Source organism: Photinus pyralis, unplaced genomic scaffold (assembly GCF_008802855.1).
Source record: "Photinus pyralis isolate 1611_PpyrPB1 unplaced genomic scaffold, Ppyr1.3 Ppyr1.4_LG7, whole genome shotgun sequence".
NCBI lineage: Eukaryota > Metazoa > Arthropoda > Insecta > Coleoptera > Lampyridae > Photinus > Photinus pyralis.
Window position 1 is genome coordinate 39,363,097 of NW_022170738.1, and position 72,089 is coordinate 39,435,185.

The 72,089-nt window shown below is 35.7% G+C and overlaps 2 protein-coding genes and 2 long non-coding RNA genes across 4 annotated transcripts; 1 reads left to right on the top strand and 3 right to left on the bottom strand.

The window, feature by feature from the left end:
- Positions 1-4,512: 4,512 nt before the first annotated feature.
- On the bottom strand, positions 4,513-5,106 carry LOC116177040. Its single transcript, XR_004146590.1, has 2 exons — positions 4,796-5,106; positions 4,513-4,745 (listed from the first exon to the last, which is right to left on the bottom strand). It is a non-coding gene; the product is annotated as an uncharacterized LOC116177040 (long non-coding RNA).
- A 316-nt stretch (positions 5,107-5,422) lies between these two features.
- LOC116177041 lies at positions 5,423-5,839 on the bottom strand. Its single transcript, XR_004146591.1, has 2 exons — positions 5,602-5,839; positions 5,423-5,547 (listed from the first exon to the last, which is right to left on the bottom strand). It is a non-coding gene; the product is annotated as an uncharacterized LOC116177041 (long non-coding RNA).
- A 12,301-nt stretch (positions 5,840-18,140) lies between these two features.
- Positions 18,141-56,075, top strand: LOC116176030. Its single transcript, XM_031494465.1, has 2 exons — positions 18,141-18,389; positions 55,576-56,075. Exon 2 carries the CDS (start codon positions 55,578-55,580, stop codon positions 56,058-56,060), a length of 483 nt encoding a protein of 160 aa, XP_031350325.1. The 5' UTR covers positions 18,141-18,389; positions 55,576-55,577; the 3' UTR covers positions 56,061-56,075.
- Positions 56,076-66,385: 10,310 nt separating this feature from the next.
- LOC116175301 (leucine-rich repeat-containing G-protein coupled receptor 6-like) lies at positions 66,386-68,046 on the bottom strand. The gene has a single exon (XM_031493377.1). The coding sequence runs from the start codon at positions 68,032-68,034 to the stop codon at positions 67,009-67,011; it is 1,026 nt and encodes a 341-aa protein (XP_031349237.1). The 5' UTR covers positions 68,035-68,046; the 3' UTR covers positions 66,386-67,008.
- Positions 68,047-72,089: the final 4,043 nt, after the last annotated feature.

Sequence of the window (72,089 nt, forward strand, 5' to 3'; positions counted from 1 at the left end):
TGTAAGCAATGCTACGGCTGAGCGCCACCGTGCGTAGTGACGTCACAGCAACGTGGCGATCATTCGAAACTTTTCAAACGCCGTTCATTTTAAAATCGTGTTTGCTAATCACAACGATTTCTCTTGACAAAAAAATGAGTACCACTAATTTTTTTAATGTGCTTGGAGTTCATTTTCAAGGTTTTTGAAAAAACGCGGAAAACCCAATAGGGGTGCTCCCATTCGTAGTAGGAATTTTGAAAAAATGTTTAAAAAATCTGAAAGGGCATACCCAAAAACCTATTCAAAGACGTGCCAGTAGTCTTTTTAACTGTTATGGTTGCTGACACAAAAATTAAAGAAGAAACGCAAATTTCATCACTTTTTTTTAGGGTGACTCCCAAACGAAATACGTCTTTAAAATCAAAGTGGAAGTGGGCAGCGTGAACGCTTGTTTATAAAAGGAGTATTGGGAAAAAAGGTGGAAGAGCTTCTTTGGGTTTTGAATGCAGAGTTTTTGAAATATGCGTCCCCGTAGTTTAAAAAATGTTTGAACACATGTACAGTGAATTCAACAAAAAGAAGTCCGCATAACGTCTGTTATATATTTCAAGTGTTTGAAAAGGGAGTTTAAGATTGAAGGTGTTGTAATTTTGTCACGTGTGTTTACGAAACCAGTAAATTTAGAGGGTTGTGTAATTTGGGCACCTTCAAGAGTGTGATTTAAAAATTATTTGTGAAAATAAGTTTTGTTTGTAAAACAAACTAGTGTTTGTGGTCTTTCATTTTCATTGACAAGTAGTGATTGCCTTCTCTATCGTTTTAGGTGTTAACCCTGAAGTTCTGCGTGACAAATTTACACATGTACCACTTTATAGAGAACGTGAACGAGGATTCAGGCGACAACCAGCGATAACAAAAAATGTATTTCAGAAAGCGAGCGCGTTTGCCACGATCTCTTGGGACCTAAAAGTTTCCTTCCGTGTTGTTTAAAACCGAGCAAGAGTTTGTGTTGGGGCGGTAGTTTTAGCCTAATTTGGGACATTCATTTACGAGTGAGAAAATTTACGCGAAGATTGAAGAAACACTTTGAGTAGGAGCGAGTTAATAAACTGATATTTCAATATAACCTGTTACATTTACTCCACATGCAGATGGTTGACGCAAATAAACAAAGAAAGTCTTAAACTTACGTACAGTTTTTCAAACATAATCTCTCAACTTGGTTGTAACAACGGTCGTGCCATATTCCGAAACACTGAAACAAAACCACTTGCTGAAAATTTCAGGAAAGTTCACTACTTTTCTACTCCATGGTAACAATGATAACACAAACTGACTGAATTCACATTAACATAATTTCTAATTTTCAATGCGATGGCTGTTCAAACGGGAAACACTTTGACTTGTATTACACAAACAAAAGGTCTCGTTATGCACTACAACACCAACGTAACTTGTTCCGTAAATGGACCACATTAACTTCTCATAACTGCTTCTGTACTGATTAATCCAAAAATGACGTTTTTAAGGAAACAGAGAAATAACAATTGCGTACTAAAAATACACGCTCTTTAAGTCGTCATGACTTGTCAGCATCGTTCCTTTCTTATTATTCTTATTGAAGGTACCACCACCATTATTCCACCAAACTCCTACTTCTGTAAATTCCAATACACCAACAAAACAAAAGGCGAGGCGCGTCCTTACTGACGCCGACATTAATACGCAAAAGAATCGTACCTTCTATCTATAATTTAAAAAAACAAATTCACACAAAGGATAAAATATAAACTTTAAGCAATTAAAATCAAAGCTAAGATGCAGTTCTTGTTTCCGGCATTATTCCAACCTAAAAAACAGCAATATAAAAGAACGATACGGTTTTGAGCATGCCCATATAGGATTGTGTTTCTAACATGTCGAACAAAACAAGTTTCCGCCTTCACACATTAAAACCGCATCGTATTTTGTATTTTTAGCGGGTGCAGAATATTGGTTAATTTACAAACATAATATATACGAACTTCTCACGTTCATTATTTATCTAATACACAAATCGTATATAATTTTATTTAAATGCAGCTGTTTATGGACATGTAAAAATTACGCGATATATCCATGTCCTTATAGTATAAAATTTGAAATTTATATATTATATTTGTTTCTCCAAATTTCATTCAAATCGATGGTATCGATTTTGAGATTTTAGCTTTTAAAGTAAGCGGACAAAGATTGTGTTCCGAAACCCTGTATCTGAAATTGTTGCCGACGGAAATTAGGTACTTAACAGCTATCAGAGTCATAAAAAACGGTGTAAATAGGTAACGACCCACACTACATTTCATGCACGGGCCGATAAAAAATTAATTGGAAATTAAATCTATAACTAATGACAATGGCAAGCTATTATATCAAAATCTAATAAAGTTAAAAAGCGCGAAATTAAACTGAAAATTCAAACGGAATATTAGGCTTCTTTAATTATGAATTTAGGCTTCACTCCTTCCTTAAAATGAATGGACCATGCATGCATAATCGTCTAACTATGGCATATTTCCAAAAGTTCTGTCACACGTTTGATGATATTTGATGGATTTTCAGTGTACGAGAAACCTACAGTTCTGCAGTATATGTAGTGTCTCCCAACTAACAAGCGAGGCAGGCTCATTGTGTTATTATAGAAGCAAATATAAATAATTTTTTCGCCATGTTACGAAGGTCAAATTAGAAAAAGATATTCTGCAAACGTGTTTTTTTTTAAATCTAAAACCCTGTATATTTCTAGAAATTTCGAAATAAAATTAAATTCTGTATAAAAAACCGTTAACACACTATCCCGATTTAGTTAATAACAGAGTTACAGATTGTCGCAAGGTCAGAAGAGATTAGCTAAATTTACACCGTGTTTGTGGCAATTATTCGACAATGTATATTTGAGGTATTTGTCAATTTGGGTTTCCGGAGATATCATTGGCCAAAAGAAATGCATAATATTGGTGGAACATTTAAAATACACCCGGCCCGTGTAGCGCAGTTGAGTTGAAGCTTGACTGCTAGACTGCAGCACTAAAGGTCCCTGGTTCGAATCCGGGTTCGGGCATGGATATTTGTAAATGTATAGTAGGTTGGGTTGGTCGAGCAGCTCTTGCCTGAAACCCCGCCCACTCGAAAATAAAGACCAAATTTGTGCACACATATTTTCAGTGACATTTTCGTTTCCCGGCGGATTGCGTAATTGCTTGACGGTCCGTAAGTTGTTGCATATAGACGTTATTTCTATATAAACACCAAAAATAGTGACGAGACAACCGGTATATGAGAATATTGCAATTTATTAAGTAAATATGGGAGAATTATTTACGAAATGAGCACAGAGTTGGTTAGTTTCATTTGAATTTGTATCTAAGTGTTGTTTTTACTATTTGAAATATCGTAAATGCGTAATTGTTTAAATTTGATCGCTTTTGTACTTTATTCACTTTATATTAGGTGTTAGAAGTAAGACACATCTGGTTGTTTGACATAAGAAGTTTGATTGTTAGGCGAAATCTAATCAACGCACGTGTTCTAGTGCTGATAACGAAGACACAAGTGTTTCCAAGAATTGCGCGTTTCATTTTGGAGAAGTGGGGACGTTTGGCGCGTTCCGTCGTCGTGATTTATTTGAAAATTCCCTAAAGAAGGAGTTTATTTGATAGTGATTAAGTGATGTATATCTGTCGGCGGGTATCAAAACTTGAAATTCCAATATTTCAAAAACGGGGTGTCGAAAGAAGGTACCCTCAACTGAAGATATAAGTACCTACTTGCATCAAGATTTTACGTACACAGTGCTACGCTGAATACGCAGTACGCATACGGTATGTGTAATCCGATCTAACAGTCTAATATGACTTTTTTTTCGATGCAATGCTCCTGTAGTAACGTATAAAGGTTGTAGATTAGTAAGCCAACAGAATATGCTTTATTGCAGAGTAATTTTTGCCATGCACTCGTACGCGACCCTTCGCCGTTCTAAGGTCAGAATACTGCATATAGATTGATGGTGAGAGGGCGCTACCATTTCTTAAGCTTAAACTAATAGTGCAGTGCAAATCCACCGCAGCGAATACGAAAGAGAATTCGTTGCAGTCACATACGTAGCTAAATTTTCCTCTCCCCCTGTATTTCTGTTTTGCGCTAGGTTCTAGTTCAACGTTGTTCTTTTTTGACTAAATTTTGATACACTTACCTAAGGTCCGCTCAAACCGACGCGGGAATGCGGCACGAGAGCGGGAGAGGGTTAAATTTATAGAACTCCCTATAGTTCATTGTTGCACTTTAATTTTTGCTGGATTAAATTTGTCAAACTGGCGCCTGGACATTTATTTGTATCTCATCCTCCAACACACGACCAGCTCCAGTTATTCTAATTTCCTTTAATACCTACCTCCGGCCTGTTCCTTCTGGAGCTCGAATAAAAGTCATCTACCGTCCGAAACTTACTGAAGGAATGCCAACTTAATACCCTGATTTTTTATTTCAAAAATACTCAATTTTAACTTTATTCGAAGACTTTTTGTGGGAACATTTAAAAAATGACATTGCAAAAATTTGAGTTGGTTATTGGACATTATTTTTGTGTAATTGCAATCTCCAGCTGTTATACAGGTTCTTGAGGTCTTGACAGTGTCCCTACCATTGAAAGGGATAAAATTTACTTGATCATGCATGAAAATTTTGGGCCGAAATTAGATGGGACAATTGCACTTAGGCGCAGGTTTCTACAAAATTTATTCGATTAGCAAATATACACATTTTAATGGAAACTTACCCCCGTAGATGGTACTGGGCAAGGTGAGCACGGAGGACACGGTGGACACACAGGGGATACTACCGGTACGTACACACAAGGGGCCGGACAACAAGGAACGACTAGGGGCGCACACGGACATGGCGGTGGAGGTCCACAGGGACACACCGGAACGGGTACGCAACAGCTTGGAGGACAGCAAGACATTTTCTTTCGCTTCTGACACTTAAAATTTGGAAGATTGGGAAAATATTTTAGATTTGCTTGTGAAAGCAAATGAATTTTGTTTTGTTAGATATTAATTACTATGGAGAACTGATTTTCAGTTTTTTCAAGGTGACCTGTTTCTAAACATTAAGCAGTTTGATCGCGATGCTTATTCAGTGGCCTACTAAAATCACTCTAAACTAGAAAAAAAAATCAAAAACCCAAGCAAGGTATTAAAGAAGTAGGTCGAGAACGCGTTTTGTGATTTCCTGTCTCAGAAGTTTATCGTCGAAGCCCAAAATTTAATCACTTTGGTGGGAAGTCATTGCGTATCTCTGTACCAAATTTGAACGTTATAGGGCGAAGCATGTTTGGATTATCTTGCACACCACCACTATTGCTATAAAAACGGTGGAACACCGACGAGAATTCATGACAAAGTGACCAACAAATGAAACTTTATTCACCAATACACCATTTTCTAAGTAAGGTTTTTTTTAAATTACATGATTAAGGGTATTTACGTCGGTTGCCGTGTCTAAATTTCCACTACTTGTAACTCAGCTCTGTAAAATGTAAACGTTAGTACAATTGTAAAATGAAGGCCTTAAATCACTTACCTACGGAGGACAGCATGGTGCCATGGAATAACAGGGCACACAGCAAGGTATACACGGAGTGCATACAGGATAGCAACAAGAGGAATAGTAGAAGGGACAACAAGGTGTCGAACCTGGTGGGCACAACATTTTTCACTGGAAATTTTAGATCTTCTGTTTTGAAAGGGTTTTTTTGGCAATTGATTATAGGCGTTTGTTATTTGAATTTTCAACGCTATCTTGTTAGAAAAGTGAAAAATGGTGCAGTTTTGGACTTTGTTTTAATTCCTGTTTCTGAAATGCTGATATGTTTTTGTTGGTGATCTGTACGGCACTCCATTTCTCCAACGAAAGACCTTGTGGTATGTTTTGACCTTTTTCGCTTACAATCTACATATACGTTTTGAAGCAAAGGTATACCTAGAACACGAAATTTGATTCAATATCCAGTGACCAAGTTTACTTTTTTGACCGCAGAAATAACAAGAATGATGCCCTTATTAACTTCCATAAGCATAAGTATCCTAAACAGTTCTTTCAAAGTACAACAATTTCTTCCTCTTTATTTGCATTTGCCGAAGGCAGCGCTACAGCCTACACGGTTTCTGGCATTCACATGATAGCATCTAAAGTTTCAACAAACCTGAATTAACCTTCTATGTGTTAACGTTGATGAGAAAAAATTGAATAAACGCGAACGATTTTGAGGAGGTGTTGGTATATGGATAAGGGTAGATATTAGGAATCCATGATCAAAACAAAGGATCAAAAAATTGTGTAAAGCTCAATACATATACATGTTTTACCTATACAGTTCTGTGTACAATGGCATGCGGTCACTACGCCGCGCCGCCAATAAAGCTAAAGCTCAAAACAATCAAAATTGAATCTTAGATCATGTTTCCTCGCTACACATCCGACAGTCAAAGGGTTAATCAAAACAAATAGGACTAACTGCCCTTAATTTAATGTAAGCAGATGTCGTTTCTTGTATTTAAGGAAACAGCACTAGCACTTCCACCATCAAATAAACTCCTCCTTCTAGAATTTTCAAATCAAACAATCAACGAAGACACACGTCAAACGTCTTCACTTCGCCAATATGCATCGTGAAATTATTCGAAACACCTTACCTCTTAACATCAATAAAAACACGTGCGTTAATTAATTTTCGCCTGAGGAAACTTCTGATCGCAACGACCAGATGCGTCTTATTTCTAACACATTATCTAAATTGAATACATTACAAAAGCGACATAATTTAAACAAGAATTCGCATTAACAAAATTTCTAAAAGGAAAAACAACACTGATATACTGATATTTAAATGAAGAACCAACTTTGTGCTAATTTCGTAAATAATCCCCCAGATTTACTTAATAAATTGAAATATTTCTCATAAACAGGGTGTCCAGTTATTATTTTCGGTGTTTATACGGAAATAACGTCTACGTGATGTTGTTTACACAACAACAGTTATCACCTGCACTATGTTTGGCTGGGAAAAGCACTTGAAAGCAAAGGCAGGGTAAACAAATCACACTTGATTTGCCCCTGACGGCATTTTTGTGCTACGATATAGTAACGTCGGGACCACGAAATACTTCACTACACATGTGTTTACCATTTCAAACACCTGCAGTCCAGTTTTTTCCTAGAAATCCGTGAAGTGCAGGGAATGGGCGATTTTCAGGTGGTTTTTAGGGGTGTTAAGAGATCAAATTACAGAGTCGCTTGGGGTAGTCAATAAATACGATTTAACATGTGTGTTCAAGGTCTTTTTCTTGTGACCGGCTTAAGTGTAAAGTAGGGCTTATCTTGAAATATTTTGTTATACCTTAATCATTGCTGTGTGCTTTTGCTTTTTATATCAGGTGAGGTATTTGCTTTATTCAATTAATCTATAAATGTGTGTAACTTGAATGCAGATTGTAACCCTTTACTTTATGTACTTACTGGATTCAACCACTTGTACCTCTTAATGTGTAACCTTTGTTGGTATTGGCAATCATGTTTCATTGTCGGTAGGGCTGTATCTGTGCTTTACATACTTGCATGTGTACATATTTGTGTATTGTGCTTTTAGTCACTCTCGATTATTTCATTGCATTTCATTATATTTGCTTATTTGGGGCTGTGAGTAATCAAGAGGGAAGTGTGCTTGGTTAGAGGGGATCGAGTTATTCAAGTTTATACGGGTCTCGGTGAACCTAACACTAACATTTTCACTCGTTCCGAAACCCAACAACTTTAGGCCACGTCTACAGGCACCCCATTGGGCCTGGGTAATCCTACCGCCCGGCGAGGCATATTTAATATCTCTTAGTTTTGTCTGATGTATGTGTTGTAATACCTGGGGAATGGCTCGATTCCATTTTGGTTACTCATAGCTTGTATGTAGTATATACCACGGTTTCGAGAGGGCTCAAAAGTGCTGTACATTAGATGTTAGCTGTAGGCTTTGTTCATTGTAGAACTACTCCGAATTAGGTTTTCCTAATTCGTAAGGTAAATGCCGGAGTAGTATAGAACCACTTAAGACCCTCTGCAGGGGCGCCGTATTGGTATTAGCTTTAATATTTATAATCTTAATCAGCTATTGCTTTTGGTGTTCCTTACCCCTAAAACGCCCTCAGTGCCTGCTGAGAACCCAGTTATTACACAACGTAGGTGCCATATATGACGATCCGATCTTAGTACACTCGGAGTGACTCCCGAGTGACAGATTCTCGCGGGAAACTTAAACGAGAATATTCAAATAGGCAGCCATGTTAGTTTGGCATTCCCGCTGCTACAGAATATGGTCCGATATTCTGGCGTGACTTGAAGTTGGCGTTAGACCGCCAAGATGGTAGGGGGCTAAGATCATTGGCCGGCTGGCTGGTTGGCAGCAAATTCGGGCCCATAGAAGAAGCGTGTAGAAAGACAAGGGGCGTACTTGTACCTACCGGGGCCGTATAAATACCAACTTTAGGGACGGGGCTACATGATGCTCACATCATACATTCATAGGTCGGTTCCTTTAGGAATATTACGATGATTGCAACGAATCACCCGTTCCTTGCCTTGAGGTTTATCCGCCTTTTTATGCACACTCTGTATATAGACGAATAGTTGGGCGCTTCGTTACTAAAAAGAACCCGTAGTTTCTGAACTGTGTGTGTTATAGACGATAACGCACGTAACTTTCATATTGAATTTATCTGTTTTGCATCCATTCCCGCGGGGATATTTAAATTGTTGCAGCATCCGAAAGCTTTGTTCAATTTGAAGAGGAAGGCAAATGAATATTTTATGGTTTCAGCGTCATTAATTAAGTATCAACCGGTTTTAGTTTCCCTGTGCAAAAGGATAACCTTTAAAACCAGTCGAGGCGTTTTATCTTTTTGATAAAGTGACCGTGGCTTGAACCGAAATTCCAATTAAGACCTGACTCGGCCAATTGGGTATGTATATTTAGCAATAGCTAATTAAATGAGTTGCAATCAACGTCATCTGATTGGGGCGTCCTTAGTGCCAAATTAAGCGCGCTTAATTAAGAAAAAGGTTGAGCCCAGTCCCATATTTTTCCGTTGATCTCCCGCCACGCAATTAATTCAAAAAGTTCGTATTCTGTTCGAATACACTGGGTCGACTGGGAAGACCGACGTTCTCTCCAGGATTTGTCCAAATGCTATATAAGGTAAACGGTCAATTAGAGGGAATCTTTTGCATTTTGCATCTTTTGCCATTTTTTTACAAATAATTTGGTTGATTTAGTATTATTTTTCCCGATCCGTTTAGTTTTAAAGGTAACAGTTTACCATTTACTAACCTGTTAATTGTAAGGGGGATGGGGGGGGGGGGGATTACTTTGCTTGAAACTTCCTGTAGATATCGTTTTTAAATTTTAAACTAAGTTTTGCTTTTGTACCGTTTAAGCTTTCGCCGCCGTCCGTCCGTCTGTAACTCTGTTTTTGGTTTGTTTCGTTTTGATTTCTGAATGACGTTGAGTTTGCATGTGGCATTCTTCCCCGTTCGTTCGTTCTGTCCGACACCGCTGCCCTGTCCAGGAACAGGAGTTATTTGTTTATTTTCTGGTGACTCTTGAGACCGTGCTATAAATCAGGTTTCCAATCAGTTTATACTTGTCCCGCGATTTTGGGAATTTCCACAGGCATAAATTAGTTTTTTTTAATTTATGGCACAGGTGTTTCGTTAAAACACTAGAAACTGTATACTCATCTTTAGCGAAAAAGAAAGTTACAGAGAACTCACAATTACAATTAAGCTAAAATTTATTGTTATTATCTCCAGACATACTTTAGTTTAATATGAAGCGGTATATGTGGAAATTAAATCTCACAATTTGAAACAGTTGTACAGTAATTTCCAATGCATTTCAAAAGTTTTATAAATTGAAACTATTTTCCTCTATTAATTAGGAGACTTGTAGTTATTTAAAACGCCACTCATTTTTCCACAATGAGCCAGAAATCATGCTTTTTCGAAAAGAGCTATTAAACTCAAAATGTTCTCCCCGAATTTAAAGTACTTTGGGAGCGTTATTCCATAAGCTGATATGCCACATATAAATAATCAGTCTACAAATTATGTACGGTAGAGACTTTGAATATCAAAGGTAGAGAGTAAAGTTAAAGATTTTCATAATAGCGGTTTAGTTACTTTTTTCAATTCACTATTCTATCATTCTTGATCCTGACCCAATTTGATGAGGTTTACTAACAAGTTTTAACTTTTAGGTGAGAAATTAAGGTCAACATTTATTTTATTTAGTAGCGCTTAAAATGTATTCACCTGCCTCATATAGAACTTGTTGGTTAATACAATTTTAGAAACATTCCTAATGAAAGATAAACAAAAATGCTTGTTTAAGATAAAGTTGTACTCGTTTCTTATCTAAAGAAACCCACTGGATATTTCAAAAAGTAAAGGATTTCGAATTGAAATATTTACAAAATTTTAATATTTGAAAACCAAATACAAAACTGAAAGTTTCACAATTTTCTGTATTTATATAAACTCCTATATGGCAAGTTCAATTGGAAATTTCGATCGTAATTTTGTGAAGATGAAACATCGCAATTTGTTATGAATAAAACATCACAAGAATTTAAATCACCGTGTCCAGTAATTAAGCTAAGTAATTAATTATTTGCTGTTTTATATTATAATTAAATGTAAATTTTATGTTCGAAATAAGCGCTGCGCATCAGGCCGGACTATGACGAAAAAATTAATCTAGTTAAGTAGATCGACAGCTCTATTTTTAAAGTGATGTATGTGATATTTAATGGGTAGCGTGATAAATTGTCATAACGGCTTTATTGGTAGGTATTGATTTTTTTGTATTGGTCCACGCGCTACACAAATTTTGAAAGTTTAATCTGATGTCATTGGTACGTACGATTTACGCAAGACTGAGTTCATTGTAGTATTTTATGAGGTTTGCGGTATCCTGTTTGGCAATAGGTTTTCAACGTGCAAATAACTTGAAATTTGCGTGACAAATTCACATTTCAAATAGTAATATTATTACTTCAATGCAAAGTTCATTAGATTATGAAGGAAGAAATAGAAGATGGTAAGTTGCAAGAATGAATGAGGTACACTCGACAATAAGTCGTGAAGAATAAGAAAGAACAAAATATACGGTAAACTAAACGACTCTCCGCCGTTTGTACTTTAACATCCCAAATAGCACAAGATCATCCCAGTACGTCTATTTCTGAGTCTGATTAGGACCACTTGGGAACGTCTAGGTAAGTTTGGCATAATGTAACAAAATATTACGTCCTGTGCGTTACTAATAGCACAGATCTACACATACACAGATTGCTAACCTTATGCATTTTTTTGGGAAACAAATTTAGGTATACTTAAAAGCGCCCTCTATGGCGGAGCAGTATAAACATGTAACGTTTAAAACTATAATATGACGCTTATGGATTTATGCGTTAGATGTCGTTGAAACAAAATTAATTAAACAATAACAAACTGAAACAACTAGTCCGAAACAAATCACAAAATAAATTCACCGATTACAAATATCAAATGCTAAAAATAACGAGTAACGAATTCGAATTATGCACACTTTACCGCTTCAATTTTTTTGCAGCGACATCTAATGCATAAATCCATAAGCGTCATATTACAGTTTTAAACGGTACATGTTTATACTGCTCCGCAATAGAGGGTGCTTTTAAGTATACCTAAATTTGTTTCCCAAAAAATGCATAAGGTTAGCAATCTGTGTATGTGTAGATCTGTGCTAATAGGTACTCCCTGAGAATGTCTACATTACGTCTAATGCGGGGAAAGTCTATATTATTAATCGCTTCTCCCTATACCAAACATGGAGATAACCCCGTTCTTCCAATAACATTTTTATCGAAAAATCTTAATTCTTCCGCTTTGTCTCGTAGAATGTAATATAACAACATGCGTCATATGAAGTCATGTGAATATGTACATCTATTTTCCTTGTTCTTGATCTTTATATTGTTCCCTCCTTCCTTAGAACCTGTTTCGTCCCGAAACTCCAAGATATCTGGCCGAGGTACAGATGCAGCTTTAGAACACTGTTGATAACGCAAACAGATCTTGCTTCTTCTCCATGGTTACACCAAAACAGCCCTTCTGTGGTTGCCATACAACTCTTTGAACTGCTCAAAAGTCTTGTCGGTAACCTCTTGATGTCCATCGTCACTCTCCAGGATACGTTTTAGAAGTTCTCAATTAACAACGTGTCCTATAATTGCCCCACATTGGAAGAATAAGGTGCTGCCTCTTGCCAATCGGGTCGCCGTTCATTTTTCTTCCACTCAATCACCAGTTTCAAATCCGGCTTAATTTTTTGTTCACATGCTAAAACGGCTGGATGCCAAGAATCGTCCACCAACTTCGTTCTACACACCAGTGGCATCTCTACTTGTGCCTTAACTACAGTGCGTACAATTCGGCGAGCAAGGTCTTCTTGATAATGCAGCAGCATTCCGATGGCTTGTCCCTGCTCTATGTTCGATGGCAAAGTCGTATCTTCTTTTGATCCATCTTGTAATCTGGCCTTCTGGATTTCAGAAATTTAGCACCTTATCGTAAAGTTTCTTCCGCACAGGTACTTTTAGAAGTGCTCGATAGATTTTACAACGGGCAGTAACTCTCGTCGGGTAACCCAATAATTTCGTTCCGGCGTAGAACACACCTTACTAAAGTATCCAAAAACGTTCTCCTCTCCATCTTGTTTTTGGGAGAAAACATCTCCAATTGCAACGTTGCTGGCATCGGTATTCAAAATGCCCCCGTCCGCTCTAGGTACAACAATATCGGCGCACTTGCAACTCCTGAAAAGCAGCGGAATACTCTTCCGTCCAATTAAAAACGTTAGCATTTTCATTAAAGCAAGTCAGATTTAGCAATGGTGGAAAAACAGGCCACAAATCGTTAAAACGTTGCGAGTGCGTTACACGATCCAAACAGCATGACTGTAAAATGCGATAATTCCGATCCGAACGCAAATGTCGTTTTCTCCAGATCTTTTGGACCCATTTCCTCTTCGCAATAACCACTTTTTAAAGCCCTGATCACGTGGATACTCTTCGGTTCTAGATCTGTTTTTTCTATTTCTATTTCTTAAATTTTTTTTAACAATTCTTTTCGTAAACCGGATTTTTCAGGCAGGTGAAATGATTAGAAATTGGGGAAAAAGAATTAAAACCGCTGAATTTTTCCGCGAGTGAAATCCCGGGGGTTGAAAGGGGTGGAAAGCGGTGTTATGCAAATTGTGGCAAAACCATTAATTTTAGATGAAAATGTAAAAGTTATAGAGATTAAAAAAATGAGCAACTTTTGTATCTGCGTATAGCCTCCATCCAATTTCCCTAGAAAAACCGGAAAAACTGTTTTTTTTTCGTTTTTTATTTTATTATTTTTGCGAAAAAAAGTTGTAGGGGTTTGAAATTTGGAGGAAACATAGCTTGCTTTATGATAAAATAGGAGATAATTTTTTGGGCCCCTAAAGTTGAACCGTCTCCAAGATCTCACGATTTCTGAAAAAAAAACACTTCTTCTTCAAGGGAATGAAAAATCTATTTTTTTTTCATCGTACAGAGAGTACTGGCTCACAACGTATTGTAATATCTCCACCAATAACCCAAGGAACCACACAAATACAACCTCAAGAACAAAGAAGCACAATAAATACATTATATTAATTATTATAATTATTTTTTTTGTTTTGTTTTCCTCTTTCTGATAGCGTTGGCTATTGTGCCCATCAATAGCTATGTTGGTAAGTATGAATTACATACTATCTCTAGATTTTCAATGTGCGTGTGTATTTTTTTTTAATGTTTTTTTTTAATATTTTTAATTTTTTTTTTAGGATCCGACACAGACACTAATCGTTACTTGATTTTAATCCGTGCGATTAGTTAACCAGGCTAGACCTGAGTTCTCACAAGAAACACCGACCATAATAATAATAATAATTTTTTTTAACAATTGAAATGATGGCAGTTTGTAATTTCAATAAAGTTTATATTATACCAATTGTGATGTCTGCTACTGGTATAGTATCGTGCAATTTTAAAAAACATCTACTACAATTAAATTTAAACCCAAAATTATTTACGTTAACACCAAGATCTGTCTTACTACAAACATGTCCCATTGTACGGAAATTTTTCAATTTAAATTACAATCTAAAGTATATTTGATATGTAAATTTGATTATTCCTTTTTACCGAGTTAATGATAATAATTTAACAAAAAACAAAGTTTATATAAATATCTCAAAAACAAAAAATAAATTATGGTTGGTTATTACCCCCATAATTTATATAGTTATACCAATGTAATTGTGGAATAATAAATAATAATAATAATAATAATAATCTTTATTGTTGTTAAGACAAAAAAAGTTTTGTTTACAAACATCAATTTTGGAAAAGATAAAAAATAAGGAACAAATAATCAAAAATAAAAAGTATTATGCCAATAGAAAAATTTTAAGAAAAGCAGCAAAAACTGGGGGAACAGTTTTAAGATATACACCTGTTGATATAGTAGATAAATGCTCGTACCTTTTTTTTTGCAGCTAAATTAACGTATTGGATCCGCGCTAATAAAAAGTTTTTGAAATCTGTCCTCTCTCCCCTATAATGTTGCTAAAATATTTTCTTTTGTTTCCTAGTGCCCAACTGGCTTAATTAAAACATCTTTGTTATTTCTTTTTTCTGCATTTTTACGGCAATAAAAGCAATTCGCCCCCTTGAAAAAGTGGTGGTTTTTTTCAGAAATCGTGAGATCTCGGAAATGGTTCAACTTTACGGGCTCAAAAAAATTGTCCCCTTTTTTATCATAAAACAAGCTTTTTTTCCCAAAAATAAGAATAAAAATCGAAAAAAAAGGATTTTCCGGTTTTTCTAGGAAAATTGGAGGTTATGTGTAAATAGTGCAAAGACAAATGTTGTTCATTTTTTATTCTCTATAACTTTTATATTGAACATTTTCGCCCAAAATTAATAGTTTTGCCACAAATTGCAAAATACTAGTTTCCACCTCTTTCAACCCCCGTGATTTTACCTGCGGAAAAATTCAGCTATTTTAATTACTTTTAGTCTGCCACTGCATTGAAAATACTTCGCCGAAAAAAGTACCTCATTGCGAAAGAGCAGTTTAGACTGCCCAAAATCTGCCTTTGACATAAATTCTGACGACAGACTGTATTTCGCATTCCGTGTGAAAACGGCCTTACAGTCTGATACATACTACAACTTCTTATAGAAGGATGGTCAGGTTATTCCGAACTTGGATCTGCTGTGCAATTCATATTGCCGGTCCGAAAGGTACTCAAAGGTCTCCATGAAAGGAATTAATTTCTACCAACCATAGTCCTCGAAATATTGTCGAAGGAGGGTACTCACAACGGGCGATTTGGACGTCTGGAAGAAATCTATTGGTCATGTTAAAACTTTAAGAGCGAATATCTCAAAAACGGTTTGTCGGAGGAAAGCACTTACAAAGGCAAAATGAATCGTTTGGACATCTATTGGTCAAGTGGAAATGAATATCTTCCAAACGAAATGTCAAAAGAGGAGACTCATAAAGGACAAGTGGAACGTCAGGATCTACTGGCAATGTTAAAACTTTCAATGCAAATATCTGCAGAACGGAGTGTCGGAGGGTACTCTCAAAGGGCGGAAAGATCGTCTAAACGAGACACATGTACCAGTACAAGATCTCATATAAGTTCAAGCTTCGCTCATCTGTTTACCGAGTGAAATAAAATTTTTAACAATCAATAAGTAAACCAAGCACATTGCAAATAGGTTGCCTAAAAAAATTAAGTCAAGACTAACCTTAATTAAAATTAATCTAATTAATATTTCTGCCTGCTTCTATTTCATGGAGAGAGCGCATGCGCGCTACGCTCTTTTTAACGGAACTTTTTATTATACCATGAACGGAACCCTAAAGCCCTAAACTAAATGCAATACCTGTTATACTTATATTTGTATTGTTTATTAAGGCCCGGTGCAAATGATCCGCAAAGTAATCGGTGCATATGCGATGGGATGCCGCGTTGCCCCACTACTTCCAACATCTTACTGATTAACTAATATCAAACAATCTCGACGAGGGTATCTGATAGATTTTTTTGCCTTTATTTTTGAGTGGGCAGGGTTTCCAAGGCCGCTCTACCAACCCAACCCACTATACATTTACAAATATCCATGCCCGAACCCGGATTCGAACCAGGGACCTTTAGCACCACAGTCTGGCTTTAACTGCACTGCGCCACACGGGCCGGCGTGAGGCGTCCTTGTGCATTACCCCATTATTCCTAACGTCCTTCTGACTATCTGGTAGAAAACAATCTCAATATACCAAAAAAGATAGATACAGTAAGTTGAGTGAGTTCATGAAATTGTTTATTTTTATCTTAGCTAACTTTATTCGGCCGGAGGGCATAAAACAGGACTATTCTCTGGTACGTGTTGGGGCAACCGAAGTCGCACTAAAAACCCACTGCGTAGCTATGAACGTCAAGATGTCCAGAGGTGTTGCACTAGAGTTCAAATTTCGTTTTTGTCGTTTAAGAGAAATGTACCCGAGATTGGCAAGGCCTAGTGTAGCGAATTTTCTAGAACGATATCAAGGCGTCATTAAGTCTGCATTTTTTTGCTATATAAGAAAATTGAATTGCGTTTAGTCTCAGTCTAAGGTTCGATGTCGAAGTAATAAATATTGAAATTCGCGCTCATGTTATTAATTAAGTGTTATAAAAGTGAGTGATTGATAAATATTGGATTGTTATAAATCAATCTATTTAAGGACCGTTATAAATATAGCTTATTGTAACACCGTTAGTTCCTGTCAACATTAATTATGAATTTTATATAAATAAATCATGCAATTAAATTTACGTTAGTGTATTTACCTATTACCATAGACCAATATGCTATTACCATTATGATATTCTAGCCAGGGGGCAATCGCCACCTGCGCTTATGGGCCACTCCGCCTCTGTTGCGGCGCGTAAACTCCAAGCTTATCTTCACAAAATACGGAATTGAGTGTAAAAAAATGTATATTTGCAAAATTGTAAAAGTGGTTTGAATAACAAAGATGCAATTTATTTATTTTACAAGTTCTATCTTTATGTACAGTATTGCTTAGTACCTTGAGGGGCATTGCATTTTGTATAATCGTTCGTAGATCCGGTGTTCTTGTGAAGTTGGCCGTGGTCTTTCCGAACAGGATTTTCAAGAAATAGTGAAGCATAATCAATAAGTTTTGGTATAGTGACCGAGGTGCATTGCAGTTTGAAGAAAGTACAGATTTATTCAAAATTCGTCTGGTGTTCTCGTGAATATATCCCTGATTTCCCAAAAAATGGCAGAACTAAATCCATCGACTCGCCCACTTCTCGTGCCCAACTTCACGGGAGCGGTTTACACCGGACATTGTGCCAGTACATCAATCTAGTAAGATGATTGACGTAAAGCAACTGCATTTGTGAAGGTTAATTGGGACAAAATATTTGTAATCCTTTCATATTTATATTGGTTATAAAAATAACGCAAACAGAAACCGTTTTCGAAACCCCGTCGATCAATAAACATCACTTAAGTCGCGAATTACTAATATAAACGCACATCAAACTAACAAATTAAATTTACTTACTCAATAATAATGTTTATAGCAACGATAAATTTTTATTTGAAGAAATCAAAGTGAAAGACCGTAAATCACGTGTTTTTACAGACGAAGAGCAAATATAATAATGGGTATACAGGGTCATACTTCAATTTTGACGTTTAACGGTTATAGAGGCTTTAAATTTAATATGGACATAAAATGTTTGATTATTTCGATTCCAATCAAAGTAGCTTGTCAGATAAACGAGAAATTCGAGCAACTGATAGGAAGCGTAGACGAGTAAATAATGAAGATACGAATTTTTTTTTACGCAGTGTATATAGATAAGCTTCCCAGGAACTTTCCAAACAAATGAGTAATGTAAAGTAAATATGATAAAATGCAAGAGAGTGGGGCTCACCGAGCGCGCGCATTTCAAGTATGCGGTTTTTGTGTTATTCTCCCGCTCGTCGGTTATTTCCTATGATTTGCTGTTGAGCGTAAGTTTGCTTCCGTGATGTAACGAAATTTGAAAATTAAAGTGCGCGTCGTTTGATCAGTGAATTTATACTCAAAATTTTGTGTTGAAATTGGACTACTCTTCAGTTGTAACAGTGCATTTTCCGCACGGATTTTTGTGTTAAAAATTGGATAATCTTCTACGAGTAAGTAAACTTTGATTATTGGGTCCGACCATGGTAATACTTACATGGGTCCGACTTATCCATATTTTATACGTGTATTATTGGCGAAAATGATGAAATGATACAAAACCCAAAACCGTATTGCCCGAATGTTGTAGAAAATTGTACTTGCCTACATTGTTTTTCGTTTGTTGTATAGGGTGATTCATATAGTTGCGTTCTCAGAATTTGAATTGAAAACATAAAAAACAACCAACGCTTTTTTATGTTTTAGCAAAAAATAGTTTCAGTAATAAATCCTTAAACAGTAACAGCTCAGAGGTTGAATCAACCCCTTGGCGTTTGCATGTTTTCCCACGTCGATGGGAAGTGATAAGAATCCATTTCCGTCTACCATTTTTCCATACAGCCTACATACAACAATAGCTTAAACGGGCAGGAGGGGGGGGGGTTAAAGAATACACCTCCAAAGAGACCAAAAAGGGGATTAGAAATTTTGTTTTGGTCTCGGTTTTGGTTTATTCTTGGACCTATTTCAGTTGCAAATGTAGTATTCGAAGTAGCTACATGCGGAAATGGATCTGAATGCAAGCCTCTTTCGAAATCGGATCTCAACTCTGATACTCCAATTACAATGACAGCTTTCCAACAAATTCATGTGGAATTCTCAAATCGGATATTCGCAAACCAAACCATATTTAATACAACCATAGTGTAAAGCGAGGTGTAAAGATTCTATTCTTTACACAATTACGCTATGCTATGGCAATTCTAAAGATTTATGGGTTTCAAAAACCGAGCAGATTAAATTCCAATGTTATATAGGTAGATTCAAAAAGCTGAATTTGAAAATTGTAAGTTTGGCTTTTAAATTAAAGGCCTGGTATAAAAGCATTTTCAGTAGTAAGCCTACTGAAAATGGGTCAAATCCAATGACCCCGTAGGGTCACACCGAGGTGCTCTGTCGCTTTTTAGCGCATTTTTGCAAAAAATTTTTTTTGTAAAAAGTAGCTTTTAATCTCACTTTGGCTGGCTGGCTGGCTGGCTGGCAGTAAATGCGCGCCCGTAGAAAAACGCTTGTAAAAAGACAAGGAGTGTACATGTAACTATCGGGGCCGTGTAATTAAGAACGTTAGGGATGGGGCTACAAGATTTGGAGTCGACGACATCTGGACGCCATCCCCGAGCGTATTATACTAACCTGGAGATTTTTCAGTTTTTATCTATCTTCTTCTACAGTTTTTCTCCGATTGTTTTCAAATTGGTGTCGTCGGGAAGATCTTGTCAACGCGCACAACTCCTGCGTCGCGGAATTTTGTTTTTTTTTCCTAGGGCGACATAAACCACCTTTTGCGCGGCGCGCTTCGAGGGGTAGACGACTTTGGGCGCCCAAAAGTTTCTTACAGCGCGAATCGCGGTCTCTCTTTCTCGTGTCACTAATAGAAGGTCGAGCTATGTGAAGTACCCAAAAGTTGAATACGATTTTATGCCGGGATTTTAGCGAAATCTACCAAAATGTGAATTACGAATGAACGGGACGTCGGAACTGTGTATCGACAAAGGGAATGTGGTAACCCCCGACGAGATCTTACTGATGGTGGAGTCGAAACTTCACATCCGAATTGTTGCGGGTGATCAGAAGTGGGTGTCGACAAAGGGAATATGGTAACCCCCAAAGGATTTTAATGATGGTGGAGTCAAAACTTCAAACGCGAATTGCGAGTGCACGGTAAGTGAGAAAATGGTACCGACAAAGTGAACGTGGTAGCTTTCGGCAAGATCTTATTGATGGTGGAGTCAATATTGGCTAATAAAACACTGATCTGCCACACAAAAATGCGCTGAAGTCCCTTCGATCTCACACGAGGACTTTGATCATTTTTTAGATCCGCTTCAGCCTAGGGGTTTATTTTCAACTTACTGCGTGCGAAATTACACTCAAAATTGCATATGCATTGCTGATTTTCATTATTGTTTTAAATATTGTCAGAAAGAGGTATGTAACAAAATTGAGTGGTAGAGGGGACCAAACATTTTTCCAAATAAACTTAAGGTCAAAGATTTTGTTTGAGAGTTTCGCCCCAAAACTCGCATTTAAAACTGGGCATTTAAAAATTATGCTACACGCAGCATTTTTACAATTCAACAATAATCTACTGTGAATAGAGTAAATAGACAATTAGTAACACAAATCTATACCGTGGACATACATTGCATGTCCTTATTTGGATAATTTGAACATCCACTGTACGTCCACATTACGTATCTGGTCTCCTAGTCTTCCAATGGGCATCCAGTGGATTATACATTTGAAACAAGAATGAAGTATTACTGAACATCCATAAGTCACATCCAGTCGCTGTACAAGGTACCATCCGTAATGCACCACTTAGGGTTGCGAATTATAGATATGAACGTCCGATGTACGTTCAACGGACAAAAGCTAACGTTTCCTGGGACCAAAAAAATTATACGCTATACACTTAGATTTAAAAGGAACATCTACTATTAAATACATGTACAAAAAGGCACAATACATAATGTAAAGAAAATACATATAGTATACAAAATACACAAAAATTAATTTTTGTCTTTTCTTTCTTTTCACTTCTTGATCATTTGGCGATCGCTTTTACACAATCCAAGCCGACTTTAGAAGGGAATGAATGAGATTTGAGATACATTATAATTTCATACCTATAATGGACGGCCAATGAATGTGTGCAAGAACTACACGCCGTTATTATGTACGGCAGCGGTTATGCAATGTATGCTCATTTTATCTACATATCATGGACCAAATTCGGATGTCGACCCTTCACTTCAGTCCTCGCTTCAGCCCTTCGCATTCTCATGGTAATATTTAAAATAAAGTGGTGTCAGAAAAGTTGGAGAAATCAGAAAACGAAATTATGTAGTGGGGATCTCGGTGGGGATCTAATTGAAAAGAGAGTTGAAGATTAATTATTTATTTATTCATTTTTGAGCGGGCGGGGTTTCAGCCAAGGCTGCTCTACCAACCCAACCCATTATACATTTACAAATATCCATGCCCGAACCCGGATTCGAACCAGGGACCCTTAGCACCACAGTCCAGCTTCAACTGAACTGCGCCATTGAATAATAAATCTGAATCTTTATTCAATGGTAGTACCCAACTTCACCGCAATAAGTCAACACGAGAGTCAACAATATGGGGGATATATGTTTCATCATAACTCCAACTCGGCCCTATTAAGTCATAATTTAAAACTATTGTACCATCCGCACGTTAGCAAGGAGGTATTGCATTGGAGTAAAAATAACCCACTTTTTTTTGCGGAAATACACGATTTGAAGCACCAGGCGTCCGAATAAAACAAAATCTCGATGATGTCAGTTTGTCGGTCCGTCTGTACTATTATTTCTGACCGATTGGAACCAAATTTGGTACACATATTCTTAATACATAAAAGGAAGAGCTGAAAAGCTTTTATTTATTTATTATTGTCCCTCTCTTGTTCTGGGCCCTCAACAGGCTTGCGCCCAATTACATAGTGACCCGCATAATGCTTTTTAGAGGTGCCTCTGCAGAAGGTCTTAAGTTGTTCTACACTACTCTACTTTTGGGCAGGTTTGGGGGTAGCACCTGTGCTAGACATAGCATTTTTTCCCCTAATTTGGTCTAAAGTCTCTAAAAAGCATTATGCGGGTCACTCTGTAATTGGGCGCAAGCCTGTGTCGAGGGCGCAGAACAAGAGAGGGATAATAAATAAATAAATGAGAACTACTTTTGGTCAGCAACGGAAAATTTGCAAACCCAAAATTGTGCCAACAGAGCCGATTTTTTCCCGTGGAGGTGGATAGCTTCATTTCAATACAGCTACCTGTACACAGTAAACCGCAAATTAAAAACATTTGTTCCTCGATTTGTTCCGTGCGAGTTTTCATATTTAATTTTGACTTGGGGGAGGGGAGTGGGGAGGAACAAAGTGATACTTCAAAACGATCTCGGCACCCAACTCAACTACCTACCTACAATAAACCAAAAATTTTACTTTTTCAAACGAAAGCGTCTCGTCAAGAACCACCATATTCAGGGACACATTAAAATATGCCATCAAAATCCGTCCATCCGTTTAGGAGTTCAGTCACAAACACACGTGCAAAAGAATTTTATATACCGTATGTCCAAGGTTGCACGCACCATAGGCAAACACAGATAATGTATTTTTTCGCAAAGGATCCACGCGGCCTTTGATATGTATTTGAAGCGAGATTTGAAATTAGCGTTCAACGTACATTATTGCGCTTGTCGGCTTGCCTGATGATAGAAAGCTAGAAAGAGATTGGAGTAGTACGTTGAACGCTAATTCAAAGTCCTCGTGGATCCTTCGCGAAAAAATACGTTACCGTTTCCCTATGGTGCGTTCCACCTATGACACTGTATAAAGATTAGCCAGTGTTTACGAGGTTATGCTTTGGAGAAATTTTCGAATTTTTTTTTCAAAACTGCTGTGTTGTTACTTGAGTACGAGTTTGAGTATGAGTAGTGCTCATCTTTAGGACAAGTTTATTCCAGTAATTTCCGGGTTTTTTTTTTTGTTCATTTGGATACGAGGTTAATTAATTAATATGATTATGTTACACGTGCAGCATCTAGTGGATGCGACCCGAAGCTTCCAAGACGTTTGAAAGCCTCTTGTTTCAGAGATATCGCCAGGTATTTCCCAGAATTTTCGTCGCGATATATACCGGGTGGGGCAATAAAGGCAATAAATACGTGTTTTGGGATTAAGCAACATTATAAAGCCATATATTACAACAAATCTTAAGAGCATAAATGAAAATTTGGATACAAGCTGAATATGGGGATTACTCGGTGATTTATGATTTATTATCCACGTCTGGTAAATTTTGTATGCAAAATCGTGTCAATTTTCAGGGGTAGATAGAAATAATTATTGGTTTCTTTAAACATATTTTTATTTGGATTTTCAACTGTGGCCCGCGCATGTGAAAAATTTTATTGTGGCCCCTTGGAAAAAAAGTTTGCCCATGCCCGATATAAGGGAGGCCGGGACATTTCGCCGAATGCCCACAACGCCGACACGATTTTTTGAAGGTCCATATCGCCGACTAGGGACACTACGCCGACCGTGCCCACATCGTCGACAAGTGTGCAAGGGACACAACGCCGACCATGCCCACTTCGCCGACGGACACTACGCCGACCGTGCCCACATCGCCGACAAGTGAACAAGGGACACTAAGCCGAACGTGACCATAACGTCGACTCATACAACACTTCTTAATCAAGCTGGACGGTGTGCAACACCAAGTAGCTTTTGACGTTAGGTTATTGTAGGTTCAGAATATTTTTTTTAACTTTTTTCGAACTACAGACTCATACGAAAATTCTTAATCAACTGGACGGAGTGTGAACATGTTTTTTAAACTTTTTAAAATGCAAACTCATACACTGGACAGAGTATGAGGGGCCTGGATTTTCGAACAGTCGGCGTTGTGGTCACGTTCGGCTTAGTGTCCCTTGCACACGTTTCGGCAATGTGGGCACGATCGGCGTAGTGTCCGTCGGCGTAGTGTCCCTAGTCGGCGATATGGACCTTCAAAAAATCGTGTCGGCGTTGTGGGCATTCGGCGAAGTGTCCTAGACCCATATAAGGTATGGAACTTCAAGTTTGTGAGAAAGGACAAATAAAACAGCAAACCGCAAGTTTGCAACATTTTTATATTGAAAGGCACTGAAAAACCACGTGAAAACGAAATTGAATAAAGTACGTACGCAATTAATTTCTTGTTGACGTTGTTGGGCAACTATCAATTATCGGTGTACCGACTTTTTTTGCCACGTTAGCCATTCAAAGGGAGAACAGCACTTTTTCCTTACTTCACAGGCAGCACTTTTTTTGTTATTGTATGTGACATGGATTAGAATTGCGCTCTATTTTCAAATGAATTGCGTGACAAAATTATATAACTATTGTTTTTAAATATTTCAGCGCTTGCAAACCATGTTTTGGTACTGAACATTTATCATGCAAGAAATTTTTACACTACAAGCACTTTTACGACTTGGTTTTTTTGATTACGTAACTTGCATACGTTCCATTTCGCAATTATCGCGATTTTTCCAACTCGAATGTGACCACAACTAGAAATTTTAATTTAATTACAAATGTTGTTAATTAAGCGCTTACGAGGGCTAATGGATTAATTAAAAATTTGAAAGCTTAAACGGGAAAGGCGCACCGGATTTGCAATTACGTTCAATTGCAATTTACATCGTAATAAATTTCTTGCAGAATTTCTGCCCTGAGCTGACCCTTTCGCTAATATAGTAGTAAAGGACGACTCGATGCAAACCAAACATTGTCGCTTAACATTGGGGCAAATTAACCTTGAAGGTGAAGCTCTTTCTTTCTAAAATACCCTAAAATTGTATGGCTCATTTTCAAAATTCCACGGTTTTGTTCATTCGTTTCGAAAGAATGTTAAAATAGATTTATAAAAAAAGTAGTTTGCAATTTGAAAGAGTGCTAAATCATGATGTTCTCACATTATGAAAAGGTCAGAAAAATTGAGAACCAAATTTTTAAAACTGTTTTATTTGAAGATCCACAATTGTTAATACCTATGTTCGGAATCCACCTTCTTTAAAAACTTCAGTTGGTATAACACTTTTTGTCGTTCCAAAACTTAAGATCTAAAAATTTTGCTTTCATAATAAGAATAACAATGGCCATGCTCTAAGTGATCTTTGAAAGTAAATTAGCCACAACAACAAAATTTCGAAGGGAATAAGAAAACGAAGTTTTGCTGTATGGGTGCTAATTTAACGTCAAATGAGCGTCAAATGAGTATCTGCGTGATTTGAGACTCGGACTTGAGCCTCGAATTTTGTGAACCTGGCCAAAATTAATCCTTCATGGAAATCTTGAATTTTTAACTTTTGCTTTATTGTGGTGGAGTTGGGTTCTGTTGCTGTAGTAGTTTTATACGCCGATACCAAAATTAGATACCTTGTATATCGCCTTGTATGGAACACATATTTTACTGTTCTGTAATCATATATGGATCGGGAATGTATAGTATTTGTTTAAGTATTGCGTAGATTGGCCGTTGTTCGGTTTGTTAGCAAGATAACATGAACAAAATATTATATGCTAATCCTAGCAATTATTTGTAGGCGTATTCATCGCGTGTGCCCGCATCCAAGGGTATAACGAACTCATCGTAGTAGTTGCACTGGGTACTTCAGAAGTAGGCAATGAGAAAGTGTTTATTATTTTTCTGTATCTGTTCAAATACCAAACAAAATCGACAAACTTCGGTTTGTCCAGCATATCCTTTGAAGAAATTGGAAAAGTCCGGTCTTCTTTACAGTATAATAATAATTGCGCAACTTTTTTCTAATTGGACCATCGTCGTATATCTTCTATGGTTTGATTGAGAGATTCCCATGATAGACATCCTTATCTTGGAGTGTAAATAAAAAAATGCAAAATACTGACGTTAAGATATACAGGGTGTTGCATTTTTTGGGTCGGATCTACACTACACTACACATGAGCACAATTTCTAAAAAAATGGAGATATACAATTGGCACATGTTAGACCCGGTTCACATGAGCTGCAAAGTAATCGGGAGGCCGATATTGTTCTATCAAGATAGGCAACAATACGTTGGGAGCAATGAGGCAGGTCATGAACACAATGGCCCGTATGAATAAAAGTAAGCAAATGCTTATACTTGCAAAATTCAAAGTAAATACTCGTAACTGCCCCTTCTTACTGGTCTGTTTAGCATGGTTTAGCAGCGCTGCACTGCATCCTGTCCTGCTGCTCAGCAGCGCTGCTAAGTCACCCAGTGTGAAGGAGCACTTACGAGTATTTACTTTGAATTTTGCAAGTATAAGCATTTACTTCCTTTTATTCATATGGGACATTGTCTTAGCGAATAAACGTTAACGGTAAAACACACGGCTCTGTCACTAACACTGTCGCACTGCCCTCAAAGCTCGTTTGAAGTGTTAACCCGAGTGCATAAACTGTAAGGATTTTTGAATTTGTATTTCTGAAAAGTTCCAAACTTCAAGCTCGACTTCAAGGCTCGCTTCAAGGAAACCTGGATTGTAGTCTAATCATTATATCACCGATCAAGATATTTATAAATAACTTCCAGCGGCCGATTACAATAATATCTTAGTTTATTTATAATCTTATCGTAACATTTTCCTCCGTGTTTTTATATAAACACGGCGCGAAACGAAGGTATGAGTCTAGAGAAGGTATCAGTGGTGAGTGGTGTGATAGCTGGAAATCCTCGTGGAAATCTAAGCAGAAAACGAGGCAGAAACCGTATTTTTTTTGCGACTAGTGACTACCCAAAACCGCTGTTTTTCTGTCCTCTATCAAGGTAAACTGCGCGATTTAATCAAATACTTGCAAATTTTGATTTTATTGGAGTAGCAATTGGGTGCCAAATCATTCTCTGGTAATTGTTTCGTTTCGTTTCATTCTTACAAAAGTGGTGACCATTTGGCCATTTTTATTTTTTCTGTTGACCCCAATAATGATTTCTACTATAAGGCAGCGCACCCTGAAGCGAGGTTGGTATGATAACTCGTATATGAGCTGTACTTTTATGAAAACTCGGGTTCTAAATGCCAAACAAATTTTGTAACAAGTTTTTCTGAATGACATTTTTCAATTTTCTGATTTTTTCGATTTATAGCGCATTTTTTAAGAGTTTTCCCCGTCCGGACCCATCGGTTTTCCCTATTTATTTCAATTTTTTCTTATCAAACATACCGATAACTATACAGTGTGATTGATTTTGCGTGTCCGTGTCTTTTATTATTGGAGATAGTGTAGTATAAAAGAGTTATTAGAAAACCAATTTTTTTTTCTACAATGTCAAAAAAACCTGTCATTTTCTGACGAATTTCGAAACACGAAGTATGTACTAGATTTTTAAACGGTTAAATAAGTAAGGTTGCTCTTGACAACGTGCGCGAAACCGTCAACAATGAAAAAAAGTATTTCGCACACATGACATAATTGAACTTAAACAGCAAATTTGATTAACAATCGATTCAGTTGTAGAAAAAAGATTGTATATAACGCTAGCGCGAAGTTATTTCGCGCATTTCATTGATATTTTAACTCGGCTTCGCCTCGTCAAAATACCTTCAGTCTCAATGCGCGAAATTGAACTTCGCGCTCTTGTTATATAAATAAGAATAACATACTATTAATACAACGGTTTCTTTTTTCGGTAATTTTCTTAAAGAGCTTGAAATTTTCATTACAATGATTCAAAAATGTTATAATTACCAGATATTAAAGTTGCAATAATGTTTTTAAAAACCACAATGTAACAAAATAATAATTACACAAATGATAAAAAAATGCGAGGAAAAAAGTAACCGTTCTATTTAAAAAAATAATTTGTTTTCTGGTGCTCTTTTGGTTTTATATCTTCACTTGCTTTTTTGAATATGTAGAAATTGAAAGTAGAGTAGGTTTGCTTCTTACACTTTATCTCCAATAATAAAAGAAATATACGCTTGGACACACGAAATCAATTAAAAAATAAGGAATTTATTGGCGCAAAAAAATATGCAAAAAACAGACTTTGGTAGTGTTACAAACTAAGCAGGCTATGAAAAATACCCTCTTACTGAGAGACTATTTTTACATAACTTTTATTCTTTATACTTTTTTGATATTCCCCCAAATAACTGAGTTATAAAGCAAAAATTTTTTATTGCATTTTTGGACTTGTGCGCTGTTGCCACGCTCGCGCAAGTCATACGTTAAAATTGACATCCTCGGTCTATGTAGCCTTGAAAAGTAATTACGTGAAGGGCAAACCGCATTACTTACTCTGTTTTAGTTTTCAAAATATCGCTGAAAAACATCGAAAATAAGCAATTTGGAACACCCTGCCTGTTTTCAAGGTACCTACCAAGCTGTTATTTTGGTGGCGAATGGGAAAAGATTATCTCCTTTGATCTGTAATACCACAGATTTTTGTAATGCCATTTTGTTTGAAGGACGCCTCTTTAAAATTTAATGTGGTTGCTACTTCCAGTACGAAGTTCGAATGTAATCTTCAAGAAATATAGACTCTCGGAAAAAAAAATTATCAAAGTCCTCGTGTGAGATCGAAGGGACTTCAGCGCATTTTTGTGTGGCAGATCAGTATTATATTAGCCACTTTTGACTCAACCATAAATAAAAGATCTTGTCGAAGGATACCACATTCCCTTTGACGGTACCCAGTTCCGACGTCCCCTTCACCCGCAATTCGCGTTTAAAGATTTTTCTCCACCATCAGTTAGATCTTGTCGGAGGCTACCACATTTCCTTTTTCGGTGCATACTTATACCACATTTTGGTGGATCTCGCTAAAAACCTTCCACAAGATAGCACTTAATTTTTGGGGGGCACTTCTCATTGCTCGAGTTTCTTTTGACGACACGAGAAAGAGAGACAGCCATTCGAGATTTACGAAACGTTAAAACGCGTGACAGAATTCGCAACGGAAGGTAAAAGGTGCCCGAAGTTGACTACCTCTCGAAGACGCGCGCGCGCGCCTTGCAAAAGGTCGTTAATTTCTTCCCTAGGCCAAAAAACAAAATTCCGCCACGCAGGAGTTGTGCGCGTTTACAACATCTTTCCGACGACACCAATTTGAAAAGAATCGGACCAAAACTGTAGTAGAAGATAGGAAAAAACTGAAAAACCTTCACGTTAGTATACTACGCTCGAGGACGACGCCCAGATGTCGCCAACCCCACATCATGTAGCCATGTCCCCAAGGTTTACAAATTACACGGCCTTGTAGATACACGTACACCCGTTGCCTTTCTACAAGAGTTCTTCTACGCGCCCACATTTGCTGCCAGCCAGCCAGCCAGCCAGCCAGCCAGCCAAAGTGAGATTAAAAGCTACTTTTTAGCGCATTTTTGCAAAAAATTTTTTTTGTAAAAAGTAGCTTTTAATCTCACTGGCTGGCTGGCTGGCTGGCTGGCTGGCTGGCTGGCTGGCTGGCAGTAAATGCGCGCCCGTAGAAAAACGCTTGTAAAAAGACAAGGAGTGTACATGTAACTATCGGGGCCGTGTAATTAAGAACGTTAGGGATGGGGCTACAAGATTTGGAGTCGACGACATCTGGACGCCATCCCCGAGCGTATTATACTAACCTGGAGATTTTTCAGTTTTTATCTATCTTCTTCTACAGTTTTTCTCCGATTGTTTTCAAATTGGTGTCGTCGGGAAGATCTTGTCAACGCGCACAACTCCTGCGTCGCGGAATTTTGTTTTTTTTTCCTAGGGGCGACATAAACCACCTTTTGCGCGGCGCGCTTCGAGGGGTAGACGACTTTGGGCGCCCAAAAGTTTCTTACAGCGCGAATCGCGGTCTCTCTTTCTCGTGTCACTAATAGAAGGTCGAGCTATGTGAAGTACCCAAAAGTTGAATACGATTTTATGCCGGGATTTTAGCGAAATCTACCAAAATGTGAATTACGAATGAACGGGACGTCGGAACTGTGTATCGACAAAGGGAATGTGGTAACCCCCGACGAGATCTTACTGATGGTGGAGTCGAAACTTCAAATCCGAATTGTTGCGGGTGATCAGAAGTGGGTGTCGACAAAGGGAATATGGTAACCCCCAAAGGATTTTACTGATGGTGGAGTCAAAACTTCAAACGCGAATTGCGAGTGCACGGTAAGTGAGAAAATGGTACCGACAAAGTGAACGTGGTAGCTTTCGGCAAGATCTTATTGATGGTGGAGTCAATATTGGCTAATAAAACACTGATCTGCCACACAAAAATGCGCTGAAGTCCCTTCGATCTCACACGAGGACTTTGATCATTTTTACAAATAAATTTGCAAAAATGCGCTAAAAATGGAAAAGAGTTACAGTTCCCTTGGATATTTCCCATTTGTATGGCTTGTTTTAAATTCGCAATAGCGAAATACCGGTAACTAACAAATACCTAGTAAGTAATCAAATACAGCTAACTAAACAATGACCAACTCAAATTAGAAGAATAAAACAGTGAATGTGAAGGAAGAAACTTTTTTAATTAAGAAAAAACAAAGTAACGGCAATACATTCACTTTTAACTCTTCCTTCGCTATTTATATCTGGCCAATTAAATAATAGTAAAAAACCGTTGGTTACGGATGTAGTATAGGTACCTATACGAAATGGAAAATCAATTATAGCAACCGCTTGTATAACTGCTTTTAAATGAATCGTATTATTTCCGAAATCAAATTAGATTAGCATTTTCGCGTATTTATAATTGAAGATGATGGGACATTTGGTCTGCAAAATACCTACCATCAAGCAGGTCGCTGACCGTTTCAAACCTGTTACGCCTCGAGGAATCCACCATAAATGTTGTTCTGCAGTTCTTGTAGAGGTAGAGATTTTAATTCTTCTCCACGTCATTATCCTGCAGGATGCGTGAAGACACTTTCGGCCAGTGTTAAATACCTTCTCGTCTGGTCTTCGGGGTTGTAAAAACAAGCCGGTTACCTGTGATTTTGATGGATTCTATTCAAGAAATTCCTTCGTTGTTACGTGTCCATAACTGTTGAGGAATTTTCAGTGTAAATTATTCATGAGATTTCTCTCCTTATTTCAGCAGGGATGCAGGTTGGTTCGCGCCGCAATTAATTGACAAATTTGTAATTAATTGCGCAAAACTATTTTAAGCGAAACTTTCCAGGAAACCGTGTCGTAATTTGTAATTTATCAATATGTGATGTAAAAGTCAAAAGGTTGTTTTTGTGTGTTAGTAGTGGACGTGATAATTGAAAAGAAACTTAAGAAATTCAATTCAAATGGTTCATGGTCAAGAGCGATAGTATAATGGCGCATTGAAATTTATGTAACTAGTGAAGTGGAAGAAATACCATTTGCGAAGGACGAATTTCTAAATATGCCAATTCCCTCGCTTTGTTAATGGATTAATCTACATCTTTCCCCCATTGACGATCGATGTCAGCTTACCTTCTCACAAATCTTCTTGCTTGATGCATTTCAATCTTGAACACAATACCTAGAAGATCGGATGTCTAACACGTTCAATAAAATGGAAACCCTCATTCATAATAAACTGGCGGCTTCTTTATGCAATTAGTCAAATTTGTAAAATACCCATTCATCAACCATTCAATTTACTTTATGAACCGTTACAGTTATGTAACGCTTAACGCCTTTGAATGTAGAATTGGGAATCCTATATTCAAAAGTCTCACTGGCTAAACCTTCTAAATAAAGGTTTAATGAACAACACGTTACTCTCACTTGAAATACTTAACTTTAGATGGGGTGTCTCGAAAGAAGTGGTAATATTTAAAGGTACAGATCAGGCATATTTCTATTATTGATTTATTCCTGCATGGCTGGTTTAAAGGTTACCGGCCATGACAGCTTACTGATGAAATACGCAAGTATGGCGATGTTTTTTTTGTTGGGGTACTAGACTATAAACTGAGACGCTCGGGTTCGATTCCCGGTACCACCAGACAATGTTTGGCGTCCAGTTCATTCAGCTTCAAACGTTGTGTATCTGGGGTTTATCCCGGGGATAATAATAGGCGGCTAACGAGGGTTAATCGCTTGGGAAATCTTGAACTCTACATTTGCATTTATTATATTTTGTCACATTTACTCGAAATTCGACTACAAACATCGAGACAAAGAACAGACAAATTTAATCTGAAAGATATATAGCTGATAAAAAATGAGTTACTGTCGAGTCGCCTTTGGAAGTTCAAGTTATGTATAATTTCCTATGTAAACAAAAATTCCAAAGGTGACTCAACAGTAACTCATTTTTTATCGCATATCGCATAGTATTACCTAAAGATACTAATAAGTACATATTTCAATGTTCTTTTAAGTTCTTTCAATTTGCTGATCATTTTCATTAATTCTTGTACTAAAGGATTCAATCATTGATACATAAGCAATCTAAGAAACAAAATTTGCTGCGGTTAGTACAGATATCACTAGGGACACGTAAAAAATGCTCATATATATGCACAACAAATATGGCAAAAAAGCATTATTTAATAATCTGCCGTTTTCAAAATAAGTAGCGGGTGATCAAAAATGAGTGGCGGTCGAGTCGCCTTTGGAAGTTCAAGTTAAGTACCATTTCCCATGTAAACAAGAAATCCAAAGACCAAAGGTGGCTCAACAGCAACTCATTTGTGATCGCATATGTGGCCAGGAAAGAACCTTATTTTGTTAAATCTTTTGAAGCACTATTGAATTTTTTTAATAATATAATTTTGAAAGAGTTTTATACCTATGGAATATTTTTAGAAAGCGAGTGAATATTTTCAAATTTTGATTGTACCGTTTTAAGTGTTTGGTCCAAGAAGAGCACATGACGCCTATATTACTTTTTTGATAGTATGTACAGGGTGAGTCAACCAATACGCGGAGTAATTTAATGCCTTGAAGATAAGATTTTTCGATAGTGTTTTTGTATTATATGGTTGAATATTCTCCACATTTTAAAAATATTTGGAATTATACAGGGTGCGTCCACAACGTAGGACGCCCAAATGGTACATTTTTTTAAATAGAACCCCCACTTTTTGGACATTTTATTATTTGAAAAATAAATTAATCGATATGATTTTCGTTTTGGACGAGATAGATAAAAATTGCCTTTTTTTGCATGGCCACCTCGTTATTATGTAAAATACATACAGGGTGACAATTTGAAAACTTACCACCCCCCATATCTTAGTAAATAAACGAGATATTTAAAAAAATCAAAATCCGTTTCGCTAATTCGGAGGGGGAATCACAATGACATAGTTGGCGACGCACCCCCTCCAACCCCCTGCGCCCCAGCCACCCCAACTTTTAAATCTTAAATAGTGACCCCCCATGTGTGATACGTCGTTGGAAAGCTCTGAAAAAATGCTTTCCAGCCATACCAAATAGCATTACATTTAGGTTAGTAATTATCGTGCAAATCAAAAAATAAACTAATATGATACATTTGAAATCTGTCGTATTTAAAACGCAACCGGCGAACATTAGACGAACTAAGACAGAGAATAATTCAAGAATGTCGAAATATTGCAAAACCAACATAGGAAAGGTTCGACAAGAGTTTGAGAATAGATTATAACTGGCGATCAAAAATGAGTTGCTGTCGAGTCGGCTTTGGAAGTTCAAGTTAAATACGATTTTCCATGTTTATTTTTTGATTTGCACGACAATTACTAACCTAAATGTAATGCTATTTGGTATGGTTGGAAAGCATTTTTTCAGAGCTTTCCAACGACGTATCACACATGGGGGGTCACTATTTAAGATTTAAAAGTTGGGGTGGCTGGGGCGCAGGGGGTGTGAGGGGGTGCGTCGCCAACTATGTCATTGTGATTCCCCCTCCGAATTACCGAAACGGATTTTGATTTTTTTTAATATCTCGTTTATTTACTAAGATATGGGGGGTGGTAAGTTTTCAAATTGTCACCCTGTATAACTGATTTAAGATTAGAATATAAAAACCAGGAAAACCAAGATATTTTGAAAAACATCAGAGATAGGTATAGGACATATCAAAAGTTGAAGGTTTTTGAGAGAGCTAAAAGATGACAGAAAAATATACAGGGCGTTCCATTAAAAAAAGTGAGATTTTTTTAATATGAAGATTTGCAACTTTGGACCCACCAAAAAAACACCCTGTAAGCTATTTTTTTAATGTTTCATAGACTTTTACTTAACCCAGGATAAAAGATATAAAACCTGGAATCAAAATTTAAGTAATAATTTTCACAATATAGTGACGCTTGCAAATTCTCAATTTTTCTTACAAATCGAATTATCTTTAAAACTACTTGTTTTTCGGATATTAACCATATAATAAAAAAGACGTACAATTACACGTAGAATTCAAAAATGCATTCAAATACAGGGGGTTCTATTTAAAAAAAATGTACGATTTGGGCGCCCTACTTCATGCGCGCACCCTGTATAATTTTCAATACAAAAGCACTCTATCGAAAAATATCATCAAGGCATTAAGCTACTCCGCGCAATCGTTGACTCACCCTGTACTAACAGTTACTGAGATACCTTATAAACGTGTTTCATACGTACTACCTCTGGATTTAGATAATGTTCTCGAGCATAAGCCCCTGCCGAGCGAGGTTACGTTCTGCTCATGAGGCCCCTTATCTCACCACTCTGTAATCAAAATTGTCTGTCTATCGTTATTGTAGGGTCGAGTGTTGTGCAACTGCTACACTTTGTTGTTTATGGACTGATTTCGGTCGGCAACTCGTTCGGTTAAAAAAACTTCTTTAGCTTGATGGCCAAGAACTGAAACAAATGGATCTATAACCACACTCTTTTGAACCAAAAGGTGTCAAAATCGCTATTTCATCAATAATTTTGTCAACGTCAAGAAGTAAATTTTTGGACTTGCAAGTATCTAGCTTAAGCTAGGATTTAAATCTGGAAGAACCTGATTTACGTAAAAACTTTTGAATTGTTTGCCTTTTTTTACTGTGCTAACAATAAAATATTTGATGATCAAACAAGCGTTTTTTCTAAACAAACCAATGTACAAATTGTTGCTATTCGTAGCTATGCTCCCAAAAATTTCATTTTATTTAAAATTGTTCTCCAAAACCATAACACCAAGGGTACGTTTGGAGCTGCGATAAATGATGAAGCAGCGATAGTGCAAAATTAATTTCTGTAATGTTGTCTTTGAGCTTGACGACGAACAGACGGACTAACATGCCTTTTTGCCCATTTTGTTTAAGGAATTTCCTCTGGACAAAAAGGCACACCCTATAAATAGCCAAGGTAACAAATGTACATGTTTGGAGAATGCCATCATCTCTACATACAATTTTTGGTACCAGAAGAGGGATCTAACAAATATTTCACTAATTAAGCTGTCAATATCCATGACGATATAACACACGATAAAAGGGAAAGAAAATAGCAGGATCGCTAGTATCGTCACTCTTATCGTTTATTACAGCTCCAATATAAAGATACCCTTAAATTAGAGACAACAGCTTTGTCTACATTTTTGGGTACGCCCTTTACGATTTTGCAAAAATGCAAAATTCCTATACCACAAGATTTGGGTCGCCTCAACGGAACTGGTTTAAACCTCGATGAAAATTGGTATCTGGCTGTTTTTCAACGTAAAAGTGGAGATTCATATTTAAATTATTTTCCGCAAGCTCCAAAACAATTCCTGCAATTTTTGATCGTACAACAAAACTAGTCAGAATTTCTTGAAATTTGCTGGGTCCTCTATGCATTTAAGAACTATCAAACATTGTTTTCATTTGTTGTACAGGTTTTTTCACGTTCTTGGTTTTTCCAATGCAGCCACTTTCTCTGTTTGGCACCTGATGCAATAAAAATTTTGACGCATGCGCAAGTGCGTAATATTCACTTTTTTACTTGTGGAGATTTTTTTATAGTTTAACCAAACAGTGCCTATAATCGAGTAATTTAAAAAATGGATCAGTAGGTTTTTTAAAGATATTTCACTTATTTATTAAAATATCAGAGTAACACCAGAAATAGAAGTTATTACAAATACGAGTTGGACTAATTTATGAAATTGGGATACTCTGAACGTGCGATCATCTCGAAAAAACTATGGTTGCGCAAGAGCAACCCTTACGTATACCTACGGCAGTTTAATTTTGTCATCTTTTTTTGGGGGTGCATTAGTCTCTTCCTTTGTAAAGCTTGCAAGGTTGTTAAAGGTGTCTCATGGCATTCAGTTCGAATGCGCAAACGTAAAAATCGAGCATCTTCCTAGTAGAAGAGGGCCTTTCCGCCGGTTGGTGTGAGGGATGAGATCTTGGCTCCTGGAAGTCTCATTTGGTCGCATTTCTAATCAGTAAATAACAGCGTATGCTACACCAGATGCTTATCTTGGAAAGCTTCGTTTCTGCATGTTTAGCTTTCGTGCCTTTGTGCAAAGTGTCCAGTTCCTATTTTATCTGTAAGTGTTTATACCACGGTGTAAAAAAATAAGAGGTGCATGAACTCCCTATCGTAATACATTAATATTTTTAATGAGGATATAACTCTTGTTTACACATAAGCATAAGACTCGCCATAAGATTAATATACTTAGAGCTTAACTGGTCTTTGGTATAGTGTCAAAAACGAACTGTATACACGAAAAATTTGAATAAAAAGGTAAGTTCACGTCCGATTTGCAAATATTTTATTTTTATTTATTTTTGACTTTACTTTTGAGTGGGCTGAGGCTGCTCTACCAACCCAACCCACTATACATTTACAAATATCCATACCCGAATCTGGATTCGAACCAGGGACCCTTAGAACCACAGTATAGTTTCAAATGAACTGCGCCACACGGGCCGGCTGGCGGCTTTATTTGTTTATTTGGTTGATGGCAATTAGGTGTGGACCACAATAATATTCAAATGTTCCCCATGACTTTGGAGGCGATCGATGCGATAATGCCCATTTTTATCTTGAATATTGTTTTTTTTACCGCCATACAGTTCAGACTTCAAATAACCCCAAATCAAGAAGTCCAATGGGGTCAAAGATCTGTTCTACTGAAAAGAGAGGTGGTACAATGTCATGGAAAGCTAAGGTGGTAACAAATCCTCAAAACGCACTGCGTGAATGACTCCATTTCTATCTGTTTATTCATACAGTACCGATGGGTATTTTTTAGGGGAATTTTTCGAAACAATCCTTATGTGATGGTTTTGTCCGTCTGTCTGTTCCCCGTCTAAGATGTCAAATCTTCGTCAATCGATTTCTTCGAGTTCAATGATCAGTGATATTGCATATGAGCCGGATCAAAAGTCTGGTTTCCGAATTCGATCCGAGTGGCAAACAATTCCCCTACTGAAAATCGTATGCGATTCTTGGTATCTTGTTATGTAGCTGTAACAATTGCGGATCCGGATAGTTAATTCGATCATCTGCGCTATAATTACGTATTAAATCGACCACCTTGAACCTGGGAGGTCGGCCTTCCGATTATTTCAATTAATTTGTTAAAGAAGCTGTAATTGTTTTTTTACCGAGCGCCATGCACAAGATGCCATGCGTATCCGACGTTTCAATAATGCGACTTAATGATCGAGAACTGTTACCTTTAATACCAAATTTCGAAATGGATTTTGTTTTCCGCGTTTTTTTTAAATCTGAGTTGTTGCAAAAGATTTAATTAGGAGAGTACCCGAGTACAATTGATCCATCTCCGGGGTACCGTATAGTTTACATTCTAATTTTCTTTCACATACCGCGCATGAAGTAATTAAATTACTTTATACGGGACTTCTTAAGAACACAGTTGTGTTGTGGTACGTTTCTAAAGTAAGGTAAAAAAAAATTATTACACTTCCAACACAAGTCTTGCATAAACAGAAAACATCAGAGCTCGTAAAACGTAATTTATAGACAATGAAATTAATGCGCGGTTTCGAAATTCCAAAATTTTGCATTAAACCTTGAAATGGGTATCTGTGTATCGTAACTAACACGCAAAAAACCCGTACCTAGCCTTTTTTACATTAGATGCAGACAAATCGATCTCAATAATTAAAAGCGCTTAAGAGCACAAAGAAAATAAAGAAGCATTTGTTGTTGGGTGTGGATGTGACGTTCTGTGGAAATCCGGCACGTGGAGAAGTGGGAAATGCCATGATAAGTACCACCGATTTGATCAATAAATCCAATGTATCACATCCTTGGTGTAAATCAAAATAACTGCATTTTCTGGCTAATAAAATAGTCTACCACCAATAATGGAATGCATTAATGTGCTTATTAGTTTTGTAATTCACGTTTGAAAATAATAATTGTTTGCATGACCTAGTGTTTATGTTTAAATTTGAATGTAATGCCATGGTGACGATCCTGCCCTTGAATATGGGCACTCGACCCGCGAGTTTAATAAATTATAACTGAAATTTTGAATGAAGATACAAGATGACCCTTAAGAGCACAAAGTACTAATGTTAGTCACGAGGTTAGTCATTAAGAATGCAATTATACATCAACTCAACATCTAACATCTCCAACTGTACGCACTCATGTAATTTCATTCTAATTGCGCACTGCAACGATGTTATATAAATACTATGTAATGGTTGCTTTCTAAGAATTATACCAAATTTGGATTTATTAAGGAAAATGTTTTGTGTTTGGTAAACGTAAGAAACAAGTATACATTGTGCACAACTCTTGTGCAGATAAAGCGCATTTTTTAACCGAAATAGCTTTTGTTTTGACATCAATTTCTTGCAGACGTCTCAATCGCCCTTTGTGAGTACCCTCTTCCGACAATCCGTTCTTGAGGTATAAGGGAATATACCCGATCACGATAAGCGGTCGAGGAGGAGGGCTATGATTGGTAGAAATTAATTCCTTTCGTTGAGACTATTCCCCCCATTTCCTAAAGTTTAACTTAGCACCACTAAAGGCATGCGTATGCCAAATTTTGAGACCAATTGGTTGTCGTATGTAAAAGCTATGCACGTTTTACTTTCAAAACAGCATCTCAGGAACTAATTCGGGCCCCCTTTTTGGACAGCGAAATTTGATGGCCGTCTGGCACACCTTCAAGGTATAGGCTACCTACTCCAACAAATTTCAGGACTCTAGGACCATTCCCCTAGAAGTAGTTCAAAACGGTAGAAGGGGTCCGGGTGGACGGACAAAACGCTAAAAAGAACACTACCACTGCCCAGCCTGTATCTAAAGCTAGCTTCACAAGCACCAACCCAGGTGTATCTTTTTTATTCTTCCCCTCTGGATCATCACCTCATCACCCACTTGAACCGACGACCCAGTTTGATCTAGTGATTCAGTTTGGCGAGATAAGATAATCCAGTATGATTCGGTTTGATCCAGTAATGCGATTCATTACTTAGGTCAAATTTATTATACTAGCTCAAATCAAATAAATAACAAATAAAATTGAAACTTGAATTTTCTCTTAAATTCTCCTGATACACATTCGGCATCTGCTATAAAAACAAATCCTAATACTGACTTAAAACGTCTTAATTTGAGAGACTCAGTGGCCTCGATCAACTTCCGAAAATTCCAAAGAATTTTTGATGAACACCTTCAATAAATCTTGGACACCAATGGAAAAAAATGTGACATGAAAACTCTATCCGTGTCGCACAAAGTTCGAATAAACAAATAATTAGTTGATTAGCAATGACAAATTTGTTCCGAAACACATGACACAATTAAAACAAAATCCCTGCAAGAAAGAAAAGCTTACAAAACTTGTTTGGACATCAAACCCCGCACGCAGGCGGCCGATAATTAAAAATTTAAAAAAATCATAAATTACTTAAGCTTCTTCTCTAAAAATCCAAATAATCTGGTCGTAAAAGGGTTTCGATGATATTCAGTCGCACTTATGAAATACACAAAAATACTCGCTGACAGCTTAGGAAACTTCACTTTTTCTTTATTAAACTGAACTCAATGGCTCTTACTGGCTTGATAAATAAGATGAACAAAATGTTCGGAGGCTGCTCGGACGGTAGGAACTTTTAACTGCTTTGTCTACTTACACACGAACAAACTTTTTTTGAATACGGACAAACCGTTTAAAAAACTTGACACAAACTTTTACCACTTCGCTTTACAAGATTACTTAATTTCTTCTGCACACTTGGTTTTGAATCCAACTAACTGCGTCTTCAATTACACAAATAAGGCCAATTGCCCGAGAAATTAGTGCAAACAAATTCACACGACCTTTTTACCGTCAGGAAACTAACAGCTAGCAGCAGCCTCGTTTTTACGTCGCCTCCAGTATTTACGAGAACACCACTTCCACTATAAAGTAATCGCGCCCCCACTTACGCCGAAAATAACGTGCCATTCTTCAAAACACATTATTTCTTAACAGCAATAAGAACACGTGCGTTAATTAAATTTCGTCCGATAAAAACTGCTTATCGCAAACGACCAGACGTGCGTACATTTTAACACGCGGTTTAACGTTTTACAACTAAATACACAAATCTAAATCAATTTACAAAATCGATGTATTTAAACAAGGGTTAAGCAATTACAAATTTGTATGATATAATTGTAACGTTCATTTTATCCTAAATGTAGAATCTGAAGCTAGCGGTTGTAAAGGGTCGGTACAAAATTTGATATGAGTTAAGACCCAAACAATTAGAAAAAATTAAAAAAAAAACAAATTCTAGGCTCTAAATAGTAAACGAAAAAATATAAATAAAAAATAAAAATAATAAAAAATATAAGAACGACTTTTGTAGATCATTTGATCTACAGTTTTTGTCTAAGCTATACGTTTGATAACACTTAAGTTGTCGAGAAAAATCCAAAAAACCGAAAATTTTGACCTTTGACCTTGAATAACTTAGCACACATGGGATCTATGGTGACTTTTGGCACCTTATTTCTACTGTGTATCCAAGGTCACTACCAAAATGCAGCTCTGTCGGAGTTTTTGTTATTTGATCAGTATTTTTACGTCTATTTTGACCGAACTATCAATAAAGTAGCTATGGCTTAAAATACCTAGATCTGAAATCTTTATTGTATTCATTATTTATTAATTTTATTGTACGGCTTCAACCGAGCAACAATGATCCAGCGTTTATTTATAACCGCTAGTTTAAACTAGTGAAAAAGTTAATTTATGGAAGCTGGAAGTCAGTTATTTTGTATTGCCAGTTACTGTAAATTAATTTCTTAAGAAAATTGAATGCGATACCTCGACGACTGGCAAATATTTACTTACACTCCCTTTAGATTTACCAAGCTATTTCGAAATGGAACGATCATACACGTGTCGACCACCTTACATTTAATTCCAAAACTTGTATGCGTATAGAACAATGAGGCGAGATGATGAGTTCTGGCCTTCTTGCTCGAGCCTTATAATTACGCGGGTATACTTGAAACGTATTTTTAAAGAAATGAGTAATATAAAGGACAAACAATTACGAACAACTTACGTCATCTCGACCAATTACATTTAGTTACGCTTGGTTTTTGAATAAAAAGTAACGTATTATCCTTTGAAGTCTCATCACGTGGAAGGTGTGCCCGTCATCTCATTTGGGAAAAATCCATAGTTTTTTTATCAGGGCAATAAAGTCGGTTTTCTTATCGGTTGATTTATATTGCTCAAATTGGGTTAGTATAGCAGTAATGCTTCAACATAACCTGCTGGTGTTAGTAGTCCATGTCAGTCGTAACATGAGTAATTATATTCACAATGACAATCGTAACATGGTCGAAACAAAGTTCAATGGCTTCCATTACTTAAAATGATAAAATTCATTCTAGGCAATTAACGTACTCTCATGTCTTGAAGGCAGGCGTGAAATTTCCGTAATAACCTTTATATGGTTATTGGTGCATGGAAACGGACGTGCAATGGTGATATAATATCAGTAATTTTAGCAATTCTGTTTTTATTAAGTTATGTTTATTGAATTCCTTGGCTGACCAACAACACACTTAGATTAGGAATTAGAACATAACGACCGTTAGGTATATTGAAATTAACAAAAAGAGAAGAATTTCCATATAATGAAACGCGCAAACTTTCTTCTCTAATTCGATAAGGCATTCTGGAATCACGTTCCCAAGAAGTTGTATTAAAAAACAACGTAATGAGACCGACATTTTGTAAACTTTCAAAGATAACGCAATTAATGTTCATTAAAAGAGTGCTTAGGTCGGGTCTGTAGAATTTTCTCACAAAAGGGTGAGAGGATGTAGGTGTAGGTACTCCAGGAATTCAATTACAAAAGCCTCAATTCATAAAACACCTGCATCCTGCATAACTTTAAACAAAAATCGCGTAGAGGACTTTCAATGAACAGAAAAGCGAAAGGCACGCACACACTTTAATCGGTCGTGTAACAATTTTAATCGATTGTTATTCATGTATGATAATTAGTCGGTAGGTAAGTATTATAAACTATTATTCATTTCTGAGTAAGTCGGCTTAGTCACTTTTTTATGCCGATTGAAATGGACTATCCGTCATTGATAAACGAAACGGTGTATTATCAACTGGAATGAATCACCTCTAAATGAACAAACGATGTTTTGGAAATTGTGAACATAAAGTGCTAAGTAAAAAACCATTACTTTGCATCATCATGGGTAAAAAACTGCAATTTCCCAGATATTGACTTCGTTTTTTTTTTATTCGAAAGTGTATAGCGGCAGGACTTATAATCCAAGGTATTTCTAAAGCTTCTAAATATCACCAACCAAAATATTGATTTATTCACCGATTTCGTCCAGAAAACTCCGAAATGATATTGACATCAAAATCCTTATTTATACACCGATTTCATGGGAAAAATGACCTAACAAACTACTTGAATGCCCAAGCAGTGAATTTGGCGCATCTTTTAAGATCAGGTGTATTTTGATCAAGAGGTGCTAAAGGTTCCACCCTGTGTATTATAACCTACGATGATGCAGAGCTGGCTACGGCCCGGAAATGGTGTCTGTACCTTCTCGAGAGCACCGCCAACGCTTGTTACCTTACGACAATCTTGGCTTGAGCTGTCTTTGAGAGAGTATCATTTAGTTTCACTTTGTTTTGTTTGTGCGTTAATACAGGTAGTAATCTTTTCATTTTGTTATGATTTATTTGTGTTTTGTATACATTTTTTTTTAAATAATTTTGAATATTTGTTTTGATAAGGACGTGATTTTTAACTTTCATTGTTTGAAATCGTTTTCATTTTTGGTGTAAATGTTTGCTTAATTTATGGTCATGTTTTAATCACCACCCGAAGTTAAATTTATATGTTTAATCATTCGTTTAAATATGTGGAAGTTAGTTATAGAATTGTTTACTGTCTCTATTGACTTGTCTTATGTAAACTAACACTTCGCCGTGAAGAGATACAGGGATGGAAAAGACTGTTACCAAAGATCTAAAGGTATGATTGATCTCGAATAACTGTAGTGTTAGAAATCTCGCACGAGGGCCACAGTTACAAGTCTAAGGGGTGGGATCCTGCTAACAAAAACTCTTCTATTTAGAATCTATGCGCGTTATGAGTTGCAACTAATTTCCACAAGTTCCGTAGTGTAAACGTTGAATTTGCTTTCCAAGGCAATGTAATTTTTATCCGGAGGAGCCACTTTTTTCCAGTCTATTCGATATGTGATTATTGCCATTTCCTTAAAGCATCGTACTATAATTTTAAATTTATTAGTCGTGCTAAATCTATGCCAAGAGTAAGTTCTGGGATTTATATTCAATATTACTGACACTGGATACACCTCCCGCTCATTTATCCCTGAACTCGGAAATTTGAAATCATGGGAACTGCGCTCGGTTTATCGACACGACGATAGGTCATCATGAGATTATCCCTTTTCTGACGTGTGCCCAATTCCACAAAGAAACAATACCGTAAACCCACCCAAAGCAGCTGTTGCGATTAAGGCCGCTTATCCCTTACCTAATATCACTACTGATCTGGATCAATTATGGGGTGCTCACTTTAGCTCTCTACTCATAAAATCGATCTTTCCACTGATTTTAGGTTGCCTGGTCGCGACCCATAGAAATGCTGTAGGATGCCCTTCGGTTCAAGTAACGTTCCTGCGTATAATTGTTCTTGCATCTTTAGCCCTGAGCTACAGCTAGGTGTCATGGTATACTTTGATTCCGTGTCATTGGGCCCAAAGATTTTGATTAAATGTACTTAAAAAGTATATTTGTCGTTTGAGCCGAATCAAATTTCTGTATGTTTTAGTTTTGCCTTTTTGAATATTTGGAATTCCGTGATCTATCAGATTACTGATGTTGAATTCTACCGAATACACATACATTTTAAACTGAAGAAGTGAGAATGAAGAATAGTTGCAGATAATACTCCAGATACTTACGTATTTGTCACGTGTAACATTTAAATTATTCTTCATTCTTGTATTTACATTGATTGAACAGTTGCTTTCTGTTTTAGCAACACTCTGTTGGTGAGTGAAATCCATATTAGCGAATATTTGTAATTAAACTTATTTAAAAGTATATCAAATACCAATGTGACGCACACTATCGCAATTTTTCTTTCGACATTTACTTTTTGGCGTCATTATCATTTATTCCAGTGTGACCGATCGCAAGCAGCTACTTTTTTGACCTCTGCAATGTTCGAACAAGTTACTTGCAAAGCTAATGTTTTCGTGACCATTTTGTGCAGTCATGCCTCTCGACATGCTCATTCTGTCACTCGAGCCGGTGTAACGGGCAGTTACAAAACCATGACAATGCCCAATTCTGATTCTATTTTCAGAAATAACGTTCTGGTTTTGTAACTGCTCGGTTACCACCCCTATCGAATCCAAAAGTGTCCAAGAAGTAGGTACTTTTATAACTAAGTCCAATTTTAATTTGCTAATTGTTGTTTGGCGCTCATGAACGATTAACTTTCAAGATAAAGCAGTAATATCTTTACTTTTAATATTAGATTTTGAGAGGTGAATAGGCCATCAACCATTCTTGATAAATTCAATGCTATGATAACCTGTTACACTTGGTGAATGTAGAAAAATTATTTCTTTTTTATTTTGATCAACTCGTAAACGCCCAGTTTAACCTTTCTGATATCCACCGACATCTCCATTGAACAACTGAATGGTGTTAAATTCCGTCGATATGTTTTGAGTGGATCAGGGGTACATGGTGGCACTTTTTCAATGCAAAAAATTTAACTATAGCGAAAAACTAGATCGATTCAAGGTAACCCCGTTGGTAAAGATCAAGAACAGTTAGCTTCTTTCCTTGTTATTTACATTCATTAAGGTAAATCATGTGAACAAACAACTGCCTTCAATTACTTTTATTTAAAGAGTGATATTGGCAGGCTACACCTACTGAATTCACAAGAAAAGTTTTGTTTGAAAGTTTGATGAATTGTGAAACACTCTAAATTTTTGTTTTTAATTAAATCTTTATGACTGTTATTGTTACACAACGAATTGATACTACACGGGAGTTATAATTAAACACTTCCTCAAACACTTATTTTTTGGTAAGTGTCCAAATCATTTTAGTCCGTCTAGTTTTAATAATTACGGCTGGACCCGTCTGATCTAGATTTTAAATGCAAATGTAGTGCCTTTCAGTACAAAGGCGAACGAAAATTAACATTTCCGGGGCACGTTTCGTTTGTTTTTGTTGTTTCATTGAAATGTTACAACAACGCGCCAATTACAAATTTTAGCCTTGCTTTAAATTACAATTAATAAAACTGGCACTCACAATTATTTAATTGGGGTTCATTCTGTGCTAAATACAGTCCCGCTTGCATGCCGAATATGGGACAAGCAGAATTGATTGCAAAATAGGAAGTAAACGCGTTTCGCCGACATCTTATGCAAAATGTTGCCCGATTATTTCTTTAAATAGTTTATAATTGCAACAAATTGCTCACTAACCACCGCTTGCATGCGTAATTGTAGGATATGATGGCAGTTTAATTATTCATGAAATGCAGGAATTTCGTTTCACGGATTCGGTATGAATTCTTGTTTTTCTGCGACTGTAGGGTCGCCGTAGTTGCAAAATTGGAAAAGAGGACACAGTAATAATATTATGCAAATACCGCATATGAAAATACGACCAACGTTTGTTAGTGTGAACCCTCATCTACATACTTTTGCATGTCCGTATGTTTCTATACAGTTCTCTGGACAAATCTTGGAAATAGTTTCCACAGTAAAGTCAGCAGATCTGTTATCAGTTACTAAGACAGTTCAAATGTTCTGAAATATGATTTCGTAATATTTATGATGCAAAAACACTGTGCTTCGGTTTCTTTGTGTACTTGCAGAAATTCGCAAAATATAAAATCGAATGCAATACTGAAGGAGTAGTTTGAATAACGATGACGGACAAATGTACACTTGTAGATGTGTGGTTATCCAGATCTCTAGTTGGACTCGTGTTAATGTGATTTACAGTTTTCTTCAACCCCGCAGACTCGTAGACGTAGATGGGAAATTGTGTAGCGGAGATCGTTGAAAACGCTTCACAATGCAATTCCAAACCAAGCTTTTTGTATATTGCGCTCCGCAATACATACGAACGCGATACAAAAGTCGATTAACAATATGACGTGTACGTTCTTCTTACAGTAATGGTTGAATCTGTAATGCGTGCGCCGAAAAGAATTAAGGAAATCTCGGCCCGACCTCCGACGGCAAAACAAAGAACTATGGTAATAATAATAAAAAATCTACTACAACACTATCTTACATCTGATCAAACGGGTTTACAAAGGAAATATGGCGTAAGAATTTAAATAAGAGCATAAATCGAAGGTTACTTCAATGGCATTTAAATCGCTAAGGGAAAAAACTACTATACAAATCTACTACAACACTATCTTACATCTGATTAAACGGGTTTACAAAGGAAATATGGCGTAAGGATTTAAATAAGAGCACAAATCGAAGGTTATTTCAATGGAATTTAAATCGCTAAGGGAAAAAACGTAACAAATTAAATTTGTTAATTGAGAATTAGAAGGTGGTCTTTCCTTTTTTGTCTCAAAATAAAAATACACTCGCTCCTAGTTAAAAACTTGCTTGCAGTTCTCTCTCAATTCGACTTTCGTTATGAGTCGTGTCTCAAAAATAGAAATCTTTTTGTCTTCTAGGTGGGTTCAAATTAAAATACGTATATATAATATCAAAGTGCCGATTCGTTATTATCGTTTACTATTTCGAACGCGCATACTTTTGTAATGCCACGCGATGTTTATAGTTATGATACAAACATACAAAACAGAATTACGTGTACCCTTCTGCAGGTTTACTATCCCAAAATGGTCTCCATATTACTATTCAAAAACTGTATAACTGTTTACCCGACAAAATCAAACAAAGTGATTTTGCATCGTACCACGACAAAATAAGAAAATTCTTAATTGCAAATGCGTTTTACTCTGTTTAGCAATTTATTAATTGCAGTAAGGATAACCTATCATAATTTTTAGTATAATATTTGTTATTAAACATACACATATCGATTTATGACGATTGTAAGTAGGTTTGCAATGCATGAAATATATTATTATTATATTATATTATTATTATTTAAATAACAAAAATGCAAAATTTTTACCCTTAAATGCACGGTAATGGGTTGAACATATAAATATAAGAAAAATGTCATTAGGTCATTACCATATTTGACAGCATCATAACATCGAACTTCTTGAGCATTTGACCTGATCACGAGATACTTTGCTAGTGTATATCCAAAAAGTCGTCGTACCTAGAGGAACCTATGGGCGGAAACACCTGTACTTCTTAATGGAAGGCAGCGTGGCTTTTTCTCGAAAATTTGCAAGAGATTGCACAATTTACGCAATCCAACGGAAAACAAATTTGAGCATCAAGATTAATTACCTGCGAGCAAATTACGAAACCGGAAACAGGCTTACATCACACTGTTTATATACCGTCGACATTCCTAGAAAAGGATCAACGGGTCAAATTCACTTTGATTTTATGATTGTCACGGTCCATAATTCGCGAGTTATTTCCTTTGGAACCTTTATCTAAATTAAAACGTCCAGAACTTGATTAATTATTTTACATTCACTCGAACTTCAGCTCGAGTTCGCATATTGTACTACTCGCCGGGAATTTACTCTACAAACTTTGAAAGCGTAATCCAACTATTTCACGAAAGTTTTTCAGTAAAAAAAATTTTCCTCGGTCTAAGGGCATTTTTAGCATAACAACGAAGTTGCAGTAACGCTTATATGCTCAATTTTTCGTCGTCTGCCTGTCTGTTCTTTCGAGATCTCGGGCCTGGGCTACCTAGAGATCTCGGGTTTTTGCTAATTGATAGCTGCTATGGTTTATATTTGTCAGTTACTCATCATTTACAGTTGTGTTACGCGGCAACCGCTACGAGTGGGTTTTGAAACATTTTTTTATATCTCTTCACCAACGCAAATTTCACAGATGGTCGATTTAATCTGTTTCTATCCTTGCCTTCTTCATCGGATTTTCCTTTCTGTCTTATCTGATTCACCGCTTGAAGCTAGTCAGTCCGCGGCTTAACTATTTTAGTAGAATACTACTACGCCCATATACCTTTGTCCGTCGATCTATTTAATCAATTCTTTTTTGATCGCGCAACACGCATAGTTTAGCGCCTAATGCCTTACGGCAATCTCTCCTGGACGCCTCACCACTATCTTCAACTTGAAGAAAATACACCTCAAAATGGCCGCTAATCTGTTCTACCAATAAGATTCATTTCTTTTCACCAACCACGTTTCTAGAAAAGCAATTTGCTTGCCAGAAACCGATCACGTATATTCCATTAATTTCGTCTTATACTGCGGCAAACTGGCGCTTTTAAACTTTTACACCTACTCATATCTAACCAGGTCGGCACTTAAAAACTATTCGCCCAAAAATTACACAACAAAATTTCGAACACTCAATTCAAAAACATTCGCGCAACCCCTGAAAATTTAACTCTCGCCCTACACTTGGAAGAAACCACCCTTAAAACCATTGAAACTACTAAAATCAAATTAAATTCGCGCCTACAAGGCAGACACTGCAAACAAAAATCTGTACCTAAGGACGCTACTTCCATAGGGACCCGGACAAGATGTGCTGGATGTTACACTTATTACCGTGAAGCGGCGCGGTCTAAAGGACTTACATTCTTGTCATAATAAAAAAAATCAATCAGCTATCCTGCTCATGCACTGTCAGTATAGAGTATTAAAATTTATAAATCCGAATGGGCTAAACTTTGCCAAGCTAAAGCTTGGGAATAATAAAGACATCAATATTATTCATCAATATAAAACAGTATAAAATTTGTAAGAAAATGTTCGGAATAAAGTTTCTGCCAAACGATTAGAGATCGTTATTCAAAAAGTTAAGTAACTATCTCGGATCTCAAGATATATCTCTCCAGAAAGTACAATTAGAAATGGCCTGGATCTTTGGCAATAAGACAATGTGGGTGACGCCGCGGCCGAGTTATTGGAGTGTTGTTTAGTCGCCTTTTAAGACTAGCAGTGCATCAGTGATCAGTCTACAGGAGGAGGATATACATACTACAAAATAAGTATCAATAAAAAATCTAACGAACATTTAAAAAAATCGAATTGAAGAATATACCTACGTTCACGGGCTCCCGTTACAACGCCGTCCATGTTACTTAAAATACAAATAGTTAGTGTAATGACTTAATGAGTAATGAAAAAATCAAATAAATTGACTCGTTACAATCCTAACAAACTGAAAATGAATGAAATGAATCTAACTATTTTAATTACTATAGTAAAGTAGGTATACAGGGTGGTGACTTGCGTCGCGCATCATAGGGATTTCAATGTAAAATTCATAACATGCCATTATTGGCTCCCCAAATTATGTTAGAGCAAAACTGTATTAAGGTTTTTTATAGACAACAATTTTTTACGTCAATCAACCGCGTTAGTTTCCAATTTTTGACATAATGAAGACAGAAAATTGGAAAAATAACCCCCGCATCTTTTTCAATAATCTGTGATGCCATGGAATTTTATAATACAAAAACTACAATATCCGTCATGCCATGGAATGTCTGCTATAAATCAAATCAAATTCTATCAAAAAGTATTATATTTAGAACAGCGAATTCAACATAAAGAAAGACCAAATTACTAAAAACGATTTCCTAATATAATAATTTACAATAAATGTTCGAATAAGTCACCATTAACTGCAAGACAGTAACCAAGTAGATCCATTTCGAACTGCTGCTAATTGATAACTGGACATCTTTTTGTTTTAGAAAATTCCATGGCATCGCAGATTATTGAAAAAGATGCGGGTTTTATTTTTCCAATTTTCCGTCTTTATTATGTAAAAAATTGAAAACTAATAGGGTTTATTGACGTAAAAAATTTTTTCTACAAAAAACCTTAATACATTTTTGCTCTAAAATAATTTGGGGAGCCAATAATCGCATGTTATGAATTTTACATTGAAATCCCTATGATGCGTGACGCAAGTCACCACCCTGTATATTAAATTATATTACAGGGCTGCAGGCATCTACCTAGGACTTATACAAATTTTTGGACCGAAAAAATGGAAGCCAACAAGGTGTAGCCTGTAGCAGTATGAAAATCATTAAAAACATATTGGTTTCTTTTAAACTATTTTTGGACCAGATCATATAATTTTCTATTTTTGCAAAGAAAGTTTTCTGGAAGGAATTGCTATAAAAAAAGCCTGCCATTAAACGTTCCCTGTATGTCGGCGTGGTTTTGCATTTTCTTCTTGCTTGTCATGTCAATATTACGAATTACGAAGTTATTACTTGTGTGTTAGGTAAACAACCTCCATACTTCGTACTTTGCTTTATAATCGCCTTGAAGAAGTTTGTTACAATAACCACTCAATTGTAACACGATTAACAGCACAAATAAAACTTATTTTGGCTGTCATCAATATTTATATCGTGAGTAATTCATGACGGTTACCAATCATTATCGTCGAAGGCCAAAGTGCAGCCTTATTAATTTAAAGTTTTGCATAGTGTGTTATTAATGTCGCAAGGCGAATGCATATACCTACGGTACCTTAGGTACCTTGATCGTATAGGTACATAAATGATTATTTTGTATGGCGTACAGGGAAGAAGGGGAAATGTCGGCCGATGATTAGGAATATTTCTGGAACTATAACTTTCAAATGTAAATTGCGAAAGATTCTTATTGAACCCTAACGGTTAATCGACATAAAACGTAGTTGCGATAAATTAGCAATCCGTATCGTCTGCATAGTTTACGAAGCTCGTTATCAATAAATAAATTTTCGGAATTCCATACACGGCGGTATCGCGAATGTAATCATTCTCTAAATAAAGAGCAAAAGCATGCGAAACGTAATTATTCACCCACCCGTTTTTGCCGGTACAATTTTATAAAATCAATTTGAAAATTATTTTCGGCTTGCAAAGCGGTTTAACGCTTCGTCGGTGATTTAATTTGGAATTTATTTTTAGATCTCTCCATTTCCAATATAAACTCTGACGGGTTCATCGAAATTCGCATTATGTTAGGGCGTTCTGCGTCACATTTTGCTATTATGTGTTGCGCTTCAAAATGTCAACTGTCGGGACGTTAATATTGGAAAATGTATAGTGCCTACGCGTTTTCGTATCATTGACCTATGTTTGTATTAAATTCTGTAATACCAGCTCCATTTATCATGCTTTATTAAGGTGCCGGGAGATTCCTGAGGAATATCGTGTACCTAATGCGCCCTTTCTTACTCGGTTTTCATTTCCATTTATATGTCATGTCATGTTGCATATTCCAAATTAATATTCGACACAGTGATCAATATGTAAGACTTGAGATTACCTATTCTTATTTTGTAAGTGAGTGGCAGCTTGTCTGATGGAGCAAGTGAGGCCCAGCTTCACTGTTAAAATTCCAGGCATTTGAACTTATTTTAAGTACCTAAAGCATTTAATTATTACAATTCATATAAATTTATTAGACGTTTGCCGATTAAATAACAAATAAACCCCCAAAGCGGATCTAAAAAAGTGTCAGAGCACCTCGGTGTTTGGATGTGACTCATTTTCAATAAGTTTGTTGTATGTGGTATACATAGTGATAGTGTCCAAAATAAGGATGTCTATCATGAGAATCTCTGAAACCAAAGAAGATACGTCAATGGTTAAGTTAGAGAAAAGTTACTTCCGAAAATGTACCACAAAATCCGAAATTTGCCTTTATTTTTTTCTGAAGTTATTTGAACAGATATAAAAAATGAAAAAACCACCGTCTATTGCCACTTTTGAGCTCTACGAGATATCGTTGAGAGATTTTCAATACAACGTTTCGTTTCGGAGAAATCATCAACTTTATTTTTTTATATGTCCCATAAAAAAGTACATACTGTTTTGAGTAGCATTTTTTTCTACGAATATATAAGTTGTAAATAATAAAAGTTTGAAACTGTTGGTTTTAACAAGATGGTGCACCCGCGCACAAGGCTCTAATCGTGTGAGAATTTCTATCGGATAATTTTTAGACAAAGCTACCATATTCTGAAATACAAAATAGTAATAAACATTCACATATCAGACATTCAAAGGAAATGAAATGCTAAAATAAATTCAATCATCAATAAATAATTTTATGTTGATGTCCGAACTGCAGCAACCAGGAAAAGCTACAAAATTAATGATGAAAACTTATTATTAATATTAATGTGTCACTTGTGACAGGAATCTGGTAAAGTGACAGGTGGCAGCAAAAGTTGTTCGGTAACGGTAGCGATATCTCTGGGTCGTCGAAAATCGAAAACGGACTGGCTCATTGGGCTGCTACAAATGATTGACAGGATGTTAGATACCAAAATCGGAGGTCTGGCACATAATTGGCTTTTGTGAAGATTAAGTACGATGATCCCCAATTTTTTTCAGTAATGCGATGGTAAGCGTCAATGTAATTAAAATCTGCGCTCTAACGGCATTTGATGAGAAATGCCCCGCGGTTTCATTGAATTCTTCACGAATTATAAAACCACCCCGTGAAAATTTATGAATGATTGATTTAAACCTTTTTTAACTGTTCGATACGAAGGCTATCGTGGCTTCACGCGCATTATTCCATGGCTTACCTAATTGCCACTACCTTTATCTTTGAATTCACACGCCTTCTGAGACGTACAACCTTTTCCACTAGCAAAACATTTTTTCTAGCCAATGAGATTCTTTCACAGGTATACATCGACTCCGCGCGGACTGGAAATTTCACAGACGCTGCGCTGCGTGCCAGGCTCGATAACGATGCATCTGACCTTTGCACAATTGTCACCGTAATATTCTAGTTAAGTAATTTTGTTATCGCTCACGACTTGTTGGTGTTGCTGGCCTTTACACGTATATAACTAGTCAGGACCATAATCCAGGACCACTCGACCACAAAAAAAACCGAAAAAAAATTTAAGAAATTCAGCACTTTATTCAATGGTAAAAGCGTTGAGTGAAGGATTAGTCACTCAACGGTAAAAGTAAATATCCCGCTGCCTTTAAATCTAGAGAAACGAGACAAAAATCTTACGCGCAGTTCTAACGGCTATGAATAATTTGATAATGCAGCCAGGCGTTCTTGAAATATCTAGCGTTGACTTTTAAACAAACCCATTGTACATTAATTATACAGTTAGTGTGTATAATCAATGCCCATGTATAATAGCATTTGTTTGATGGCTATGAATAATCCCTTACATAGGTGCATTTTGTTTTCAAATTTTCCGATGTTTATTATAACGGGCGATCAAAACTGAGTTGCTGTCGAGTCCCCTGTGGAAGTTCAAGTTAAGTACGATTTCCCATGTAAACAAAAATTCCGAAGGTGACTCGACAGCAACTCATTTTTGATCGCATTGTACCTACCTGCCTTGTTCGATATATTCTTCTAACATCCCATTTTTCCTGGTTTGGAGTGCTTACTGCCCCGTAGTGGTAATGTATGAAACCAAACATAATTTCTAGCATTTTCTCTTGGCCGCATTTATATAAAAGAAATGTACCTACTCCAAAATTCTGTCTTTATTTTCTTATGAGGATTGAGGATACAGTTTTGTACCATTCTTAGCCACCCGGTACATGCAGATCACTACTATATAGAGAGATTATTTGTGCGACTATGAATTTTGACTTACATGTTACCTAGGTTACTACTAGACTTGTTCAAATTCTCTAAGTTTTAGTTTTATTATGTTGACTATAATGATGTTATATGACTGAAATATACGTTAAGAAGAAGAAACAAGTTGTAAATCAGCATATGCATGATGAAACCGCATTTTTGATAATACAGATCAGTATTTTATTAGTAAAGTTTAAAATTATCGATCTCACCAGTAATCTAAATCGAAATAGACTAGAACCTGCACATCTAGCACACTATAGCAGAAAGCTTTTAGTGAAAATTTTAAGTCTCTAGCTATTGTATTTGCTGAGATCTCAGGCGGACAGCCAGACAGCTAGCCATAACTAATATAATATAATAGCGATTTTTTTACAAAATACGCTATTTTTCACAAAAACTGTACCTGTCTAATGTTAAAACAAAAAACGTCCTCTTTCCTACTTGACGATTTTAACCAGAAGCCTTTTTTTTACAACTCCTAAAATGCATTTCATTGCTATAGAATGGAAGCATTGCTCACTTTTAAATATAATATAGTGATATTCATTTAAAAGTAGACATAGGGATTTCCTTCTAAAAGACGCCTAATTTTATGCAACCGAAATAACATGCGCACGCATTTTGCTGTAATTCTAGATTTTAAATAAAAACGACAGTTAATAGTATCCTTTTAGTTAGGTTATGATGAAGACATATTATTATATTAAATTCGGTCATTTCCCTTAAGTTTCTTATAGGATTCTCTTCCACAAAAGTTAAAACATTCAGTTTCATTCTTCAGAGGAGATTTGGTAATTTAAAACTAGACATTTCCTATGTCTACTTTTAAATGAATATCACTGTATAAGGAGATAACGGGTGTAGCATCGCATTAGTTTAGAAATAATAACAATCCGAGTAACAATCTAATGATTCCTGAAAGACTCTCTTACGGTTACGGGTCTGCTCTCTAATGCCACTGACATTTGAGTAACGTTTGGATGATATGTGCCCCACACACTAGAAAGATGTCTTTGCTATTATTCTTATTGTCTAATAGATGTTGACAAATTTTCACTGTAAAAAAACTGCTGTCTCATCCACTTTTACTCCTATTATAAAGTTCTCCCAATCGCCGATTAATTGGAAAACGTCTTGTATTGTAAGCCACTGTGAAAGGTAAATAATAAAGAAGTACTAATTGAACGAAGTGAAACTTCTTTTTCAAATTAATACAACACACATGAAACGCGTTTCATTTTTGCCCATATCTCTAAATACCCGCATTTAATGTAACGGTGACGGTATGCGCCGACATTGTAATAATGCGGATTAAAATAGATAATGTGAATGCAAACAATAGCGTTTCTCATACTGAATCCTCATTGCAAAATAAATCGTGTGAATAGAAAATGAATTATTGTAATAACAATACGTATCTGTTACAGAGATGCCGAGCACAACGGAGGTACCGGTTTATTCATCTTCGCAACTGACGCCGATAGAAAATCGCGCATCCTCCATAACGATAACGAAACACGAAAATCCAGAATACGCCATAAATCGCTTGTCGCAAAAGTACGACTCCTATCACGGACTGCTTTATAGGAACGATCGTAATCGTAGAAGATTGTCCTCGACCGGAGAAGGAAGCGGTGATTCGAGTACGACAGCTTCCGGTAGCAGTTGCGGCGAAAGGGAGGACGGTAGCGAAGGAAGGGCTGAAAGTGATGAAATGGATCGAGATGATAGAGACGAGAGAGTACCGCTCGAAGGGAAAATTACCGACATTGAGAGGCAGCAAGTGGAAACGTTTTTTAAGGGCTTAAAAACGGAGGTAAATTTTACTGTAATTCAGATTTTGTATACTGACGGTTTTTTAATCGTTCTTCGAAAAGCGAAACTGACAAACAAATTTCGGTCATATACTTAGTCGTTGATCTATAGGAACTCCGGCTCTGACCCGCCTCTCTTTTTCACGATTTGCACAACCCTTTTTGCTCTGAAAACATTTCTTTCTGAAATTCTAGAACATTTGATGATTTTTTGTTGTAATAAGCAGATGGAAAATGAACGAATTAATCTGGTTCTGAATTCAATGTACCTCAGTGCCAACATCGTTACCATTGTACCTTGGCTCACTCTAGGAAATTCAATTCCGTAAAAAACTTCGCTTTCCCACGAAAAGTTTATTCTTTCCGCTGTAGAATAAGAATTTTCAATAAAAAGTATAGGTTTCTATTTGAAAAAATTAGTTGCCCGACACTTGACCCTTAAGGGACAGTTATGCGAAAATATGTAGAGCATCATTAAATGAGTCCCTTCATATGAAGAAGGTTTTATAAAAATCTTTTTTTGATATCCCCGCTAGTTTCCCCAATAATCGCCTCTCAAAATACATGAGACACCCTGTATATACATTAATTAATAACATTGAAATTTAAGATTACGGAATACAATTTAAAGGTGAAATGGCCACTCCTTTAATAGGGGTAAGTTCGTTGACTGCTAGGAAAATGTATGAATTCGGCGACCAGGTTACGTCATACTTTATAAAGACAGTCCAGGTCCCTATTTTTTATAAACTACGGATCAAATTTACTTCTATGTGATAATTCCCCTTTGCCAATCCTACGTAGCAGTAGCCAGATCCGTTGTTTAAAACACTGAGTAATCAGTTTTCATGCCCTGAATAATAGCGGATTTGAATCAACCGTTTTGATCAATTATATCCCACTAATCCTGCCTTGTCTCCCGTCAGACTGGCACTACCCACTTTTCTCACATAATGAATCGGCCGGTGCCGTATCCTGAAACCATTGACCCATATAACAATTGAGCGTCCGAATTTTGAAGAAACTTATAATGAAATCACCCCATAACAAAATCGCGCCACCCTAAAGAATCTCAACTCTAAACCCTTAATTAGAGTAAACCACCCTTAAAACAGTTCCAACTACCAAAATCTAATTAAAATCGGACCTACTCGGTTGCATTTCAGAAATAGCACAGAGAAATTGTCTCAATAAGCTTCCCATGCTAATGTCTTACGGCGGATGTTTTCATAGAACAAACTGGTAACGGGTCACGTTGCCTAACGTTCTTTTCAAACACAGAGTACCGTATGTCCCATTTTGGTTGAGACTGCAGTGTATCTGAACTGTTTTTAAAGATAGAGTCTTGCGGTTTTCGCGACCTTGTGCCAGTTTTTTGTGAAACTTTTAATATCACAAACAGTAATCTAGATACCTTTGTTTCTGAGATACAGAGTGAAAATTGAAAGTTTAACTTTTTGGAATGTTATATCTTACTACCTATGCCAGATAGGTAAAAACTACCTATTTTAGTTAGTAGGCAGTGGCTTAGTACAAAAATTTTGGAACACCGTTTCTGAGACTTAACCCAATGTTGGTATTTTTTAAATGCAACACCCTCTATATCTTAAGGGTGTATTCCACTTAAATTTTAATTCTATTTGACGTATGATGGGTTGCATAATATTTACTTGTAATGAAAAGGTAACGAATAAACAAAGATTGAAGAATTTACCTGCCCAACCATTGTATAAAGTAAACAAGTAATTACGCTAATTTACCCAGGTCATTAGTCATTGTGACGAATATGCATATATAATTAAACATCGATTAGAATACGCAAATCATTGTCACAACGGCTAATCCTCAATAATTTCAATTTTCCCAGTTTTTAATAAGACGTATATATTTTTTTAACCCAGTAATTACTCCATGAATTGTATTGACCTTATCTGGAAAATAACGCATGTAAGCGAATAGCGGGAACAACACAAAATAAATGAGAACTAACGCTTTTTACGCAAATTATATCTCTTTCCGAAGGATGCTACAGGGAAATAATCTCAAATTTGTATCACACTGAAATTTTAGGGGTGTTACAAAATTTCGTCTAATTCGGGAACAACATAAAATAAATGAGAACTAACGCCTTTTTACGCAAATTATATCTCTTTCCGAAGGATGCTACAGGGAAATAATCTCAAATTTGTATCACACTGAAATTTTAGGGGTGTTACAAATTTTCGTCTAATTCGGGAACAACATAAAATAAATGAGAACTAAGGGTTTTTACGCAAATTACAACTCTTTCCGAAGGTTGCTACAGGGAAATAATCTCAAATCTGTATCACACTGAAATTTTAGGGGAGTTACAAAATTTCGTCTAATTCGGGAACAACACAAAATAAATGAGAACTAACGCTTTTTACGCAAATTATATTTCTTTCCGAAAGATGCTACAGGGAAATAATCTCAAATTTTTATCGCACTAAAATTTTAGGGGTGTTACAAAAAACGTCAGAAAAGACGCAAACTTTTAATTCACTCAAAAATAAATTACATTTTTCGTGTGAATTCTATTACCCAGTATATTATGGAATTATAATACGTTCTAATGAATTCGGTTTCTTTTTGTAAATTAGTCCCGATAAACGCAACAATGCCGCTAATGAAGTCAGGCCTGCCGTATGATGTGTTGCCTACTGTACCCATTTATAAATGGTGAATGAATTCACTAAACGCTACACTTTTTTGTAAAAAATTTCGAATGAATATTTCGTCTAAAATTTTTTGTAATTTATTTGAAAGTTTGTTCGATGGCTGTATGGTTTGCTAATGTTTTTTCTGAGTATGCTACAGGGAGAATTTTAAAATAATTTGTGTTGATGCTATTTTACCAATAAAAGTTCACTTTTTATTGACAGTGCTCTAAAAAATTGTTTTTTCTTAAATATTAGAATTTTGTTCTGTAGCATACTTTTTAAATGTATAATTTACACGAAAAAAATTAGCCCCGTCTTTCATCTCATGTTTTACAGAATTGAGACGAAATATAAATTGCACTATTTTCGCATAAATTTTGTACTACTGGATTACACCCTTAACGTTAATTTTGCATTCTGTTACCTGACTACATTGATGTATCACATATTTTTTTCATTTTAGCCATGAACCAAAAATAAAAACCGTATTTTTTACTGTTTTTAAGTAGTCCATGGATTCATGGAAATTTTGTTTTGTTTATTGTATCCATGGTAACTAAGCAGCCGATACAAATCAATAAAATGGCTACCATGCCATTTCAAAAATTGGAAAATATGATATCGTATTATAATTATATAAAAAATATAAATGTAATCAGGAAGTAATGCAAAAAATGGATGTTAAGGTATACAGGATATTGTATTTAAAAATATCAACTTTGGGTTAAGTTTCAGAAACGGGGGTCTAAATTTCTGTTACTACGCCACTGGATTCTTCCTACCATATCTAAAATATAGGCAGTTTTAGCTTTTTCCTATCTTAAATGGGTAGTAAGATATGACAACACCCCAAAAAGTCTAACTTTTGGTTTTCAGCCTGTATCTCGTGATTCTGTCTATGGTAATAAAAAGTTTCACAAAAAAGTGATATAGGGTCCCGCAAGTCTCTATCTTTAAAAACAACTGAGATACACTGTAATCTCAACCACAATATGGGACACACGGTACTTAACATTGGAATTTTCAGGAATTGTTTAAGAATTATGTTAATTATTATTAATGAATTACTTAATTATGTTAACATAAAAAAATAAATGCACCAAATGAAGACAAATTAATTAATAAAGGCACCAAACCTTCCCCATATTTCCTGTATGGAGAAGGTTTGGCGTTTTTATTAATTAATTTGTGTAAAATTCAATATAAATGCACCAAGCTGGTTTTTTAATATACCTACATCAAGTTAGCAATAGATTCCAGCAATAGACCTTATTTCATATAAAATAATAAAATAAAGTTTGAAGTCACCTCAAATGGACTTGCACACATGAAGTTAAAAGTTTTTATAAAAAAAATTTTTATTAATAATATTAGGGGTTGAAAGGGGGTTAAAAAATAAGGGTAACTTTGTTGGTACAGGTTTTTTTCCCATTTTTTAAAAAGTACAATAAACTTAAAGTGCAAGCACTATAATTGTCAAAATTTCAAAATGTAACCCCGCGCCGTTTTGGAAAATTAATTTTTTCGGTTTTTTACGGTTATTTATTGCTAGGGGTGTAATTTGTGTGGTGCATCAAATATTTTTGTTTTCAGTTATGATTTTTATTATATGGTCTAATAGTAGTCTAATGCCCAAAAATAAAAATGTAACCCCGCGCCGTGTACTGTGCTGGTGAAAACGGTGAAATTATGTGTACACAATGTAATAGGAATGATCATCAAATATGCGCTAACATCACAATCGAAAATAGTCAAAATTATATTTGTAAAAAATGTAAAACTTAAGACACTCTTGTAAATATAATAGACATCACCATTGTAGTCCCGTTTCGGAACGCAACATAGAGATTTCGCATGTTAAATTTAAAGTTTTTATCTATTGTACAATAACAAAAAAAAAGCTTTAAAAATGCAGAAACTAATTTTTAATATTTGACCCTAAACAAATTTTTAGAATGGTACAAATTTACTTAAAAGTATTTAAAATAAAACTAGAATTTCTAACCAAAACGTATATGATGATAACTTGATATGGTACTGCAATTTTCTTTTGATTGTTTATGCTTACTGACACTTTCTATGATAGAGAAATTTTATATTTAACATGCTAAATCTTTATGTTGCGTTTTAAAACGGAACATACATTCAAGGTAACTAAAAGCTATAAGTACCAAAAAAAGTAAATTTAAATATACTCCAGTAAACTTTTTATATATTATGTTTTTAGCAATATAAATATATAAATTCGTTTGTTACAATTAATTTCGTTCTCCAACACTATTTGTAATTATTCTTTGCCAGGCTGCTAGTGGATTACATTATTACTGTTGAATAAAAACACTACCAATAATTATCGCAACAACACGAGTAACATTAGTTACACCCCTAGCAATAAATAACCGCAAAAAACCGAAAAAATCAATTATTTCCAAAACGGCGCGGGGTTACATTTTTATTTTTGGACATTAGACTACTATTAGACCATATAATAACCAGGTGTCAAATTCTTGACAGAATAGCTTCCTAGCTGAAACCAAAAATTGCCAACATATGTTTTTTTACGCATGCATTTTGTTTGCTTTTATTAGAGGGACGTACCATCCAAATTTCGTTAAAATTGCTCCATAAATAAGAAAGTTGGATGTTGCACATGCGCAACACTATTTTTTGCGCATGCATTTTGTTAGCTTTTATTAAAAGGATCTATCATCTAAATTTCGTTAAAATTGTTCCATAAATAAGAAAGTTGCATTTCTGCGCATGCGCAACACGATTTTTGCGCATGCATTTTGTTTGCTTTTATTAGAGGGACCTACCATCCAATTTTCGTTAAAATTGCTCCATAAATAAGAAAGTTGGATGTTGCACATGCGCAACTCGATTTTTTGCGCATGCATTTTGTTTTCTTTTATTAGGACCTACCATCCAAATTTCGTTTTAATTGTTCCATAAATAAGATAATTGCATTTCTGCGCATGCGCAAAACGATTTTTGCGCATGAATTTTGTTTGCTTTTATTAAAGGGACTTACCATAGAAATTTCGTTTAAATTGCTTCAGAAACAAGATCGTTGCGTTTTGCACATATATGCAACACAATTTTTTGACTTTGACAATTTTTTTCTCCGTTTTTTGATAATATAACCCGGCCCAATTTTTTGTAGGTTGTACACAGGAAAATAAGGTCTTCCAAATAATAGAATAAAAATTTTAGGTTGCTATTTGAAAAAAAAAAGTTCGATGCCGTTACGGCGCTCCAAAATTTTTTTTCAAAAATCCGGCCCGTTATTTTTCTGTTCGGTATGCCTAAAACATATATACAAAATTTCAACAAAATCCGTCGAGCCGTTTTCTCAGAAAATTGCCAACACGTACGTACGTACGTACGTACATACAGACGGAAAAAAATTTTATTCTTTAAAAGTTGCTTAAAATGGTCTAAAACGTCGACATTTGATGAAATTTTGAAATGTTCAAAAAACGGCTATCGCAAAAATCATAACTGAAAACAAAAATATTTGATGTACCACACAAATTACACCCCTCGCAATAAATACCCGCCAAAAACAGAAAAAATTAATTATTTCCAAAACGGCGCGGGGTTACATTTTTATTTTTGGACATTAGACTACTATTAGACCACTATTAAAAAATCATAACTGAAAACAAAAATCTTTGATGCACCACACAAATTACACCCCTAGCAATAGATGACCGCAAAAAACAGAAAAAATTAATTATTTCCAAAACGGCGTGGGGTTACATTTTTATTTTTGGAGCATTAGACTACTATTAGACCATATAATAAAAATCATAACTGAAAACAAAAATATTTGATGCACCACACAAATTACACCCCTAGCAATAAATAACCGCAAAAAACCGAAAAAATCAATTATTTCCAAAACGGCGCGGGGTTACATTTTTATTTTTGGACATTAGACTACTATTAGACCACTATTAAAAAATCATAACTGAAAACAAAAATATTTGATGCACCACATTAGTTACACCCCTAGCAATAGATGACCGCAAAAAACAGAAAAAATTAATTATTTCCAAAACGGCGCGGGGTTACATTTTTATTTTTGGGCATTAGACTACTATTAGACCATATAATAATAATTATAACTGAAAACAAAAATATTTGATGCACCACACAAATTACACCCCTAGCAATAAATAACCGCAAAAAACCGAAAAAATCAATTATTTCCAAAACGGCGTGGGGTTACATTTTTATTTTTGGACATTAGACTACTATTAGACCATATAATAAAAATCATAACTGAAAACAAAAATATTTTATGCACCACACAAATTACACCCCTCGCAATAAATAACCGCAAAAAACCGAAAAAATCAATTATTTCCAAAACGGCGCGGGGTTACATTTTTATTTTTGGACATTAGACTACTATTAGACCATATAATAAAAATCATAACTGAAAACAAAAATATTTGATGCACCACACAAATTACACCCCTCGCAATAAATACCCGCCAAAAACAGAAAAAATTAATTATTTCCAAAACGGCGCGGGGTTACATTTTTATTTTTGGACATTAGACTACTATTAGACCACTATTAAAAAATCATAAATGAAAACAAAAATATTTGATGCACCACACAAATTACACCCCTAGCAATAGATGACCGCAAAAAACAGAAAAAATTAATTATTTCCAAAACGGCGCGGGGTTACATTTTTATTTTTGGGCATTAGACTACTATTAGACCATATAATAAAAATCATAACTGAAAACAAAAATATTTGATGCACCACACAAATTACACCCCTAGCAATAAATAACCGCAAAAAACCGAAAAAATCAATTATTTCCAAAACGGCGCGGGGTTACATTTTGAAATTTTGACAATTATAGTGCTTGCACTTTAAGTTTATTGTACTTTTTAAAAAATGGGAAAAAAACCTGTACCAACAAAGTTACCCTTATTTTTTAACCCCCTTTCAACCCCTAATATTATTAATAAAAAAATTTTTTATAAAAACTTTTAACTTCATCTGTGCAAGTCCATTTGAGGTGACTTCAAACTTTATTTTATTATTTTATATGAAATAAGGTCTATTGCTGGAATCTATTGCTAACTTGATGTAGGTTTGGTGTTTCAAGACACTGTTCATATTGCCACAAAACTAAAAACTAGATTGTTAAAAGCTGATATAATTTTACCAATGGGAAAATTCCTCGTATCATCATCGCATTTGGAACGTCTCATACGTGAAGTTCCAAAAGATAAACATCGGTTAACTTCAAGTGACTTGGAAGGTAAAAAATGTTTACTTACACTTGTATGTAATGTTGACAACGAGGAGGTTGACAATATATCTACATTTACATTCATTTTTTTAGGAATGGATAAAATGAATTTTAATGCTATTGATAAATTAGCAGCTACGCATGTGACAAATCTGCTGTCCAAATACGTTGATGCTCAAGCGACGAGACAGTTTTTAATTTTAACCCGGAGCATTATAGATTGTTTTTTGGATAAGACACTGTTGATGGAAAGAAGGATATATCTAATATGGTATTCTATTTTCTTCCTTCGGCTTTGGAGAGCTTGGATAAAAAATAACCAATCATACACTTTGGGAAAAAATTGGATAACATTAAACACCTACACTTGTGTCGAGTTAAATGCACATGCGCTATTGCTGTTGATTGAAAAAATGAGAGCTGACGAAACCATTAATTTCCTGCCTTGGCTATGCAGTAGTCAGCCGTGCGAAAAAATATTTCGCCAAACACGATCAATGACAAGTACATATGTAACGATGGTGAACTTCGACATGCTTGATTTCACCCAAAGACTAAAAAGAATCCAAGCCATAAATGACATAATTAGTGATTCAAATGGTATGTGTGTATTAAAATGTAGTATTTCCCGCGGAACCTAGTTATTTCGTATTCTTTAAACTTAGTTTATTGAAATCAATATTTAATTTTTATAATGTTTCTTGTGATATTTTCACGGTCATTTTTATCAAAAATGTTTTTACTGATTAAACAGATGTAAAAACTAAAGCCTAACGTAGATGTAATATTATGCTATTAATATTTAATACGTTCTTTACAGATGTTTTTGTTTTTCCTCGAGAAGAAAACAAGAAACTTGGCTGTAATTCTGTTGGCCAAAATGAAGTACTTCCAAGTCATGAAATTATAAAGGCTACACTTGAAAAGGCAAAATGTGATGCTTTAACAAAATCAAAGGAACTAGACATGAATCTTCCGGAATCAATTCAAATTACAGCATTAGAACAAACCGATTTTATTCTGTCCAAAGACTTGCAACAAGATCACTCTGAAGAATATTGTGAGTACAAATGTCCTGAATCAGAAGATGCTTTGTCAAGCCAAAATAATGTATTCAATGAAGATACCATTGAAGAGTTGAATGATATGGAAGAAGAATTAAATTCGCTTTCCAGCTACGATTCACTGGATATCAAAGACTACACTGGTCGCAATTCGAAAACATTAGACCCTAGTCTCGATCCTAGCCTTTTAAAAATAAAAATCAAGAACAAAAATTTGTTGGTGAAAAAATCAACACTGTGCTGGCTGTTTTCCGATAAAAAAGGGAAGTTATCCTCGGATAGAACTCTCAGATGCAAAAATATGCGAAGTTCTCAGCAGAGTTGTTCAAAAAAAAGCAGCACCAAGTACGAATAGAACTTCACAAAAGAGCAAAACTATAAAACTTCTGTCAAAAACGGCCCCAAGCATAAACGATAGCGAAACTTCTGAAAGTGGAAGCTATTTAGAAAAAAGTGAAACGGAAAATGAAAGTTTTTCTGAAGAAGAAGAAAAAACAGGTTGTGAATTGTCTTTAAAAAATGAAGAATACTATGCTGCTGCATATGATACATGGCATATTGGCAGGATCATAGAGACTATAGATGGTGATACGTATAAAATGAAGTTTCTCAAAAGAGATCTTGATGATTACATTTGGCAAGAGCAAGATATTCAAATAGTTGCAAAGAAATACATTTTTTATGGTCCCATTATTTTGCAGGGAAATGGTCCTTTTCGTCTTAGAAGTCAGGACAAGCTGAACATAGGGAATAGGTTCAAGATTTAAAAAAAAAATGGATCTATTTAACTTTGTTTTGAGGTTTGTTATTCGTACCCACACACCAACTTTGAAATTACTTGAGAGAATACCATAGTCCATAATACATATTTGTTTATATTTTTATTTGTGTGTAAGTACCTATGTTACCAATTAAGAATAACCTAATGGCTAAAATAAATGAATATGTTTCCTGGTTAGATATATGTGTCCGTGTCTAGTAACTTGAGCAGCTACCAAAAATCTTTCTTAGTCACCCACAATCGCCTACAATCATCTGCAATCATTTACAATCGTCTGCAATCATTCACAATCATATGCAATCACAATGCAATCCTCTAAAATCTGACAATCGCGTCGCAATCGCCGGATTGTGGTCGCAATCGCAGCAATCATAGGGAAATCGTAGGGATTGTCGCAATACTGTCACAAAATTTGAGAACATGTTACCCCCTCGGAAATACCGGAAACACCTGACACATTATATTCTCGTGATACAAAAAAATTTTATTTATTTATTTATTTTATTGCCTTTATTTTATAGTGAAGTGTTGGAACACATTTGTTGATGATTTCTGATGGATTATGCTATCCTGGTTGTTTTGTGTGCCGTACATCGGGAAATCGTAGGGATTGTCGCAATACTGTCACAAAATTTGAGAACATGTTACCCCCTCGGAAATACCGGAAACACCTGACACATTATATTCTCGTGATACAAAAAAATTTTATTTATTTATTTATTTTATTGCCTTTATTTTATAGTGAAGTGTTGGAACACATTTGTTGATGATTTCTGATGGATTATGCTATCCTGGTTGTTTTGTGTGCCGTACATCGTTGTATTCGTAATAAACAAGTTGTAAATCAGCATATGCATCATGAAAGCGCATTTTTGGTAATGCAGATCAGTATTTCATTAGCAAAGTTTAAAATTATTGATAACCAGCGTCATATCTTCTATGGTTTCGCAGATTCCCATGATAGACAGACATCCTTATTTTGGACACACCCCTTTGCTTTGCCTCAGCACTGGAGAGCGTATGAATTATAGTCTTTCACCTCGTCTTTCACTAAGCAAAGAAAACATTATCTAAAACATACGTAATTTAAATATCTGTGAATGGCAGCTTAAAAATCGGGAACTAGTCAGCTTTCCCTTAACCAGAACAAACCCTGGTTGTTGTAGCAAGAGATCTTTGAGTAAATTTTATTATATTAACTAACAAATAACAATGCTATTGTAATTAATTCTTCAAAATCATCGTGTGCGTTCACGTGGAAAACTAACCCAGAATCCCTTATGGAAATCATCATCACTTCTTTCAAGACACTGGCTTGGTTTTGTCTTTGGAACTGTACAAACGACGCCGGACTCTGGCAATTTCCTCTGTGGAATACTTATATTAAAGGCGTCACTCCACTGTATTATTTTATCCAGGCATGCACACTGCAAAGGATTATCGGTTACTTCAAGTACCAATAACTTAGTTCGTATTATGTCCAGCATTTCATCAGATATGTACGTTATGTTATTATTATTAATGGAAAGATCCATCAATTTCGAAGGGGTGTAGAAATTAAAGTTAAAACGTCTCAATTTGTTCTCAGACAAATCCAAAAGTTGCAAATTTCTTAATCCTTTAAAAGCCTCTTTGTCGACGAACTCTATTTCATTTGTATTAATCCATAGGTACCCAATAGACGGTAGGTTGATAAAGGCACTTCGTGGAATATTACGCAAGCGATTCTGTTCCAATCTTAAGGATAGAAGACGTGGCGTTTTATAAAACCACGATTGGTCAAAATTTTCCAAATTGTTTCCGATAAAAGTGACTGTCTGTAAGTTTGGAAGGTTATTAAAGGCACGCGGCGACACATCGGCGATCTTATTATAGTTGAGGTACAATAGATTTAACGAAGGCAAATCTTGAAATGCATTTTCACTGATCCAGGAAAGTTCGTTGCTCATGAAAGATATTACATTAACTTTGGGAAGATCCAAAAAGGCTCCTGCTCTTATAATATCGATGTTGGTACTGACGAAGTCGATACGAAATTTGCTTGAAATTCTCTGAACTGCACCGTAATTTAAATCTTGAATATCTTGATTTTTTACTTCTATATCGGAAATTGTACCTTCAAATCCAATGGTGTCCGGTGATATACAACCACTTATTGTTTGATTTTGAAAATTTACCTCTATTATGTTGTTTTTGAAACTAGGCACTACACACTGGATCGAAATTTTTAGCAAGAACCACAGTAACAAGCAAGATTTGATCATCGCGAAGCGATTGGAAAGCTAACACTACGTATCTTAATGACGATATGCTATTTAATATAGATTTCCTAATAGTGGGGAAATCGAAAGGTTAAAGGGTATCCAACATCGAATTCTATAAGTAAATATTTATTTCTAAGTACATAGTTTAATTGTATTTGTATAGACTTTTGTACTCCAATTTGGCTATTCCACTGGAGTTTATGTAGTAGTACCTATATTAAATTAAAATGTGTCCCATTTCAAAAAATGTAACTTTTTGACCGTCTACTTTGTGATCAAACCCCGTATAATTCCAAATATTTTAAAATATGCATAATTTCGACAAATCCTTCCTTAGGGTTAGCACTGCGGAATCGTTGACTCACCCTGTACACTTGATAAGAGTTTCAAGATATATCCAGAACGTGGGGATCGAGGCTCTCGTTTCAAGATTTTCAAATTTAAGGATGATGAATTACACCAATATCGGAATTTAGAAAGAAAGGAAGAAATCCAACTTTAATTTCTTCAAAAAGTCCTTAGAAATTGGAAAATTCTACTAAAAACATTCCCATTTCCCTGATGTTAAATACCTACTGCACAAAGTGGTGGGGTCGTGATCAACTTTTTTCTGCAATCTTTCAGCAATACGTCAGATATATGTACCGGGTGACCCAATAAGACTGTTCCTCGGCCATATCTCGGGAACCGTTCGTCGTATGACTTAGGGGTAAAAAAATTATTGGGTAAACCCGAGGGTAAACCGGTCATGAAGAATCGCTGGAAAATATTTTCCAGTTTTAAAAATTGCCACCAGAGGGCGTAAGTGCCTTCTTAAATTTTAAAACTACATTTTTTTTTAATTTCACATAATAAACTAAAAAAATTATTCACGATTTTAAAGAGAACCAGTTTATCCATCATTTTCGTAAAAAAACTCAGTTATTTCAAAAACAAAGATGGTGTGCCCCACATCCATTGTTTTTGCAATAACCTACTTTAACTTCTTAACAGATTAACCGATGTTACACCATATTTCTGATTACTTTTAAGTTGGTAAGAGTGTCAGTAACACTCCAACTTCAATTTCTTAAGAGGTTCTGTTATTTTTCCACGAAGTTGTAGAATTATTTCCCAAATTCGGTTTTTTTGCCGCTATTAGGCGATACGGCGATACTGTGTAATTTTCCGCGTCTCCACCGAATCGCATGAAAATTTGGATGCCTAGGGTTGCTTTTTATTTTTTAGGGGAAAAAACTACCCCTATTAGAAAAAAAAATATAATTGCAAATTAAAACGAGTAATAATCTTTTAAAGGAGTGAATAAATATCAATTAACATTAAACAACATAACTTAAGATTTTATCACAGTTTAACCCCTAAATCTTACCTCTAAAATAATTAAAACAATGTCATAGAATACTTTAACTCCACTGATTTGCATGGAAATTTGGATTTAGGTTATTCTTACCCTCCACTTCAAAATTGGACTTGTGCCGTTGGTTGCCTTTTATTTTTTAGGGGTGAAAACTACCCCTATTAAACACATAATTGTAAATTCAAGCAATTTAGGATTATTTAATTTATTTTTTAGGGGTTGAAACTATCCCTATTAAACATATAATTGTAAATTCAAGCAATTTATTTAATTAGACAGTAACATTAAATTTAGATTTCTTTGCTATTTTTATTTTTTACCACATAATTTCTACCCATATAAAAACCAACCCTTGCGAAGAAATTCGAATAGTAGTAATTTTTTTTCTTTATTGATACTATATATACAGTAATTTTTTTAATTAAAATTTTACGAATTTATTTTATTTCAATTAAAAAAACAACCCTTATTGTTTGAAATATACGTACTAGATCTCTATAGATTTTCAATAACAAATCGAAAAAAAATAAAATTTATTTGCATATGAATGTTAATTTTTTATTTATAATACAATAATGCTTTGAATTGTAAAAAGTATTGAAAAATGATTAATAATACATAAATAGCACTGATGTATGGGTAATACTAGAATATCAATCATGAAATTTAAAAACACATTTCAAAAGTTGAAAATTTCGGACACAAATTATTTAAATTATAACTCCTCGTGTATATACCGATTTAGTTTGTACAATTTTAATCAAGAATTACTAATTGTGACTTTGATTTATAATTATAAATCAGTGCATTTTGTAGGTTTTTTTAAAAGCTATGAGATTATTCAAATTAATTTTTTTAAACCCTTATTTTTGAAAGGATTGTAGTTGAAAGGGCTCGAATGAGTCACTAATGACGAGTGTATGCAAACTTTGAACAGCCACATCTTAACTAATTTGTGTTATACAGAAAAACAAAAAAAAAGCAAAATGTCCAGAAAAGCAAAAGCTACATTTTTTATTCTTGTAAATTTTTCGTATCACTAATATTTTTGAAGTTATTTTGAAAAAAAAGGCAATTTAAAAATTTCAAAATTTTTTTACTTCAAAACTACATTTTTTCAAAAATAAGCACTTTGCACCGGCCAAACTTACAGATCATATAAACAATACATAAACTGTAAAGCGGTAACGCTTAATTACAATTGGGGTGCTAATTAGGGGGTGATTTCCTCGATTTTTTTTACCAAAAATAAAGGACCAACTTTTTTAACTCACTTAGTTTTGATGCTAGGAACTTTTCTTAAAAACAGAAAGAAAGGTTTTTTCAAACACTTTAAAAAAGTATTCATAAGTTTTCCCCGAAAAGTGCTTCATTTTTTGGTTATTTCACGTTGAAGTACTCGATTTGGAATTTGAGAACCTACTTTTCATGAGGTACAACTTTCTACTGGGTCTACAGACTTAATAAATAACACTCCTCGCATTATGACAAAAGCAATACTTTTGGCGTCATTTAGGTCTAAATATGAAAAATCGAGGTTTTCAACATCCGGTCACAATGTTGTACCCTCCACTGTGTTCCTTGACCCCAAAAACGTGGATCCAGATTCTTAAACTGTAAAAATTGGACATTTTTGAGAGCATTGTAGACGGAGAACCAAAGTGGTTCAAAAACCGCCATATTGAATATTTATTAGGGCCGCTATTTTTAAGTGGGCGGGGTTTCAGCCAAGGCTGTTCTACCAACTTAACCCGATATACATTAAAAAATATTCATGCCCAAACCCGGATTCGAACCAGGGACCCTCACCGCCGCAGTCGAGCTTCCACACGGGCGGTTCATTTTCAGACTTGGAATCAGGCAGAATCCGATTCAGTGGGGTTGAAATAGGGGGCAACCACTTGTAACTCAATTGTTACACGAAATGCTTCTAGCATTTGGATTTTGGATCGATAAATCTCGAATTCTTTGATCCGTTTCTTGTCCTTTGAGGTAACCACGTGATCTCGACTAAATATCTCTTCCCCTCATCCCAAATAAAACACACACGGATCATAATTAGATGGTGTGAGACCGAATCTCTTGATGTCTTTCTGAAATCTTTCAAACCATGATCTTCAGCATTTCTTTCACTTTCTTACTGATTTTGCTTGGTTCCGTTCCTATAATCCTCCAAGTGCTTCGGGGCTTCCATATCTTCCTTCAATACTCCATTGAGATATGTCGTTCCAACATATGTAACCATTTATTTTCTCCATTACGAAACATTATTATTGTTTACGGTTTACTACTTGTTGAAGAACCTCCGTAACATTTCAAGCGATTTGATAGATGGCGCCATCTATTGATGGAATTTAACCACTCAGAAATGAGAGGGCATTTTCCTAAAATTCCATTCCTTCTTTTTCCGTTAAACTTTTCATTCGGCACGTTGTTGATTGAACTTTTAAATTAGAAGCTGTTCTATCTTTGACGATTGACCTTCAATTGTGATTTCGAAGTTGAGTTTGTTTGTCTCGTGATGGGAATTTTTTACACGTGGTCAGTGAACCCATTTTTGCTAACGCCTCGTTATGTTAGTCCATCAGTCCGATATCTGACGGTTAAGCCGACGTAATTTGATAATTGTTACCAACGTTATTCGTGTTAATTGGTTTCTACGGCCTCTCATTAACTTAGAGGTATTTGCATTCCAGAT

Bases quoted from the DNA above. Each gene is read 5' to 3' on its own strand.
- LOC116176030 (XM_031494465.1), top strand. From the start codon at position 55,578: ATGCCGAGCACAACGGAGGTACCGGTTTATTCATCTTCGCAACTGACG.
- LOC116175301 (XM_031493377.1), bottom strand. From the start codon at position 68,034: ATGATCAAATCTTGCTTGTTACTGTGGTTCTTGCTAAAAATTTCGATC.